Source organism: Rhododendron vialii, chromosome 1a, assembly GCF_030253575.1.
Source record: "Rhododendron vialii isolate Sample 1 chromosome 1a, ASM3025357v1".
NCBI lineage: Eukaryota > Viridiplantae > Streptophyta > Magnoliopsida > Ericales > Ericaceae > Rhododendron > Rhododendron vialii.
The window spans coordinates 20,859,265-20,931,353 of NC_080557.1; the positions used below are offsets into that span (position 1 = coordinate 20,859,265).

The 72,089-nt window shown below is 43.6% G+C and overlaps 1 protein-coding gene across 1 annotated transcript; it reads left to right on the plus strand.

The window, feature by feature from the left end:
• Positions 1 to 9,169: 9,169 nt before the first annotated feature.
• On the plus strand, positions 9,170 to 44,881 carry LOC131329398 (uncharacterized). The gene is made up of 6 exons (XM_058362500.1): positions 9,170 to 9,237; positions 13,537 to 13,684; positions 13,911 to 13,974; positions 16,649 to 16,844; positions 19,768 to 19,836; positions 44,407 to 44,881. Exons 1-6 carry the CDS (start codon positions 9,170 to 9,172, stop codon positions 44,492 to 44,494), a joined length of 633 nt encoding a protein of 210 aa, XP_058218483.1. The 3' UTR covers positions 44,495 to 44,881.
• The last annotated feature ends 27,208 nt before the right edge of the window (positions 44,882 to 72,089 follow it).

Consider the following 72,089-nt stretch of genomic DNA (forward strand, 5'->3'; position numbering starts at 1 on the left):
GTTTATTTCTGACAGGTTGTGCGGTATGGTTTGGTCTTCTGTATGGAATCACGTGGTCGTGCTGACTCGGCCCACTTTAGGTGCCGTTTTCGAGGCGGGAAGTGACAGTTCTGTCTCCATATATATATATATATATATATAGGAAAACGTGTATATACTTTAATAAATAAAGCCCCCCCTTACTAAGACAAAACACAATGGCATCTAGATGGTGGAAACAGGGAACGGATCGCACAGAAACAACAACTAGAATAATGAACCAAACAGTGGACAAGATAGGGGCCCTCAACCTAACGGACCAATCAGAACTGCTGACCTAGTTCAACTCATGCAAGCATTCATTGCCGACGCCACCGTAAATGGCCAGCAACAACAGGCAGTCCCACACGCACCCCGAGGACCCATGACTTGGAGCCATGTGCTGAACAAATTCTGCAAACGCCTCCCACTCTACTTTCAAGGAGAACCAGATCCCATAACTGTAGAAGCATGGTTAGAAGAAGTCAAGAAGATTCTCAAAACACTAGACATCCGCGAAGCCGGCAATTGAATTGTGCTAGCTACCTATCAAAAGCAAGGAGAAGCTCAACATTGGTGGAAACTGATGGAAAGCATGCACGATGTAAAAACCATGACTTGGGAGAAGTTCAAGGAAACCTTCCTTGATAAGTACTTCCTAACACTAGTCCAACAAGCTAAGGCCCAAGAGTTCATGAGTCTCTTGGAAGGCACCATGACTGTAGCCCAGTACGCCGCACGATTTGAAGAACTGTCTCGCTATGCCCAAACAGTCGTGCCTACTGACGATGCCAAGGCAATAAAGTTCGAATGGGGACTCACTGAGACACGCTGAGATGTAGTGGCATAAACTATCCTTACCTATTCACAGGTAGTGTAATGCGCACTTAAAATGGAGAGAGAAAACTTAAATTTCAAGGCGAAATGTGAGCAGAAGAAAGCCAAGAGAACAACTGGAGGACCTATCCGCTCAATCCATAGCAACAGGAATGCTCCTACTCCCCAACCCTACAACTTGAACTATACTCGCGCCCAACAACCACAATTTATCCAAGCTTTGAGGAACCCCGATCTAGGATTTAACCAAAACCCTAACCCTAATCCTAACCAGATCCAGGCACAAAATCAAGACTCAAACCCTAACCTTGGATCAAACCGCAACCTTTTTCTTCAGAACCCAAACTTAAACCGCCGCTGCTATTACTGTTTGGAAGAAGGACATATTAAGAGTTATTGTCCTAAGCTAATCGGAGTTGGAAACCAAGGAGGACAAACCCCAAAATTAGGGTAAAGCTGTAGGATTTGGGGATCAGAATCAAGCTAGACCAGTTGGATTTGGTAACCAACCTGAAGGATAGAATCAGCCTCGCGGTAGTTGGAATCAACCGCCAACTCGCCATTTTCAGAACAAAGGACCAAATGGGTAAATCCAGCCCACTGTAGGGAGGGTGTTTGCACTGCAAGGAACGGAAGCAGAGATGGACCCTGCAGTAATCCAAGGTACTCTCATTCTTTATACCACCTATGTACAAACTTTATTCGATTTCGGAGCTTCGCACTCATTCATATATGCTGCATGTGTTTCCGCACTTGGACTAGAAACTAAAACCCTAATGACGACTATGCATGTGACATCACCATTAGGGGGTAAGATATCAGTAGTACTAATCTGTGAAGGTTACAAATTGGAAGTGTCAAAATTTAGGATTAACATGCAACTTACAAGTAATGGAGATGACTGACTTTGACATTAGTTGGGATGGATTGGCTGACTGCGCACCGAGCTATCATAGACTACCATCGAAAGATGGTGACAACTTATCCATTAGATGGAATGTGCTTCTAATTTAAGGGGGATAGGCAAGACATTTCTGCACCCAAGGCTCACAAAACTAAGTGGCATAACAAACTCATGGGATGGTTAGCAAGCCTCAAGTTGAAAGAAATGGATCGTATGAAGTTAGGTTTACCCCACATTGTATGTGAATACGAGGACGTGCTTTCCGAGGAATTACCGGAAATAACACCAATACCCATGGCCCCATACAGAGTGGCACCGACTGAGCCCAAGAACTAAAGAAGCAATTTGAGGAACTCAAAAACCGAGGCTTCACCCGACCCAGTACATTGCTAGGGCGAGCCCCCGCTTTGTTCGTCAAAAAGAAGAAAGGAACTATCCAACTCGCAATTTGGAACCAGCTGCCGTAATGTTCGCCCTAAAGTCTTAACAAGCATTAATTAGGAACCTCACCTTCGAGGAACAACAAATGGAGATCAAGGATTTTAACGAGAAGTGTGTCCAAGGGCAAAACCATTCAACCTGTCTGAATTCTTTGGCGATATCGAGGAACCGAGAAATCAACTTAGGAACAGACCGATATTATGCGCACCAACTACCGTATCTGGTACTCGCTAATTTTGAAGATGAAATTATTTTAAGGGGGATAGGTGGTAACGACCCAGATATTTTACCCTATTTTTTTATTTAGTAATAATATTATCGGTCTTTCTATTGTCAGCCCAGTGGGTTGACAATAAGCACACAAGGAAATAAGAAAAACACATATTTCTATTTTTTTTTTACACTTTTTAATATACATTCACATTTCTTATTGTCAGCCCAGTGGGCTGATTTTAGATTTTTCCTAATATTATTATTAAGTCTATTTTTGCATTCCAAAAAAAAAAACTATATAGTTTTATACATTTATATATTTTCGTAAGCACATGCATGCTTGCATACATTTCCCTTACCTCTCTCCCTCCCTCCTGCAGCCTCCCACTCTCTCCCACAGCTTCCTCTCTCTCTAGCCATTACTCCCTTCCCTTCCTTTCCCTCCAAGCAAAACCAAATTCGTCCCCCCTCGCACAAATTTTAAAAAAAAAATTTCCTTCACCACCAAGAAAAATCCGAGTTTAATTCGGTCCTATCCTCCTTATACACCCACCCTGACCTTAAACTCAACCTCATCTCGTCCATTCTAATCCCAAAAACTTCAATGCCATTAAATTTGATCATATCATTTCTCTCCTAAATTAAACTATAAATACCTCACTTCCTTGACCCACGGGTACACCGATACACCCTCCACACTCCACTGAGTAAGAACCAAGAGAAAACCATGGCCAATTAAAGCTCCAATCCATGGAGTTCTAGAGAGAGAAAGTGAGAAGGAGAAAAGTGGGTTTCATATCTACGCCAAACCGAAACACAATTCAACCACACCAATCACCTCCTACACCCCCGAAGCATCACCAAACAACATTCAATTCGGTCACAAGGTTCCCCCATAGCCAAATCTAAAGTCATCTTCTCCAAATTCAAAGATTCAATTTTTGAATCAACTCGATCAAACCAAGGTATTATAATCCTATCCAACCTTTCCTCTATGTATATTAAGTGTTTTTAGGCCTAACCCATAGTCCCATAGGGTCCCATGCATCGAAACCGATGAGAAAAAAAAAATGAATCTAGCGTTAAACCTTGCGGTTGCAAGGTTCGGGCCGCAAGAACCAGGGTCGAGTTTGCAGCCTTAGGCTCCACCGCAAGGTTTTTCAAACCTTGTGGCTGGCTCTCCCACCGCGAAGTCCATTTGGTTTCGTTAAAAATCATTCGAAACCACTTTGCGACCTCCCAAACAACATTTTTGACCCCCGAACTAGTTTTCCTAGATTCGTTGCACCGCAAAGATGATACCTTGTTAATATAAATTTTTTTTATTTAACTATCTATTTATTATTTATTTTACAAAATTTTCAATCGAAATAACTTTGCGACCTTATAAATCATGTTATTAATGCCCGAATAATTTTTTTTAGACTCTTTGTACTCCTAAGATAAAACCTTCTTAACCTCAACATACCCACAGGTACACCGATACACCCTCCACACTCCACTGAGTAAGAACCAAGAGAAAACCATGGCCTATTAAAGCTCCAATCCATGGAGTTTTAGAGAGAGAAAGTGAGAGGGAGAAAAGTGGGTTTCGTATCTACGCCCAACCGAAACACAATTCAACCACACCAATCACCTCCTACACCCCCGAAGCATCACCAAACAACATTCAATTCGGTCACAAGGTTCCTCCATAGCCAAATCTGAAGTCATCTTCTCCAAATTCAAAGTTTCAATTTTTGAATCAACTCGATCAAACCAAGGTATTTATTATCCAACCTCTCCTCTATCTATATTAAGTGTTTTTAGGCCTAACCCATAGTCCCATAGGGTCCCATGCATCGAAACCGATGAGAAACAAAAAAAAAAAAAAACAAATCCAGCATTAAAGCTTGCGGCCGCAAGGTTCGAGCCGCAAGAACCAGGGTCGAGTTTGCAGCCTTAGGCTCCACCGCAAGGTTTTTCAAACCTTGTGGCTAGCTCTCCCACCGCGAACTCCATTCGATTTCGTTAAAAATCATTTGAAACCACTTTGCGACCTCCCAAACAACATTTTTGACCCCGAACTATTTTTCCTAGATTCATTGCACCGCAAAGATGATACCTTGTTAATATAAATTTTTTTAATTTAATTATCTATTTAATATTTATTTTACAAAATTTTCAATCGAAATAACTTTGCGACCTTATAAATCATGATATTAATGCCCGAATAATTTTTTTTAGACTCTTTATACTCCTAAGATAAAACCTTCTCAACCTTAACATACTTTATTTATTAGATTGTTTATTACCTAATTATTTTACTTCCGTTAATTTTCGGTAATATCTTTATTTAAAATAATCTCGCGACCCTCCAGACCCGATTTTTGACACTCGATCACGTTGCGTAGGACCATAGGACTCCTATTAAGGTCATGTTAATTATTTTAATATGTTTATCTATTTAATGTAATCAATTTGGTTATTAATCAATATAGATTTATAAAAACAAGCCTAGACTTTTTTTTTATATAAAACTTTTATTAGATAAAATTTCCTACATTAAATTTAACTTATTGGCCATACATGATTAAGGGCAACGGCCCATTCATAAAAAGTAACGTGATTGTCCCGCTCATTATTTATTTCAATTATCACTTTGATTACTTATTTATTTCTCCGACTCTTGATTTATTGTGGTAGATTGGATCCTAGAGACATGGGGTAGCTCACGAGTAGGATTTCTCCTAGACGTTACTAGGCAATGGTTATTTGGGAGAAAGAGATGTTGAAAGATGGCTGCATGCAGATTGTGTGACGTGATTTGAAACTGGCGGGTAGTCTAGTAATGTGATTTGAAACTGGCGGGTTGTCTAGTGATGATTAAAATCTGGTAGGTAGCCAAGTGATGATAATAAAACCTAGCGGAAAGGTCAGAGATGTTTTGCGATGATAAAACCTGGCGATTAATCTAGTGACGTTTTGTGATGATAAAACCTAGCGGTTGGACCAGTGATATTTTTGAGATGATAAAACCTGGCAGATAGTCCAGAGATGTTTCGCGATGATAAAACCTGGCAGATAGTCCAATGATATTTTGCGATGATAAAACCTAGCGGTTGGTTCAGTGACGTTTTGCGATGATAAAACCTAGCAGATAGTCCAGAGATGTTTTGTGATCATAAAACCTGGCAGGGGTCTAGTGATATTTTGCGATGATAAAATCTGGCGGGTGGTCTAGTGATGTTTTGTGATAATAGAACTGGTAGGAGTCCAGTGGTGATTAAGGTAGACGAACCCTAGTTATGGTCCGGGCATGACTAGTTTTCCCTTAGGCTATTGGTAAGTAATGAATAGGTTTATGTGAGCTACCCCAATTTTACTTTTTTGCATTGATAGGGGGTGATTGGGTTAGATTATACTACAGGTTGAACTCTTTCACAGGCACGGATTGTCTAGCATCCGTGTCAGATTTTGCAGAAAATCAGGAGGAGACCCAGGACCCTGAAAGAGGGCAGTACAATCCGGAGATGGAGACTCAGCCAGATTATGCTTGGGATCCTTATCAAGCTTAGGAGTCAGCTTTGAGTTTTGTCAAAGTAAATGCCACAGTCAAATTTAGTATTTCCACATTCGATTTGTAATAAACGATTTCTTATGACGAATTTTCTGTTTTAGTCATTGATAAAGCAAAATTTTCCTTATATTAATATTTAATGCCTCCGAAAATTATTTTGAAAAATTGGGGCGTTACATTTTTAGCATTTTTTTTTTAGATTTTGCCCTTATTAAAAAAATGAGCTCGTTAATTTTGCGTCAAAATTTTTTAAATTTCATTCGTCTCGACGAGAGAAATCAAAGAAGTAATTTTTACTTTTACCTAAACATTTTTGAAAATATTCAATTTTAAGCCAAAAAAGCTACTCCCTCCGTCCCTTTTTAAGTGTCCTGCTTCGTAACTCCAACTTATTAAAAAGACATCATCATTACACCTTTCACATCAACTTTTTCCTCCACTTTCCATACTTACCCATCATCATTACACTTTTACTCACTAACTTTTCAAAATAAAATCTACTTTTAGGGACAAAATAGACAATACACCAATTTTTACCCCCCTAACTTTACAAAATGGACACTTATTAAGGGACAGCCCAAAATGGAATATTGGACACAAAAAAAGGGACGGAGGGAGTAATTTTTTTTACTTTTTTGCTGAAAAGTAGATATTTCCAAAATAAGGGTTAAAATTGTCCACTTGAGAAAACATCTTTTTCTCTGAACTTCTCTGAGCTAGTCAGAAAACTTTTTCAAAAAAGTAAATTAGTTGGGCCCACTAATCCTCCGCAAGGCCGCAGAGATTAGCATTTGCTCTTTAAAAATTACTATTGTCCAGATTCTCCTATACCATTAAATTAATACTAACACCATTGGTTTTTTCTATTAAATAACTGAAATGCACTTGAAAATTAGGTGAACAAAATAACCAATGTCTTGTTCGGATGGCTACTTGGAAAAAAAATTCTAATTTAAAAAACACTTACTATCCCTACTTCTAATCATTTCTACACGTATTATCGATATCTCCAATCATTATTCTCATTTCTCTCTTTATCTTTTTTCACTCATTACTCATATCTTCAATTATCATCTTAATTTCTTTCTCAACCGACTACAAGAAAAATGGAAATTGGTGACGAAAAAGTGGCGACGAAAAAATAAATTCGTCATTGTTTTGACAACTTCCATGACAAAAAAATTTCGTCACCAATTATACTTGTTTAGCGATGAAAAAAATATTTTCGTCACCAAAGGTACCCATTTGGCGACAAAATACATTTTTCGTCGCCGAAAGCTTAAAAAAGGTGACGAAATTATTTTTCGTCGCCAAAGATTATCATTTGGTGACAAAATATATATTTCGTCGCCAAATGAGAGCAATTTAGTAACGAAATATTTATTTCGTCACCAAATGCTTAACTTTGGTGACAAAAAATAATTTCGTCACCATTTTAACTCTTTTAGCAACAAAAAATATATTTCGTCTTCAAATGGGTACCTTTCGTGACGAAATTTATGAATTGCGCTGTGTCACTAAATGTATTTCGGACATAACTCTTCACTAAAAACTCCAATTGAGATCATTCAAAATAGGTTTGAACAATAACTCAATTGCCTACAGCTTTCATGTTTATCAAAATTGCTAATTTTTAATGTTTAAAGGTTCAAAATTACATTCGAAATATATTTTCATGTTAAATATATGTGTTATATATTAGATATTTCAACTAGATACTAAAAATTGTGTGTGGTGCAGTTGGTAGGAACTTGTGCAAAAAATCCAAGTGACTCGGGTTCGAAACCCAGCAGGAGCAAGAAAGAAGGATTTTTTTCCCCATATGAAAAAATCTTTTGCAACGAAAAATGTCGTCACCGATGTGACCCATTAGTGACGAATTTTTTCATCACCAAAAGGAATAATTGATGACAAAAAATTTCGTCATCAAAAAGCACAATAAGCGAGGAAAAAAATTTCGTCACCAATTATTCACTTTTTGGTGACGAAATATTTCGTCAACAAAAGGCACTATAGGTGACGAAAAATAGATTTCGTCACCAAGCAGGAATCCTCGACAACTTTTAGTCGACAAATTTTTTTTCGTCGCCTATATTATTTGTGACGAAAAACATGCAATTTGTGACGATTTTCATTCGTCACCCAATTGAATTTTTCTTGTAGTACTCATTACACAAAAACCAAACTCAAAATTTTTTGAAAACCCATCCTGCACAAGTCTTTTTGTTCTTCTTCATTTTTAATTAGATCGAGTTTGAAATATTAAAATATACTCCTTCCGTCCCTAAATAAATGTCCGACATGCAAAACTAGTGTCACGCACTCAATTTTTAACATAAATATAAAGGATTTTCATACATAAAACCCCATAATAATCCAGATAATATCCCAAAGGAGTTTGACATTCTCATTTCCTTAATAACACTTCAACGTCCAAATATTTCCAAAAAGTACATCTTTGGCTCCATGGCCCAAATCAACATAAGTACTGAATATCAAACCAGAGTTAAGAACTTACAATATTTCCAAAATCAAAAGATTTATAAATAGAGTTACAAATACATCTTTCAAAAATAATTTACAAAGATGGTTTTGTAACTCTTCCGTGTTAGCTTTCAAAAGAATGTCTACTTCTATGCACTCCAAACGTGAAGCTACTGCCCAGGGTTAGTACCTGAAAAATAATGTAAGGTTTGAGCTACACTAGCCCAGTAGAAAGCTCTAATCTAACAATATATGCTGATGAAATGCAGGAACGGTCACAGGATGAAAGATGGCAACCAAAACCAATGGAAAGGGCAACAATAGTAATTCGATTCCAACCTTTCATTTTCAAAACCAATCATGTGTCTTACTGAACAAACTTTGAAAACACCATATGTTAAGACGTGTCTCGTACGTGTGTTATGAGCCAAAGCTCCATCTGTGCCAATTAAAGGACCCCAATGTCCTTTGCCAGGCACTTTACCCATTTGAGATATCCTAAAGTATCAAATACGACCATATAGCTCATGCCGGGCCAATTAAAGGACCCCGATGTCCTCTGCCAGATACCTTACCCATTGGGATGTCCTGAATGTTCTCATCGTGTTCGTAAAGTTCCAAAATCATGTATCCATCATGTTCGTATCGTTCAAACCCAACTTTGATACATAAAGTATTTTTGTGAAAATCGCATCCAAACGAGCATTAAAGTAATGAATACGTTCAACAAAGTCATTAAACTACAAGTAACCAAGTTAAGAGTCATTTGGGAGGTGTTTGGGTAAGTTGGAAGTGATTGGGAACCAAAACGGTAAAAAATGAAGCAAAACAGTGAAAGCTGGAGATAAGCAGCGGGTATCGATACCATGAAAAATGGTATCGATACCATTTGGTCCAGAGGTATTCCAGACGCAAGGGTATCAATAACAAGTGATTTTCTGGGTTTGGTAACATGAAGGTATCGATAACGATTACAAAAGGTATCGATAACGTTGTTGTTCAAGTAGATTCTCAGCACATTTTCATGGGCTTTTCAACAACAATATCAACAACCACAACAACGATCAATGGCTCAAACCAAGGCAATAGAAAAAGTCATAAACATATATTGTTAGTTAGAACTCCCTACCTCAAGATTGAAGAACAAAACCAAAGAATTCCTCTAAGCCCTAACCCCAAATCTTGAAATTGAATGGGATTTGCCTCCTCCGAGCTCAAACTAACGAAATACGGGCTGCAATATGCTAATAAATGAAAGGTTGAAGGCTATTTTGTGGAGGTTTTGAGTGATTTTGGGTGAGAGCAAGAGAGAGGTAGAGGGAGCCAAGAGAGGGAGGAGGGAACGGGAGAGTGAGAGGAAAAGAGAATTGGGGAATTTTTATTCCCTGCACACATACATATATTATACACATTATGCATAAATCACACACTCACCCCTCAAGTATTACCCTATAACACATTAACTCAAATTCTCAATTTCCCATATCAATCTCCTCCTTTTTATTCCTTATAAAGTATTTAAATAAATTTTATGAATTTACGAGTCTTTACAACTAGGCCTTCAAAAAGATGCATTTCTTTCGTTAAAAAAATTAATTTTTTTCACAAATTAATAGATAGCGATGAGTTCTATTAGATTGTGAAAAAAAATTAATTTTTTTAATAAAAAATATGCATGTTTTGTAAAGCCTAATTTTGCACGCCAGACACTTATTTAGAGAGGGATGAAGTATATAATTCAACTGACTATACATTATAAAATATGTATATAAGTACTACACATTCTGTGTCTTAAAATTAATTATTTTGTACGGAAATTTTTTATCACTAAATTCATCTCCCTTTTTTTTCTCTCTCTCTTTTGCATGTATTTATTAAGAGAATAAATTCTACACAGAGGGTCCGTATAGAAAGTTGTGTTTGCGACGCCATACCAACGAGAATAGGACAACTCATGTAAAAGTGGGCAACCAACAAAAATTCATACTCCCTCTATTCCAAAAAAACATGACAATTAATTTGTAAAATTCGTGTCATTTTTCATCATTTATATCTTTCAATCTATAATGTTTTTCATGAGTTTGAAAACTTTATATTATAGAACTAATCGAGAACTATCAAATAAGATCTATATTGCATATTTTTTGAGATCCATATTGAAAGATATAAAGAATTGAAATTAGCACGACTATCAAAAATTGATATCCAATTTGGGACAGAGGGAGTATTTATTTAGGACTCTGTGGAGCATGAACTTGATTATGAAAGTCGTAGAGATAAAAATTAATTATAACCTTTTAGAATAATATAATCAAAAAAATAAGATTTTCGCACCGATTCAAATGGATTAAAAATTGGAGCACTAAATTTTTTTTAGACTATTTATATATTAAAAAATATGGTCAAAACGGCATAACATAGCCACTCGAAGGCATAACACTTTTCAAAAATAGCACAACATTTTTATCAATATGATGTCTTCCTAAAAAAGTGTTATGCTATTATCATAGTGTGACGCCCCAATTTTCGGACACGTTAATTAAATCATTTCTATTTAATTTAATAATCCATAAAACTAATTTAAGAAATGGAATTTTATGAAACAGAGTTTATCAGCGGAAATCTCAAATACCAAATTCAAAACTACTTAACTGTCTTACAACCCAACAAAATAAAATAGAGTTTGACAAATGTGATAACACTTTTGAAAATTCAAATAACAATACTTGGGACTTAAACATTCATTCTCAAATCTCATTCCACTTAAGTATTCATCCAAGTCATTTTGAACAGTTATGTTTTCATCCCCAATATTTTTTAATCCCTGTAGACACCCCAGTCTGATTTCCCGATCGTTTTACTTCGTTTTTAGGTTTCTTGTTTCCCCGATGATGAATCAGGTCGAAAACAGTTTTGAGAAAATGAAGATGGCTTGAGTTTGGTATACGTAGAGCCCATCCTTAGCCCTGAAACCCTTGAACCAAAAACTGGGCTTTGGGGTTGACCATCGCGCGACGTACGGGGTCCCTCGCGCGACGATTCACTGGCCAGGTGGCGGTCAAAGTCAAAGTTTTGACTGTTGACCCTCGCGGGGTTTAGCTTGACACGCGCGCGATTCTTCCAAACCCTCGCGCGATGGTCAACACCTGTCATTTTCACCCGGATTACGTGGTGATCAGGGGGCTACAGGCCTATGTAACCCTGTTTCGTCGATTGAACAACGTTCTGGGGGGCTCCCCTTGCACCACCTCTACCCCATTCTCCCATCACCTTTGGCACCCCACTTCTCCACCAAGCAATTGTGACCAGCCTTGTTGGCTGGTTGCATGGCCTTGCCTAGCCACCAACCAACTCCTCCTTCTATAAGTACCACCCCCCCCCCCCCCCCCCCCCCCCCCCCCCCCCCCATGCTTCATCTTAAAGGGTTACCAATATTTTCTCAAGAAAGAAGAAGGAAGTTTAAACACAAGCACCCCATATTGCACTCACTCCCACATAATCACTATCCAAGCCTCACCACCTCATTCAAGCCATCTCCAAGACAATCAAGCAAAGGTATAATACTTTTCTGCTTACTATTCGAACCCCTGAGGGGGGCTGACAGGGCCAAGGCTGGTAATCAATACCAGTTCTGGTACTAAAGCCCCAGAGTTACAAGTTACCGTGGAAAAGCTCTCCCACGCGCGAGATACCCACTCCATCGCGCGACTGTTCTAGTCAGCACGATATGGTTCTCGTGGTTGATGGGATCCTTGTCCTCGTTCGTTTATGATCTTATGCCTTCCTATGGAAAATATTTGTGATATTTCACTATCTTGTATGCTAAAATTTGTAGTTAAATTTAGAACTTTTATTTATTCAGCTTGAGAATGCCCCTGGTTTGCTCCTGAATATGTTCTCAGAGCCCAGACATGCAAAGCAGTTCCTGGAAGTCCAGTCAGAACCCTCGCGCGAGTATATCACTCTGTTGCGCGATGGTTGTCTTAATTCCAGAAACTGCCCTTGCATGGGCAGCTTGGCCTTGGCCTCTGTTTAGTCACCCCCACTGTTTAGGGGTTGTATTTCAAAATCATTACTGTCTGTTGTAATATTGTTTACTTTCAAGTACTTATAAACTGTTTGGTTTGCACCTGGGTGAGCACTGGTCCTTCCAGAGCCCAGAAGGGGGTAAAGCTCAAACTGTTGGTGAGGCATCAACACTCGCGCGAGTGTATGGGATTGTCGCACGATGGTGTATTTGCATGCAGGTTGATCCACGCATGCAAGTTGGCCATTATTTGTGCTGATCTCACATAAAGCCCTGTTTTGGTGCTTGATCGAGAGTGTTGGGCTTTATCCCACTTTTTATTTTATTCCATTCATCCATGATATATCCATCACATCTTGCAAACATGTTACAGTATTAATCCCCGATTAACTGTTCCCCCGCCCTAATTGGCTAAAAATTGATTAATGAAACAGAATTACAAACAAACATTTTTCGCAAATGCCTAAAGTAGAGACCGATCTCCGGATTGGGCGAGAGGGGTGCCATAAAACCCTTCCCCTCTCGTAACCTGGCTCCCAAACCCAGATATGGTCATGACGGACTAGTTCCTTGAACTTTTCCAAATCAAAACAGCGCGGCAGGTGCTTCGAAATACGGTTTCTTGGGTGTCGGACCTTCAAAACCCGAGTGGCAACTCTGTATTTTGCGAGCGCTTGCTTCCCCGCTCGCGCTCCCTCGACCCGGGCCCTTTTTCGTTTTGGAATCCGGAAATTCCAAGGGCATGCTGCCCACAATCCCAATAGTACCCCTATATAAAAAGCTAGCTACCATATATATAGCACTGAATTTTCAGATCGAAACTTAACACTACAAGTCCCCTGTAAAATCAGCCCACGAATTCCGCCATTTGATCCCGAAATTGTGGACCAACATACTCAGTCCATTTCCATTTCTAGTTCACCCCAAAAATCTCAACGAAAATTCTTTGAAACTTCAATTTTGATTTTGCACCCCAAATCATGCAAAACCATTTTTCATCCCGACCCACTTTCCTCTCAAAATCCCTTTGAAACTTGCATTTCCATTTTGCAGGTTTTTGAAATGGTGGGCGAGTGGTGAAGAATCTCTTCTACTCGGCAGCACAGAACGGACTCTAACCACCGAGTACGGCGACGACACATATATCATTTTCAAAGATCTAATCGGAAACAGCGCGGCTGTGATCTTCACGTTCTTGTGTGTACATGATGAGAATCAATTGTACTCGTCGATATACTTGTTCTTATGCTACTACAAATGTTGCTAGTTGCTACTAACCTGGTAACCTAGTAATTCCTGTCGATCTACTCCATTGTACTCGTCGATATATGGCTGTTGTTGCACTTCTGGGATGCAAAGTGTGGTCTATTGTTGCTGTAATGATATTCTGTTGCTTAGGCTTTGTTTCTTGGATTGTGATTACATAGGTAGTGGAAAGGTTTTTTTTACACATTTATGGTGAAATTCCAGAATTAGCCATGAAAAAACATGGTCGGTTAGAATATTGTCTATGTTCCGAAATATTTTTCATGGTCATTTTGCCAAAATAATCTATGAAAAACATGGTTGATTCCACCATATTCTCAAGTATTTTATGATAATACATGGTAGATATGAAAAAATAAATCATGGAATGCATGTCATCAATTTTCATGGTAATTGTGTTTAAAATATCTCATTGTGATCAATCCTAGTTGAAAGGTTTTTTTTTTTTTATATGTTTATGGTGAATTTACCTAATTAACCATGAAAAACATGGTCGATTCCATTATATTCCGAAAGGTTTCTTATAATACATGGTAGATATAAAACAAATAAATATGGTTTTCAAATTTAGATTGGTGAAAAATAAATCGATGGGATTTGGTTATTATGAATTTTTAAAATTTTAAATTCTCTTTTGTAATTATCTCCCTTAGTTATTGTAATTGAATCCCAATAAATTAGGAAATGATTGAATCCTACTAATTTAGTTAGGCAATATACACACACATGTGGATATCTTATAAAAAGGGTAAGATAGATAATTCACTATCTGAAAGGATAAAAACATAACCCTGAAATGTGGGCAGGATGAATACTTATGTAGGATGAGATCTGATGATGGATATTTTAAAACTCCTACTTTAAATTAACAGAGCATCTAAGGGTAAGGCAACCAAGGCTCGACAAACTCTCATTCCTCAGCTGGGAGGTCTTCACCCTAATACTGATCATCTTGAAGAGGATTCTGTTCTTCGGTCTCCGAATTACTTGGCATGAACGCCAGCCCAACGGCACTATAATAAGTGTGGAGGCCTCGGTTACCGAGATGGTAACCTGGCCATGTGTTCCGAACCAATGTCCCCTTGGAGGCGCGGTCATCAAAACAGTGGTGGCTAGAAGTCTTGTCATACGGTTCGGTTTGAGGCTCGGTTAATGTTGACACGGTATGCTCTCGCTTCGGTGCTCCCTTAGCTTCCCTGGAAAAGCTACGCTAAGGAGGGTCCATAGAGATCGCAGGGCAGACGTAATCATGAGAATCAGACCTGGCCATGTGCTCCGTAACCGCCTTATCCGGTGCGTCATCTATGATGTCACCCGAGGCGGTTACCTGAGCGTGACCTCCACGCGCTAGCTTGGGGGCCAAGTAAACCTAGGTCTATAAATACAAAGGGATACTCATCTTTAAGAGGTATGCCATTTTTCCTAACCCTAGATCTATATCCTCCCCTGAGATCTAACTTGATCGTCGGAGGGTCACTGGGCTATTCCAGCCCTAGTGACTTGTTGCAGGTTCAGAGGCGGGTGAACGGAGCAACGGAAGAGGAATACTAACTCAGGTCAAGGTCCCTCCAAATCGAACCCCTACAATAAGTTTTGAAACTTAGTAGATAATCTCAACCATACTAACCCGTTACTTTACAATTAGCAGTTCAACAATATAATATTTGATAATACACAGAAGGTACAGAATAATAGCACATTGTCTTTTTTTTTACTATCCATCATCTTACATGAAATCTAAGGATCTTTTCCATGAGTTCATTTCCTCCCACATTCACTAACTACAACCGTCTCATAGGTTCACCCTTCCTCTTGCTTGTCCTACACCAGGGTCATAAGTGAGCGCACCTAAATTATGTATCTAGCACGTTCTCACTTAAAGACCATAACAGGAGGATCGAGTCATTCCATGACGTATCGTACATTAGGGTCGAACATCCACTACCCCACGCTAACTATAACCGTCTCATGGGACCCATTCCCTTCCTCAAAGAAAAAAACTTCTCATGACATATCATACATTAACATCTCACTAACTATAACTGTCTCATGGGATCCATTCCCTTCCTCAAGAGAAACTTCCCATGACATATCATACATTAGTGTCACAACATATCTCATCGCTGGGCCCCGCAGGTAACCCTTTTCAACACAGGGCCCCATTGGTTACCCTTGCCATAGCCATGGCTCAGATCACAATCCACGACCTCACACCTCAACACTTTATCAGTTTTCCATTTACTTAACATCGTCTACGTAAATTACTACTCGTAACCACCCAGTGAACCTAAGTTCGATCTAGCATGTACAATCACATATCTCCAATAACAACTAAATCCAATATGATACATTTCAATGCAAATTAAAAGCTGCAAGCATGGCAATTGATATTCACTACAAGAAAAATGAGAATAAGTGACGAAATGGTGGTGATGAAAGTAGATTTCATCTCAAAATATACCTATTTTGTGAGGAAAATATTTTTTCGTCACCAATTAAGAGGGCAAAAAAATTTAAGGTGAGGAAATTTTATTTTGTCACCAAAAATAGTTAATCAATGATGAAAAAATAAATTTTGTCAGCAAGAGGGTGGACAAAAAAATATAAGGTGACGAAAAAATAAATTTTGTCGCTAATCCATTTCTTCCACATATACTTGCAACCATTACGTGACGAAATAATTCCTCACAAAAGGAAATACTTTGGGTGGCGAACTCTTTTTTGTCTTTCATTTTAAACAGGGAATTTAGACAATTAAAAAAAATTAAGTGGGAATTTGTCGCTAATCCGTTCCCCTGATATTTCCCTTTCCCACCTAAGTCTAAAACCCTATCTCCTCATTTCTACAAGCCGCCGACTTCAGACTTCTCCTCCATGGCGATTTCGCGATTTGCTTGAGACCAAGGGCGAGTCTCTCTTTTTCTCCCTCCCTCCCTCCTTCTCTCTCAGTTTTTCTCTTCTTCAAGACTTCATCTGTTGATCTGTTCATCATCTTCTTCATTACGTTTTATTTGTAGTTTGTACACCGTGAACCGCGAACCACCACGAACCACCGCGAACCACCATGCACCACCGCAAACCCTTGACAACTGCAGGTGACTCTCTCTCTCTCTCTCTCTCTCTCTCTCTCTCTCTCTCTCTCTCTCAGATTACAGACCGTAATCACCGTATTGTATCCTAATCACCATAATCACCGTATTGAAGCTTCAAATTAGGGCTTTTGCCTTTTGGTCAAAATATTACAAGACGTCAAGACCTGTTAGGGCTTTTGATTTCAGGCAAGTTAGGGCTTCTATTGAACCATTGTGAGTTTGCTCTCTTTTTCTCCAAATTAGGGGTCTTGTTCAATTTGAAATGGAATTGTATGAATAGGTTTTGGTAGCTTCTGTTATTAGGTTCAGTGTATTTCCAAAGATTTATTATCTCTAATTTTCATTTTTTGTTGTGGTTTAGAATTTATCTTTTTATGTTCACCTCCCGCTTCTGTACCTTGTAGAACACTAATTTTCTAGTGTCTCCTAACATTCTATAATGAGGTGCATGAATGAATTGGTTAGAGACCAGAGCATCTTAAACAAACAGAATGTGAGTTTATATTCTGCCTTTTAGTATTATCTATACCTTATTATATATATATATATCTTTTAAAAGTATGAAGCCTTAAATAATGTTTTCTCCTTTTGTCTTTGCCACAAATGCCCTCCCTAAATCAATTAAATACCTGCCCCATTCAACACTGGTTCTTAACAACCCACCCATTCTACTCCATGTGGTGTGGATGTTTGTATGTAACCTGTCCCATTTGGCACTGATTCTTAACGACACCACGCCTCCTGGCTCCTACCATTCGGATTATATGTACAACACAACCGCCAGTCCTAATAGCATACAAACTCAACTTGCCATGATTTAATGGTCAGATGGAATTGTTTCATCACGTCCTCCTCTATTGAACTTGCCAAGAGCCCTATTGCCCACGTGAATCTAATGGCCATCATCCCTCTCTACTAAACCTGGCAGGTAATACATTGCTCAAATCTTTATTTTGACCATACCACCGTCTCTCCTTAAGTATCTTCACTGGTTCAAACATTGTGAGTGCAAACTGTTTGATAAAATGTGTCTTCTAAATGAGTGTTCCTAACTGTACACACTGTCGCAACCCTTTTTTAAAATGAAGTAATATATACTCAGCCCATCGTATTTCAATCTCAATAAACAAATCATGCACTCTAAGCATCCTTGTTCCCAGAGGCTCTATAATATGATTTTCAAAATGAATTTTTGTTCTAATGTGGCAAATGGGGTGTCTTTGTGATTTTTGTGATGATTTTAGTATTTGAGTTGATTTTCAATGGGGATGTTAGGAATGGAGGGAAACCACACACACAACTCAGACACTGAAATCATAAAAAACTCCATTTGTACATGTATATACACACAAACATGAACAAACTCTCCAAGGAGAGCCACAACCGACTCCCCCTCTCAGGCCTCACCCTCTCCAGACCCTCACTCTGGCTGCCACTCCTCACTCTGCTCTCAGTACATCAATTTATACAGAGAAAAGGAAATAAAAAAATAGCTGTGACTCAACATGGCCCATGGCCACATACACATGCACATGGAGAATCCGACCTTTTGGTGGTTCACATAGGAAGGCATCTCTTATGTCTCACATGGGAGACAAACCCAACAGATGTGTTGTTTGTTGAGATGGCATGAATGAGGATCAATGATTATATGCCTGGTTGGAATAGAATTTCTCCAAATATGTACCACTAGTAAAAATTGAGTCATGCGATTTGAAAAGTGTAAGGTATTTCATTTACAGAGACTTACAAATGGTGGTGAATTAGTTTGAGCAGGTTTAAATGGGAGTGGCCTTTCAAAAGGATGTCATGTTGTCATGGTTTGTTGGTATTCTTGTTGAAGTCTTTGTTTTAATTATTAAAATAGGAGATAGCTTCAAAATTTATTCCTTTAAAGATATCTTGTATTTTGGTCGAGTATTTCCTAAACTCCACGTGAAATGAGCATATTACCTTTACCTTATTTGGCGTAGTAATTTGCTACATGAGCTGATAATTTGCTCTTGAATGCACATCAAGCTTCACTGCATGCCCTCAAGATGCATTTGTCTCTTGCTAACGTGATAGGATATTAGGTTAGATAGGCTTTCAAAATTTATTTCTTTACCTTCTATTTTGGTCGAGAATTTTCTCTAACTCCATGTGAAATTAGCAAAATAACCATACTGTTTTTGGCGTTTTCATTTGCTAGATGTGCTGATAGTTTTGTGGTTATCTAATAGTAGAGTACTATAGGTATAATTTTCTTCCGAAGTAAATCATGAGTATGCAATACGAGTGTGAAAACAAATTGTGAGCATAAAACAAGAAGATTAAGAGGACAAAATGTTCCTAACTCATATGGGGTTTAAAGGCAGCAAAAAGAGAGTCAAAGCTTCGGTCAGCTGTGATGCCTTTGGCAAGGTGCATAAAGGCTAACAAAGATTTGGATGGCTATTAATTTAGCTTGAATTTTGTCTTATGGAGCTCATTAGTTTGGGTAATCAATGTCTTGTCCTTGTAGTTTTGAGAATATTATATAATCTAGAGCTGGAATAGGGGTAGAGTTGGCAAGGGAGAGGTGCAAAATAGGGGTGAGAGAAAGTTGATATTTAGAATTTGTTACATATGGAAATAGAAGTTCATCACTCAACTTTCAAATTCGTTTTTTGCTGTTATTTTGAATTTTAAGGCATTTATTATTTTAGTGATCCTATTTGTTGCGTAGACATGTTTGTTAGATTAGTGTGCATTAAAGCAAATCTGTCCAAAAACCATGTACAATGCATTTGCTAAAGCTATAAATTTTGTTCCCTAGACATAATGTTTTTTTTTTTTTTGTAAGAAAAGCGGAGTATATGCCACGTGCATCGCACTTGCCTTTTTTTTACTAGTATACATATATTGCTTTTCTAGTACAATTTTTTTGTTTCACTCTTGGTTGCAGTGAGAAAAACAAGCATGGACACCGAACTCGAAATCATGTGGGACAACTGGATCAACTTTCTTCTATAAGGTAACCATTGTAGCTAATTAAGTTGACTCTGTTATGTTCTCTTACCCAGTTAACTTGGACCAAGCATGAGGTTTCCATGGCAATCCTATGCACCTATGTATGCATCTTTCACATTTGAAGGACCTTAAACATCAATGAATATAGTAACCTAGATTTATTAACAGTTTATTGCAATTTTTATTTTCCCTTTTCTAGTTTTTGTACCATGCTTCCTATATGATTAATTGGTAGCTAATTTGATGTGTTCTTAGCTTGCTTATCTGAAAGTTTCTTTGTAATGATATGATTGTTTGTGTGGAATTTGAGACATAATTTGGGAACATTATCTCTCTCTTTTTTCGCCTACATTAATAGGCAATACAGATCGGTTTGCCTCATACGTTGTTCTTGTGTGCATGCAGGTCTGGTGATGCTTAAGAGATTGATGAAACATATCAAGTACTTGAATCATTGGAATGGAGTGCTGCTATATCTTGGATCTGTCGATTATATTATAGCTGGAGAACTACTCATGGTGACTTAGTCGAATTGGGATCAGCTCTGGAATTTGGTCTTGTAGGAGGGATCAGAAAAAAACACCGCTAATAGGTTTGATTTTCTTCCATTTTCTAATGTTACTTTTGCTGCTGCCTTTTAGCCTTCTTTTCTGCCATTGTGCCTATTGTTGCTGATTCTGGGAGCTATTTGTAGTGCCTCTTAAGTTTAGGCTCCTAACTTACCTCATCCTTCTTTTCTACCCTTGGCTCTTATTGTTGTTTATTACCTCCTCTCCAAGAAAGGATGAGGCTCAAACTCACAGCTCACCGAGAAACACACATTGTAGTAGATCTCTCTCAAACCAAGAAGCCCAAATGAACTATATATGTGTCTGCCTACTGATGGCTTTGGAAAGATACCATTAAAGGATTTAAGATAGTTACCATTGATAATAGAAGTAATAGCATATATGAACCGAGTGATTCAGACTTCTAATGTACCTGTACCACTTGAGCATGTATACGAGTAATGAGCAGCATGGTGGCTCACTCCTCTTAAGTCCCACGACCTGCTCCATAATTGATACTTGCACCACTTGAGCCATTTGCACCACTTGAATACTGTACCTGCTAGCTACACAATCTCGTCATTTGTTGCTTGCAAGGAATTGATATACCAGCCAAGGGATGAGCACACATCGAATCTGCTTGCTGAACCATTTGTGCTTAATATGTTCACACCATAATTGCCAAGAAATGGACCTCAAATGCAGATTGTAAAAGATGCAATAGACATAATATCAACAGCAATAAATTACATTGAAAGCATATAGCAGTGACATTTTATAGCTAACGAAACCAGTAGGACGCAAAAGGTGAGACAACCAAGTAACAATTTGTTAGGTAGTCAAGTTCCATTCATTTACAAACTAGCGAGCTTGATCACCTTTAGCTCGAGACATGAGCCTAAACCTGACCTCTGAACAGATTTTATGAGTCACAATAACAGCAGGGCAGTTAACATTTTGAAACTTCCTTAAATTCCTCTCCTTCCAAATCTGGTAGATAGTGATTGTGAAAGCCAATTTAATGGTAGTTACCCTCAATGTGAAGGGACTTGGCATTAGGCCTTCCTCCTCTATTAGGACTAGTGGTCAATGGTGTATCTGTGAAAGGGGAGTATGTAACACACCTCAAGGGAAAGGTGCAAGAGTAAGCTGAGAAAATTCAAGAGCAAGCTGAAAAAATTCAGGAGCAAGCGGAAGGAATTGAAGTAGCAAACAATAAGATAGACGAGCTAGTAGAGGCAAAACAGGAACAGGGGGACTTTGGCTAGTGTTATGGCGTTTCTTGAACACCAAGGATTCACTAGTTAACGATTTGCTGGTCAGTACATCATGCTTTCCCTATTTATACTCATAATGAGAAAACTGGGAGTGGGCTGTAAATTTTTGTTGGTTTGGTCTTCTGCCCTTCTTTTTTTTTTTTTTTTCCCTTTTTGAGCATATGTTTTCTATTTATAGAGATTATGAAAGTTTTTATATGCTCTCATTTGATGTTAACTATTTGTTCCTTCTTGATTAATTGATCTCTATATCTTATATGGCTGAAACAAGTTGTAGACACCCCAATCTAGTTTCCCAATTATTTTACTTTGTTTTTCGATTTCTTGTTTTCCCGATGATGAATCAGATCAAAAATAGTCTTGAAAGTGGAATGGTTTGAGCTTGAAGTGAGTGGAGCCCGTCCTAAACCCAAAAAACCCTAAATCAAAACCCTGACCTCAGGTTTGACCATTGCGCGATCTATTGGATCCCTCGCGCGATGCTTCATCTTGGTCAAAGTCAAAGCCTTGACTGTTGACCATCACGGGGCTGGGTTCACCATCGCGCGATGAAGTCACTCCCTCGCACGATGGTCAACACCTGTCACTTTCACCTTTTTCCAGCTGGATTGTGTGATGATCAGGGGGCTACAGTCCTGAGGACATTTTCGTCGACTAAACAGTGTTCTACATGTGCATGGGTTGCACCACCTCACAACCACTCCCATCACCCTGTTGGCCTCTTCCTCCACCATAGGAAGCTGACCAGCCTTGTTGGCTGGTTGCTAGGCCAAGTTCTCCACCCACCTTGCATCTCTCTTCTCCTATATATACCACATTGGTTTTCCAAGACTAAGGTTACCATTTTTCTCAAGCAAAAAATACCCTACAAGCCCAAATACACTTCATATCTCTTCATTCTAACCACCTCCATATACTTATTTTCCAAGCTACACCACCTTGTTCAAACCATTTTCAAAACACTCAAGCAAAGGTATAATTCCTTACTGTTTACTGTTTTGATCCCTGAGGGGGGCTGGCAGGGCCAAGGCTGGTAATCTATAATCCTGGTTCTAAAGTCAGCAAGGTTACAAGAAATCGTGCATTGGCACTCCCACGCGCGATGGACCCATGCACGCACGCGACAGTTCTCGTCATCGCGCGATGGTCCTCGTGGGGATGGGAAGCTAGTTTATTTCCTATTTTATCAATGTTATGAATAACTGTGAAGCATGACTTAAATTGATTCACTGTTTTGCATGATAAAATTTGTAGTTTAACTTAGAACTCTTATTCATTAGCCTGGGAATGCCCCTGGGTTGCTTCTAAACATGTCTCAGAGCCCAGGCGTGCAAAGCAATTCCTGGAAGTCTAGTCATGACACTCGCGCGATGCACTGACTTCGTCGCGCAATGGTCGGCTTGTTTCCAGCAATTGCCCTTGCATGGGCAACTTGCTCTAAAGGCCTCTGTTTTAATACCCCCACTGTTTTGGGGTTGTATTTTATTCCTGTTATCCCTGTTTGTAATAATTATTTATCTTCAGTATATATAAACTGCTTGGTTTGACCCTAGGTGTGCACTGGTCCTTCCAGAGCCCAGAAAGGGATGAGATTCAACCTGCTGGTAAGACATCAACACTTGCGTGATGGAATGGGAGTGTCGCGCGATGGTTGACTTGCATGTATGAAGTTCCATGCATGCAAGTTGGCTGTTGTTCGCGATAATTTCAAACCAAGGCACTGTTTTGATATCCAGTCGCGGTTTTGAATTTTATCTCATGTTTTTGTTTAATATTTCATCCATCCATGCCATTCTTATATCACATGCTGCAAATGTGTTACAGTTTTAAATCCCCGATTAACTGCTCCCCCACCCTAACTGGCTAAAAATTATTTAATAAAAGAAGAATCACAAATATTTTCGCAAAATGCTTAAGTAGAGACCAATCTCCGGATTGGACGAGAAGGGTGCCTTAAAACCCTTCCCCTCTCGTAACCTGGCTCTCAAACCCATATATGGTTATGACGAATTGGTTCCTTAACTTTTTCAAATCAAATAGCGCGGCAGGTGCTTCGAAATTCGGTTCCTTGGGTGTCGGACCTTCAAAACCCAAGTGGCGACTCTGTATTTTGCGAGCGCTTGCACTCGCACTTGCCGTCCGTGCACGCGCTCCCTCGATTTTCGGGTCCTCGCGTTTGAAAATCCGAAAATTTCCAAAGGTCATGCTGCCCACAGTGGCGACTCCGCTGGGGATTCAATCGAACCAATATTAATCCATGCTTGAAAGTTTAATACACTTATGAACAATCCTTTAAAAGTCTGTCAAAATAGTGAGCTTCGCGCTGCCGAAGGTTGGAATGGTGATTTAACAAGACCTCGTGTCCGGCCAATCCAATCTGGGACTTTTTTCGATTGATCACTTGTGTAATTTCCTTTTAAAATGGACTAAATAAAATGAGCCAAATTTGAAAAGGCATTTTTGCGATCTTGTGATTCTTCTTTTCTTAAAATCAATTTTCAGCGTTCTTCACTTGCATCGATGTGGGATAAACCTCGTTGGATCGTTTTGGCAATCCGGCACGGTTTACCGGAGCTCGGGGACCCCGAATGACCAACAACCTTCGACGATGATGAGTCATTCTACTGTTTGACTGTTGTTCTGCGATTACGCAGGCAACGGGAGGTATATCTTGGCTCTAGTCTGAGGAACCCGTTACAAGCCAAAACCAGCCTTTGCATATACGAAGCACTAGCACTCTTCAAACTAGGACAGGTACCTGCAGGGTAAGATTTACTTGCATCTAACCCCCATATACTTTCGTGTTACTACTTTCCCTATCGCATGCACTGTACATACATACCATTTGCGTAGGAGCATGTTTAGGGCAGCTTCTAGGTTCTCAATTCTTTGAGTCTGTCTTAAAATGTTAGGACACTGCTTTGGGCCCAATGAAGAGTCATGCATCTCGATGGTGCGTGTTGTCAATTTTCAAAGTCCTTAGATCAGCGAGGCTTTGGGATATCAAACCTTTCTAAACCTTTGTCTAATACCTAATCGAGGTTTTAAACAAAAAATAAGGAACAAACAGAGAGAATGTCGTGATGCTTATACCACCTTGGTTATCGTGTGCAGCAAGTACACCGTTCAGGCTATGGCGCTGTGTCGCCTAAGCCGCCCCGGTTCCGGTATCACGTCATCTACACCGAGTTGTTCCAAGTTCAAAAGTTGAAACTTCGGGAATGGAATAGTCAAAGGCTTAGGCTAGTTTGACATCTCTTAGTATTAGTCGATTCAAACAAGGATACACCCTCGAAAAGATTTTCGAGGATTCTCGCGGTGTCCGAACATTTCAAGACAGACTTCTCTTCTAGATCTAGAGTCTAGGACGACACTGACGACGGTGATTGCGCTTTCGCTTTAGTCTTTTATTTAGATTAAAGTTATTGCAGGACCCTTATTAAGCCTTTTCTTACTTTACTGCAAGCAAAGTTTTGAACCATTGCACCACCACGGAGAGTATCGAAGCAGAAAGGCAAACCCACTTGGGAACATTTGCATCAGAATCCGGTTCAAAGGCTAGTCAGGTTACAATCCCAGTCAGTCGCAACGGAAGACTCTCTGTGTTCTCTGTTGGCTACTCTTCAGTCAGGTTCGTCTTCAGTTATTCAGGAAGTTAAACCCCCGACATAGCCAACTCCTTCATCTAGTTCCTCTGAAATACCGGTCATGGCAGATCAACCCCAATCACTCACTGTGGAAGCAATGTTCACAAGCCTTCAGAATAGTATCGCCACCATGCAACAGAGAGATGCTCAAACAGAAGCCAATATTACTCGTTTGAATGACCTCTTTAACACTCATCTTTCGCTAGTGGCAGAAGTGGGAGGCGAGGTTGATGAGGATGTTCATGCAGAGCCCATCTTTGTCGAGGACCCAAATCATGCAGGACGGCTCATAGTTCAGCCTAATTTGAGAGAAGCTCGCCCAATAGCCGCAAACCTGAACCCTGCTGTCCTTAGGCCTACTCAAAAGCTTGATTTGGCTGCTCTTGTGGCCAAGATCACCAAGCTGGAGGAATCTATCTCTAAATTTGAAAGGATCAGTGCCGGGAGAATCGACTTGGACCGTCTATGTTTGTATCCCAATGCCAAGCTTCCCGATAAGTTCAAAATGCCAGACCTAACCAAGTTTGATGGCAGTGGTGACCCTAAGACTCATCTCTATAGTTATCACGCTGCTATGAAGCTCTTGTCAGTCGAGCCCGAGGCCATGTCGCAACTGTTCCCTCAGACTCTCTCCGGTCTGTCTTTCCATTGGTTTTTGTCGCTTGACATAGCCAAGAGGAGGACTTGGGAGGATATTGCTGCTGCGTTTATTTCGCAATACAGTTACAACTCCCTGCTGAAAATGATGACGCGAGAACTTGAATCCACCAAGATGGAAGCCAAAGAGTCCTTCGCGGACTTTGTCAACAGGTGGAGAGCCAAAGCCGCTCTAATGACTGATCGTCCAAGTGAGAGGGATCAACTCCGCATCATTTTCCGCAATCTTTAGCCAAATTATGCTAAGCATTTGGTTCTTGTTCAAGCGTCGGCAAACTTTGAAACCTTCTTCGACTCTGGCCTGGCCATCGAGGATGCGCTGCAAAGTGGTATTCTATCGAAAGAAGAATCCTCTAACCCTCCGAAATCAAAACCTTGGGCATACTCTAGCAATGCCAATGCACTATTTGGGGGTGGGACTTTCTCCAACGCAACAACCAGTGGCACCAATGCCTCCTCCAACACTACCAATCACATTGCCGACATCAATCAAGTGCAAACTCCAAGAACAACCGTCCTCGTAACCAACCCCGCAGTTTCTCCGCATTCGAGGCTCCATTGTCCTCTGTTATGGAGAAATTGATCAAATCGGGTCATCTGAAACCCCTTGATCCAACCCCTCTACCCAAAAATCCTTCACCCAGTTTCAAAGCCAATCTCTACTGCGCCTATCACCAAGGGGCTGGTCATCTTACAGATTCCTGCTTCCACCTCCGTCATGCGATTCAGGATCTTATAGATGAAGGGACCCTTTAGGCTCCACCTCCACCATCTCAAAAACCAAACATCCTTTCCAATTCCATGCCAAAGCACAATGCTGCTCCACATATCAACCACATATCCTCCAGCTCCACTCGAATCGACCTTTGCTCCACCATATTCAACCCCACTGACCATATAATCCCAGTGAACCAGCCCAAACCGGTTGTAACCATGCCTTTGGAGTCAGAAGCAGAACTCATGTTCATTGGTGAACCCTCTCGTCCTAATCCAACTTTTCAACTCCTGCAGACAGGCTTTGATCTCTTAAATGACATCATTGGTGATCTCCATGATGACCCTATTCAGCCTGGACGACTTGGTCCCACCTAGACTCGTCGTGATCCTATCCCGGTCATAACAAATCCTAGTTCTTCTCAGAACTTTGAAAGCCAATTCAAGGCTGCACTACCAACATTCTTCGAACAAGAGCCTGGACTCAGCATGCAGGCCGTGGGTTGGTCTATAGCCGACGGTGATGATTATACCGCTCCTTTAATCCAAGAGTGGAACCAACTTGGGCTAGAAGACTTCCCGTTACACCCCGAGTATCTCCCGCTCCCTCAGCATGACGAGGCTTGGGACAAAGAATGGCAAGTCGGACACAACCAGGCGATGCTCGATCCTTTGGATGGCATTTCCTTGTATATGTTGTTCCAACAGCCTGAGCCTTTGCTTCCCGAAGAGGAATACTATTGGGATCCTGAGCCCACTTGGCAATTTCTATTGGATTTCGACATTAATCCTCTTCAAGGCTATGCTTTACCAAATTACATGACTCACTTTGTTGAGGACAATTTTGTTCAAGAAGAACCTTGTGTCTTAGGGAATGCTTTCTCCCTTCTAGTCTCGACAGGCTCGGCAATTCGATATCTGATGTCGAGCAGGACCCCACTTTCTACATTGTTGATGAAGGACTTCCGCGCCCTACAGTTCCTTTTCCGACTAGGGAAGACTGCAGTATCATGGTCACGGACCTTGTCCCGCCAGCCGATCTTTGGGATGTCGATGATATAGTCAATATCCAAGTTGGGGCAGAAGTTTGAACTGTCAATTGTTCCTTAGCAGATGGCGAACTTTGGGATGTTCCTTTCATCGCCAACTCAGAACCTGTTGCAAAGGTCACGGCGGTCAAGGATTTGGACCTTTGGGACACACTTTTGGTAAAGGACTTGGCTGAGGATTTTGGTTTAGATTTGGAAGTGCCTATGATGGCATCAGGGACCGACAAAGGGAAGCGCAAACTGGGTGAAGTCCCTGCTGACCTCTGGGATATTGATCAAGACCCTTAGGTCGTGCCCTCTTTGGGAAACGTTCACAATGTTGCGAGGAGTGGACGGATTTTTCAGCCTGCTAATCTACAGGCTGGAAGCTCGTCCAACCCTTCTAACCGAGGGAACGAGCCCTCTACCTTCCCAAGGTCTGCACCGCTTGAGGTACCTGCTGGCACTTTGGATACGGACATGATTCAGAAACAACTCAAGCGGATTCCCGCTGCTATATCGATCTGGGCACTGATTTGTTCTTCCCGTGAGCATCGGCAGAAACTGTGCCATACTCTTTCCCGTCTTAAGATTCCAGCTGATATCACTCCCAAAGCGATGATATCTCTCATCCTCCAACCTACTTTCAAACACACTGTGATCTTCACTGACAAGGACCTGCCGGTTGAAAGGTTCAATCAAAATCGCCCCTTGCACATCACTGTCAAATGCCGAGGGCTCTGGGTTCCGACTGTTCTCATCGACAATGGTTCCGCAATCAATTTTTGCCCTTTAAAGGTGGCTTATCGTCTGGGGTTGACTAAAAAGGACTTTGCACCTTCTAATCTGGCCATTAAGGCATACGACAACACTCGTCGTGTGGTCGAGGGTACGCTGATGCTGAAGCTCGATGCTGAGGGTTTTGAAATGGATGTTGAATTCCATGTTGTTGACATCCCTGCCACTTTCAACCTTCTGCTTGGTAGATCGTGGCTCCATAGATCTGACATCATGGCTATGCCATTTACTCTCCATCAAAAGGTCATGCTAGGACTTCCTACTGGCACGTTAACGATTTACGGGGACTCAGGCATTTGCCCGCTCAAGGAGGATGGTACTCCGATTTTGGGAATTATGCACGGTGAAGAAGACGTGGACCTTGGAGGTTTCTCCTTTGACACATCTGGCTCTGTTTTGGCCATCAACGTGGATGGGGACTTCATCATAAGCTCTGTTGCTTTGCATATCATGAGGAGGATGTCCTATCTACTTGGCTTGGGCTTAGGGATTCACCAGCAAGGGATCCCGGAGTTCCCTACCTTTCCTTCCTGCGAGGGCCGCTTTGGTTTGGGGTACATCGCCTCAGCCAATGATGCCAAAAGAAGGAAATGTGCGGGAAAGCCTCAAACCCTCTATGGTGATCCCAACAGCTACTTCGTCTGCGAGAAGGGAAACACTGTTTACACAGGGCAGGCTGAGCCCTTTATTGACTCAAAGACTGGAGAACTGCTACCGGGTTTTGAGATTTTCGCTAACGACACCTGGTCGAATAGTGATGAGGAGCCAACAAGGGTGGAATTCAAGAAGAAGCTCAATCAGCCGAAGATCAAGACTGACTGGCTGGGATCTTTCAATCAGGGAAGCTTGGAGCAGCTGTTTCACGAGTTCTCCTAAGTGGATTTGGCTGAGGAAGCTAAAGAAGCCGAAGTGCTCATGCTCGGGCCCGATGCCCTCGAGGATCCTACCTCTCTTATTACAGAAGCCAAGGGTAGCCTTAAAAATTGCATTTTCAAACCGCGCTTAACTTGCATTGATGATGTTTCTGAGTCTGAGTCTGACACGGAGTCTTCTGAGTCTAGCTTTGAGTTGGAGTTTGTGCCTCTTGGCCCTCCACGTCATAGCTTTTATTTTGAGTTTGACTCTACTGTACTTGGTAGCCCTGAGGGGCCTTTTGGAATGAAAGAATCTACTTATGATTACTTTGATGATTTATACATAAACTGTGTCGACCCTGACGATGAAGGGATAGATTTCGATGGGGACATTCCCAAGGAAGTCCGTGCCTTCATCGAAAGGGAAGATCAAAGCATGCTCAGCCGTTAAAAGAAGAAGTAGTTTCTTTAAATTTGAAAGATGAAAATGATCCCCGAATGGTTCAAGTGGGCTCCACTTTGTCTCCAGAGGAATACCAGGACTTCAAAGAACTGCTCACGGAGTTCAGTGATATTTTCGCATGGTCTCATCAAGACATGCCCGGCATTGACCCAGAGATAGTGGAGCATCGAATTCCTCTACTGCCAAATGCTAAACCCATAAAATAAAAACTAAGACGGATGAGGCCGGATTGGGTGCAGAAGATCAAGGATGAGGTCACTAAGCAGATCGACGCTGGCTTTCTTATGGTTTCTCAATACCCTACTTGGGTCGCCAACATTGTGCCAATACCTAAGAAGAATGGACAAATCTGGGTATGCGTCGATTTCAGGGATTTGAACAGGGCGAGCCCTAAAGGCGATTTTCCCCTGCCGCATATTGATGTACTCGTTGACAATACGGTGGGACATGCCATGCTCTCATTTATGGATGGTTTCTCGGGTTATAATCAGATTCTCATGGCACCAGAAGAGCGTGAGAAGACGACGTTCATCACTGAATGGGGGACTTACTGTTATTTGGTCATGCCGTTTGGTTTGAAGAATGCCAGTCCTACTTATCCGCGCACTGCTACGACCATTCTGCATGACATGATGCACAAAGAAGTTGAGGTCTATGTAGATGACATGATTGCCAAGTCAAAAACTCATGAAGGGCATGTCCCTATCCTTCGAACGACTCTGTAAGTATAGAATGCATCTCAATTCGTAGAAGTGTACTTTTGGAGTCACAGCAGGTAAGATGCTTGGTTTTCTGATCACTACTCATGGGATTGAAGTTGACCCGTCGAAGATTGAGGCTGTACTCGAAATGAAGCCACCAGAGTCTGAAAAGGGAGTGCAGAGCTTTTTGGGGAAGGTTCAGTTCATCAACAGGTTCATCGCCAAGTTAACTTTGACTTGCGAGCCGATGTTTCGTCTTCTAAAGAAGAATACTCCATTTGTATAGACAGACAGGTGTCAAGCGGCTTTCATATCCATTCAGAAGTACTTGCAGAATCCCCCGGTCCTCATGCCGCCGATTCCCGGGAAGCCTTTGATACTTTATTTGTCTGTGAATCCTTCGTCTATGGGGTGTTTACTAGCTCAAGAAGGAGATAAGGGTGTCGAGAAGGCCATTTATTACTTAAGTAAGAAGATGATCGGATGTGAAGAACGCTACACAGCTCTGGAAAAGACATGTTGGGCTTCTAAGAAATTAAGACACTACATGCTGGCTTATCCAGTGAAATTGATTTCTCGAATGGATCCTCTCAAGTATCTGTTTGAGAAGCCAGCACTTACTGGTAAGTTAGCACGTTGGTTGCTCTTTTTGGCAGAGTTCGATCTTGAGTATATTACGAGGAAATCTGTCAAGGGATGAACAGTTGCGGAATTTTTGGCCGATCACCCTGTTAATGGACCAGAGGACTCAGATTTCGTGTTCCCAGATGAGGAAGTGCTAACAGTTGTCGAGGATGTGTAGACACTCTACTTTGATGAAGACGCCAACCAAAAGGGATATGGGATCGGAGTACTTTTGATTAAACCTGATGGCTCTCATATTCCGCTTGCATTCAAGCTCAATTTCGATGTCACAACTAACCAAACTGAGTATGAGGTCTGTATTGTTGGTATGGAGGCCGCTCTTACCCTCAGTGTAGAAAAACTCGAGGTCATTGGTGATTCTAATCTTGTCGTATCTCAAGCCAACGGGGACTGGAACGTTCGCGAAGAGAAGTTGAAACTGTATCATCAAGACTTGGAGGATCTTATTCCTCGTTTTAATAAGGTTACTTTTACTCATATTTCCCGCTTGAAGAATCAATTTGCTGATGCCTTGGCAACCTTGGCTTCCATGGTTGAACTTCCTTTAGGTGTCAAACTCCGCCCTATTCTCATTGAACATCAGGACTACCCTACCTATCAGTATGTCAATGTCGTCGATGATGTAGATGATGGCCTACCCTGGTACCACGACATATGGAATTTTGCTGAAAGTGGGGAGTATCCGACTGAAGCTTCTAAAAAGGATCAACTCGCGTTATGAAGGATGGCTGCCCAATACATCCTTTGTGGAGGGAAGTTATACAAAAGGTCCCATTGTGGGATGCACAAGCTCTATGTCAATGGCTCTGAAGCTGCAAGGATTATGGAGGAAGTTCATGAAGGAGTCTACGGTCCTCATATGAGTGGTGTCATGATTGCTAGGAAAATCCTACGACAGGGTTACTTCTGGTCCACAATGGAATCTCAGTGTGTGGATTATGTACGGCGTTGTCATAAGTGCCAAATCTATGCCAACCTAATGCATGTTCCCCCTTCTAACCTCTTTGGCATGACTTCTCATTGGCCTTTCTCTGTGTGGGGCATTGATGTCATAGGCATGATCAGACCGTCTGCTTCGAACGGTCACATGTTCATTTTGGTGGCGATAGATTACTTTACCAAGTGGGTGGAAGCCGAATCCTACAAAACCCTAACTGCAGTTCAGGTTGCCCATTTTATTAGGAAGAACATCATCTATCGATACGGTGTACCTCAAGCGTTCGTGTCAGATAATGGGACTCATTTCAAAGGCAGGGTTTTGGAGTTGTTCGAAGAGTTCGGAATCCAAGTCCATCATTTGACTGTTTATCGCTCTCAAACGAATGGAGCTGTTGAAGCGGCAAATAAGAATATTGAGATGATTATTAAAAAGTCTGTTGAGTCTGCCTGTGACTGGCATGAGCAACTACCTTTAGCACTTTAGGGGTATCGGACGTCAATTCGAACATCGACAGGGGCGACACCCTATTCTTTAGTTTACGGGATGGAGGCAGTGCTCCCTATCGAGCTCGAGGTGCCATCATTGAGAATCATGGCAGAGTGCGGACTCACGGAATCTGAATGGCTTAGTGGGAGGTTTGTTGAACTCATGCTTTTCGATGAGAGGAGACTCCGTGCCTTATACCATGTTCAGGGGTATCAGCGAAAGATCGCACGGGCTTTCAACAAGAAGGTGAAGTCTAGGGACTTGGTTGAGGGAGACATGGTTACAAAGGAGATTCAGGCGCCTGTATTCGATCCCGGTGGCAAGTTTCGTCCGAAGCGTTCAGGGCTTTACATTATCAAGACCATCCTTTCTGGGGGAGCAGCTCAACTCATAGACCTCGACTGCAACGAGTTCTCCACTTTGGTGAACCGGATCAACTCAAGCGTTACTACCCCTGAGAGAAGCTCGTTGGGCCGAAAACCACAAGGGTGGGCGGTTCCAAGCAAAAATTAGAGCAAGCCTACTGGATCGAAAACCTGAGAAGGCGGTTCAGGCAAAAATAAGTAGGCAATATTCAAAACCTCGCTAGGCCAAAAACCCGAAGTGGCGGCACTAGGCAAAAGTTAGAGCGTAAAAGGAGAGTCAAAAATACTCAAGTGAACCTAAGCTTGAACTACGTTTTGACTTGATTCCTTGAAAGAGGATACGTAGGCAGTCTCTTCGTGAGATTCGGTCACATTCCATCAACATGATTCATGGTTTGCCATTTTGGAATTGTCTTCGACATTCAAAGCGGCGTGGTGTTCAACATTTGGATCAACAGGAGAAAGTTTTAAATCTTTCAATTTTATTCAAACTACTACTTCTATTACACAGCTGAGCAAAGCCTTTAAAACAGTTGAGCATAAAAACATAATGAAATGCTAGAAGCCTTAATAGGCTCACAGTTCATTCTAAATCATTGAGTCTATTAGGAGTCAGTCGTCGCTTTGTCTTCTTGCGATTTCCCTTCTTAGCCACGCTTTGTATCGATGCATGAGCTCTGTGTTAAAATCTGGTTCTGCTCCGCCAAGTTGCCGCAGGCCCCAGTTGCGCTCATATCCGGCCAAGTTCTGTGCAGTGAATGCAGGAATACTGAAAGTTTCGGTTCCGGCTCGGTGCAGTCCTTGACTTATCCCTAGCTGACGGAGAATACGACCGGGAATGTAGAATGTGAAAGCACTCAGCCCGGCTATCACCATCCTCTTGAAACCTGTAGAATTAAGGGCCATGTTTGGAATGTCCAGGGCCTCATGCCTCCAGATGATCTCATTCGGGAGCATTTTCTTCATGAACGTGTACCACTGGTTCACAGACATCTCCGGATAGATCATCCCACACTGATGCATCCGACCGGGCAGATGAGGCCAATTTGCCTCTGGTGCCGTGAGCAATCCCAATTTGTCTGATAGCCATAGCTGTATGAGTGAGTGAGAAGACAAGTAAAGAGCCATATAAAACTTGAGCGAGAAAACAAGTGAGGAGCCTTGATATGACCTAAGCCGAGAGACTAGGTAAAAGGTAAATGTGCGAAAACTAAAAAAGGTGAGTTGAGTGAGAGTTTACCTGCAGTAGGAGTGGACTACCGTCGAATACGTTTGTTTGGCCGGTAGAAACCAAATCCAAGCCCATGAGTGTCTCTGCTAGAACCAGCGGCACCACATTTCTTTAAGTACCCATTTGAGCGGCAACACTCACTAGCGAGGGGTTGACTCGCCCATTCGGAGATACTAGCAAGTAAGCAGCCAGTACACTGATCGTCAGGGAAAATCGGCGTCGAGCCTGCAAGGTGATGTCCTCTGTGTTCCCTTCAGGCCCATACCACTCCATCAGGCGCATGATGTTGATTTGCCCCTCAGTTAACAAACTTTCAGCTGCTCCCCTCGAAATGTCGAGACATGATTGCAAAAGTTTTGGCATGCTCTTCCTATAAGGTGGCACAACAACCACGCTCAAACCAAACCCCTGGAGATATGCTTGGAATTCTTCCACAGTTGGGCATAGCTCGATGTCCTCGAACCTAAAAACACGAATTTCTGGGTCCCAGAACTGTAACGCCGCCATCAGAATTTCGGGGCGGACCCTCACGTTTTGGAAAAAACAAAAAGCAGCTAGCCCATGAAATCAAAATGATAGCCAATCTCCAGCTACAAAGGCCGTTAGCCACGGGCTGATCAAGACTAGAAGGTTATTTGCCATTATAGGGGTGTTGAAAGTGCTAGCTCTTGGGGGGGGGGGGGGGGGTGCCTCACATTTGTAGGGGCATACTCTTTTATAGCCAAGGCTTGGTAAAATATCTTCCTTTTCCAAGGCAAATATCCAAGCAAGGTGGCATTGCCCCCTTCAATGCAAGGGCACACCTGTGAACTGCCCCAGAGGTATCCTGGACGGCCAAGGACAGTGACAAGGCTTTCAACGTCTTAGAGTCAAGATGGGTCAAACAAAGACAGCTTAGCAGCAAATTATCATCGTGCGACAGACTCACTTCATCGCGCGATCCTGCTTCCATCGCGCGATTATTCGGGTCCGTCGCGCGATGGTTTAGCCTGCAATTTGACAGTTTATAGCAGCTACTGACCAATTTTGGTCATTTCCCGTTCTAAGGGGTATTTTGTACTTTTGATGACTCCAGCAAGTCATTATTGGTATATGTGACTGTGTCCAAGTGTCGGATTCGGAGTATCGCGTTTAACGAAGATTTTGGACCCTCAGTGGCCCATTTCAAGGTCAAATTGGGATTTCAGGTGGTCAAAATTTGTTTCAAAGGCTTTCGCCCCATTCTCTCATGCCATACAAGTCATATGAGCCTAATATGACTGTACAGAGGTGTCGGTTCCAGTCTAGGACATAATCAAGTCGTGTTTTGCATCTTGCGTTCATTTTTGTGTCTTTTTTCGCACTTTTTGGTCTAAACTTTGCTCCAGGATGTATTTTTTAGTTCTGTTGATTTGTATGAGACATGTTGTACATATTTGACCTCATAGAAGTGTCGATTTTATCAAATTGAAGTATTTTGAGTTTTGGTTTGTCGTTACCCAGAATTTCATTTTATTTTCCGTGTCCTCGTATCTCGGTCGTGTCCTAGGGTGTGTCCTTGATTTTTCTTCTGAGGTAGTCACATCTGTACATGTTTATGTGTCCGTAAGTAGTCTCAGCATGTCATCAATGCAAGTTTAGCATTAGTGGTGCATTTTATCTCCTCTAATCTATTGCAAGAGCAAATAAGCCATGAAAATGCAAATTTTATAGTTAAACTGTGATTCTATCCATGTCGAGATGAAGAAAACTACTGCATGTTCGGTGCTTCGGCCAATCAAAATCATCATGTCTAGTTGGGCACACCTGCCCGCGAATCAAAAAGGCACGCAGGCCTCAAAATGGCTATCAAATGTCAACTGGGGTCTATTCGCTCGCCATCTACCTATCTACTTGGGCACGCAAGCCCAATATCAAAAGTCAAAAGTGCAAGAAGTAAGTGAGGCTTCGTAGTAGCCCTCAATCCTCTCCGAGCCAATCTCCATCATCGTCGTGTATCTCTCTAGGATCTTGCTTGAATCCGGGATCGTCTGCGGTGTCATCAGAGCCGCTCCTGTCGGATGACCCCTCTTCCTCATATTCCCCTTCTTCCTCCTCCTCTTTTTCTTCTTCTTCTTCCTCTTCGTCCTCCTTCTCAGAGACCTCAAGTAGGATTAGTCATTTCTTGCGGACCGGCTCGTCTTGTGAAGGCCTCTGGCGCATCCTGATTTGGTACCACTCCTCTGCGCGCACCACGGCTTCTCAGGCTGCCTCTTCACTTGCAACGATCGGTTGTGGGCCTCTCGTCTGTCGTCTAGTAGTGACCGGAGGAGTCGAAGCCCTCTCTGTCAATTTCTTCTGTGGAGGGTCTCTAGCGCTTTTCCTCCTAGGAGCCGCCTGTCTTTGTGCCTGCATGGTAAATTTTATGCATTAGTATACATTGTGCATATTGTATGTTTGAAAGCAGGTATAATCAACTTCAAATCAATGGCTATCAAAGCATAATATGTGTCAAGCGAGGAAGCATACATCAAGTATCGAAAGCAGGAATGTATCATTTTTCGAAAGGTATACCTGAGATCTATGGGCCACCGAAGATGGAGTTGGCGCTGGATAGCGCAAGTCCAATGGCAAACCACTTGCCGCTCTTCTCACTGCATTCTCTAGTGCAAGCATGCGACGAACAGCTTCGTTCGCCCACTCAGTTGGTACCTGTAATAGTGAATTAAGAGTTATCAGGGCAATTCAGCGATAATTCAATTCTAGTGACATGCAATGAAAGGAAACAACAATGTCTTACTGGAACAATAATAGGCGTAGGCTCAACTCTGGCAGGGGCTAGATGTAGCTCGGCTGGATTGCCCTGAGAGTCTACCACTGCTATCTTCCACAGCTCTGGTGGCTCGCCTCTCACTGGTCCGCTCAAGCCTCGTCTCACACGGCCTTCGCCACCACTCTGTCTCTCTCCTGCAGCCCTTCTCTCCTCCGCAGCTCCATGAGCCTGACTTCGGACCTCTCTGAACTCCCGGATTCTCAGTGGCCCTGCCAAACGCTCCCTCTGGTATGTTGCATAGTCCATGTCAAGTCGCAAGTGGCATGTCAGGTCGGTGTCAGGGTGTTTAAACGTCTCCTGCTCAGCCAATGTGTACTCCCCTGTGTGTGAGGCCCGTGGTGGAAGTGGCCCCGACACTTGGAACTTAATGAAGCCGAGCGACTGGCGTGTCACCCTGATCTCCCAAGTACCACTGCCAACCAAAGGCTGACTCCAGCAACACTCTGCTAGCCATCACAACCCTGCTCCTCGCCAAGTACTCGAGCTCTGGCCCTGCCGCCCTCCAAGGATCCCACTCCATTTGCGCACAGGACAGGGAAACATGCAAGAATTGATCAGCAACAGCATTAAAGCAATACAAAAGGGACGTGTACTTTGTTTAGTCAAGTTTAGTGATTATACCTGTGAGGGGCGGAGCTCGTTTAAGTATATCCGAAAGCCATTCAGATCACCCCTTCCTTTCTTCTCCCCCATGTTCTTCTTGCTCCAAATGTGTGCACACGGGAGAATTCCCAAGTCCAAGCTTTTGGATGCTTGACGGCACATGTTCAAAACCTCGTAGGCCCAGAGCTGCATGGTTCACAAGCAAATCAAATCATCAGTGCATACAATAATACGATCAAGCAGGTTATGTAATCAAATGGATACAAGTGTAATCTGAAATTATGCTTTACTCTATGGAAATCATACCTCCCAGATTCTCCAATATCCAGCAGTGCTCATCTCCGTCCTCAACGAGTCGCCCAAAAAACCATAGGCCGCGCCCAATGCCGCTCCATCCCAATCAAAGCGTGAGACCGTCCTCAAATCTCTCAGTGCAGGCAAGTATGACAAGTGAACCTTATTGCGTTGATTCGGGTATAAGGTCGCGCCAAAGAGGTACAACAGGTACGCCCGGGCCATCTGCTCCTCTTCCTGCTCGGTTGTCACCTTCTTCTTGAGGTATTTGGTGAACTGCCCATACCTCGCCATCCCTTCTTCAATCTTGGGCGTTTCTCCAAAGAACCACTCCAGGGCCGCTGGGTCTTCGTGAATGCCCGAGTCAAATGGGATAGGCTTGCCCCCAACTCTCAAACCAGTGATCGCTGCAAAGTCAGCAGGTGTCACTGTCATCTCCCCGGGCAGTAGGTGAAAGGTGTTGGTAGTGTCCCTCCACCTCTCTGCAAGTGCTACTAGAACGGCATGGTCATTTCTGGCCGGAGTAAGCGTCTGGATGAACTCTTTGAAGCCTGTTTCATCCACTAACTGCCTCACCCTGGTGGGCAAACCCTGGTATAGCGCCAAAGAGCTACACGTGCCTCCAAAGCCACGGATATCCCTCTACCTCGCTCTCTCCTATGTCGGTCACAAAACAAAAACAAGCAGCGGAAGGATATGTCAGCATGCAAGGCTTTCATTCTCAAGTTTTAGGTAATCAATGCAGCCTGGCAACAGATGATTGGTTCAAGTTATTATGTTACATGCATGGTATTCAATGTCAAGATCATGGTATTGCAATTTGGTCTTTTCTTTCGAGGATCCGTATATGTTTTAACATTCAAGCACGAATGGGCAAATTCAAATTTAAAACTACAAAGAAAGTTTTCTAGGAATTTACCTCTGTCCAGCTGCTCGGGATGTGGGTCTCCGGGTCTCTCAAGACGAGCTCGGAGTCCTACTCCATCCACCGTGGCCCCGCAAAGCCCAATGGCACAAACAAGTGCGGCGTAGGTGGCATGTACCCCTCTGCTGTAAAAGGGACACGAGTCAGACTCTCTGCCTCTGACACTGCCGTCACTCTGGGCCCGTACACCCTAGCTCCGATCCTCTCCTCGGCCTCCATGCCTCTCAGGACCTCCTCCTTCTAGGCTCTCTCTCTCTCTTGGCTCTTGCCGCGGCCTCCGAGGCTGCTATCACCCTCTCTCGCTCCTCTGGGCTTCCAAAACAGCAGCCCCTATCGCGGGATTATCCTCCAAAAGTTTGGCAAGTTGTTCGTCACTCAGGAGCTCTGCGACATCCTGTTTTCGTGATCGGCCTGTGGCCCGACGATGTCGCCGCTGGCCGGAAGAGTACATCCTCCTCTCTGTACACAAACAGAACCCCCGTGCTCTCTTCCTCCTCAGCCGTTACACCCTTGCCTCTCGCCGGATCTCTCGGCGGAGACCCACTCGGCCCAACGCCATCACCACTAGCACCACTGCTGCCGGCACCTCCAGAATCACCACCAGTCACCACCGAGCCGCTCACGGCCATGCTTGGGTCTAATGGCTCAACTCCGGGCCCCGCTGCCCTTGGATCCTCCATTGCGTGACGATCTGGCTCTGTCGCGTGATGCTCACCTCCTGCTCACGGCCTTGTACGCCATCGCCGCCGCCTGTTACCACTGCACCAGTACCCAAGACAGCTTCCATTGGCCGTTGGTCTTCTATTTCGACCTCCATTGGTCCTCCTTGGTCTTCCAGGCGATCAACCACTTCTCCCTTGTTACCGCCATTGCCATGATCTGCCATGGATGGGTGAGTGAGTTTAGGGCTTTTGATTTTGGGAGAAAATCAAGGGTTTGGGAGAGTTTTGAGAGGAGTTTGAGGTTTGAGAGAAGTTTTGAACCAACTGGAACTGTTTCTGTAACGTCCCCGGGAAGTTTAAAGGCGTGGAACAGGTGTGGGCAGGGTCTGGGCTCTTTCCAGACCCAAGCCCTGACAGGAAACCCTCGCGAGACGAAGTGGATCTGTCGCGCGATGGTCCAAGTGGGCCTCCAGGCCCAATCCAGCTCCCGGACAGGCTCGATCATGTTCGTCTTTCATACGAAGGCCCATCGTCTCTTGGTATGGTACCGCAGTAATTTTGATGGTCGTCATGAATTAAATGACTTTCAAATTGAGCACTTTTTGAATCCCCAGCAGTGGTCCGCCCGCACACAGTCCAATTGACCAACTTTCAATCAAGGACGATCCATCCGTCCAATTTCAAATCAGGGACGATCCATCTGTCCATTTTCAATCAACGACGATCCATCCGTCCATTTTTAATCAACGACGATCCATCCGTCCATTTCAATCAAGGACGATCCATCCGTCCATTATCAATCAAGGATGATCCATCCGTCCATTTTCAATCAAGGACGATCCATCCGTCCAATTTCAAATCAAGGACGATCCATCCGTCCATTTTCAATCAAGAACGATCCATCCGTCCATTATCAATCAAGGACGATCCATCCATCCATTTTCAATCAAGGACGATCCATCCGTCCAATTTCAAATCAACGACGATCCATCCGTCCATTTTCAATCAACGACGATCCATCCGTCCATTTTCAATCAACGACGATCTGTTCGTCCATTTTCAATCAACGACGATCTCTCCATCCATTATCAATCAAGGACGATCCATCCGTCCAATTTTCAATCAACGACGATCCGTTCGTCCATTTTCAATCAACGACGATCTATCCGTCCATAATCAATCAGCGACGATCCATCCGTCCGCTATCAATCAGTGACGATCCATCTATCCATTTTCAATCAACGATGATCCATCCGTCTATTTTCAATCAACGACGATCCGTTCGTCCATTTTCAATCAGCGACGATCCATCCGTCCATTTTCAATCAAGGATGATCCATCCGTCCATTTTCAATCAAGGACGATCCATCCGTCCAATTTCAAATCAATAACGATCTATCCATCAATTTTCAATCAAGGACGATCCATCTGCCCAATTTTCAATCAACGACGATCCGTTCTTCCATTTTCAATCAACGACGATCCGTTCGTCCATTATCAATCAACGACGATCTATCCGTCCATTGTCAATCAGCGATGATCCATCCGTCCGCTATCAATAAGGACGATCCATCCATCCAATTTTCAATCAAGGATGATCTATCCGTCCGATATCAAATCAACGAAGATCTATCCGTCCAATTCTACTCAATGACGATCTATACGTCCATCTTATTTATTCCCCAATGGAGTTTATTCAAGGATTGATCCGTTCTCCGATCCATTGGTGCACGATTTTTGTATATACTCGTTTGCATTTTTCATTTTATCAGCTTTTGGGTAAATTGGATGGGTGTCTAGAAATCTTTGACGTTACCCATACCAGTCAATGGTGCTCCACGTGCTGTCAAAGAGGGACTACTGTAGACACCCCAATCTGGTTTCCCAATTATTTTACTTTGTTTTTAGGTTTCTTGTTTCCCCAATGATGAATCAGATAAAATACAGTCTTGAGAGTGGAATGGTTTGAGCTTGAAGTGAGTGGAGCCCGTCCTAAACCCAAAAAACCCTAAATCAAAACCCTGACCTTAGGTTTGACCATCGCGCGATCTATTGGATCCCTCGCGTAATGCTTCATCTTGGTCAAACTCAAAGCCTTGACTGTTGACCATCGCGGGGCTAGCTTCACCATCGCGCGATGAAGTCACTCCCTCGCGCGATGGTCAACACCTGTCACTTTCACCTTTTTCCAGCTGGATTGTGTGATGATCAGGGGGCTACGGTCCTGAGGAACCCCGTTTTTGTCAACTAAACAGTGTTCTGCAGGTGCATGGGTTGCACCACCCTCACAACCACTCCCATCACCTTGTTGGACTCTTTTTCCATCAAAGGAAGCTGACCAGCCTTGTTGGCTGGTTGCTAGGCCAAGTTCTCAACCCACCTTGCACCTCTCTTCTCCTATATATACCCCATTGGTCTTCCAAGACTAAGGTTACCATTTTTCTCAAGCAAAAAAGACCCTACAAGCCCAAATACACTTCATATCTCTTCATTCTAACCACCTTCATATACTTATTTTCCAAGCTACACCACCTTGTTCAAACCATTTTCAAAACACTCAAGCAAAGGTATAATTCCATATTGTTTACTGTTTTGATCCCTGAGCGGGGCTGGCAGGGCCAAGGTTGGTAATCTATACCATTCTTGGTCCTAAAGTCAGCAAGGTTACAAGAAATTGTGCACTGGCACTCCCACGCGCAATGGACCCATACACGCGCGCGACAGTTCTCGTCATCGCGCGATGGTCCTCGTGGGGATGGGAAGCTAGTTTATTTCCTATTTTATCAGTGTTATGAATAACTGTGAAGCATGACTTAAATTGATTCACTGTTTTGCATGATAAAATTTGTAGTTTAACTTAGAACTCTTATTCAATAGCCTGGGAATGCCCCTGGGTTGCTTCTAAACATGTCTCAGAGCCCAGGCGTGCAAAGCAATTCCTGGAAGTCCAGTCATGACAATCGCGCGATGCACTGACTCCGTCGCGCGATGGTCGGCTTGTTTCCAGCAATTGCCCTTGCATGGGCAACTTGGTCTAAAGTCCTCTATTTTAATACCCCCACTGTTTTGGGGTTGTATTTTATTCCTGTTATCCCTGTTTGTAATAATTATTTATCTTCAGTATATATAAACTGCTTGGTTTAACCCTGGGTGTGCACTGGTCCTTCCAGAGCCCAAAAGGGGATGAGATTCAACCTGTTGGTAAGACATCAACACTCGCGCGATGGAATGGGAGTGTCGCGCGATGGTTGACTTGCATGTACGAAGTTCCATGCATGCAAGTTGGCCGTTGTTCGCGACAATTTCAAACCAAGGCACTATTTTGATATCCAGTCGCAGTTTTGAATTTTATCTCATGTTTTTGTTTAATATTTCATCCATCCATGCAGTTCTCATACCACATGCTGCAAAGGTGTTACAGTTTTAAATCCCCGATTAACTGTTCCCCCGTCCTAACTGGCTAAAAATTGTTTAATAAAAAAAGAATCGCAAATATTTTCGCAAAATGCTTAAGTAGAGACCAATCTCCGAATTGGGCGAGAGGGGTGCCTTAAGACCCTTCCCCTCTCGTAACTTGGCTCCCAAACCCAAATATGGTTATGACGGACTGGTTCCTTAACTTTTTCAAATCAAATAGCACGGCAGGTGCTTCGAAATACGGTTCCTTGGGTGTCGGACCTTCAAAACCCAAGTGGCGACTCTATATTTTGCGAGCGCTCGCCGTCCGCGCACGCGCTCCCTCGATTTTTGAGTCCTCGCGTTTGGAAATCCGAAAATTTCCAGAGGGCATGCTGCCCACACAAGTTACACTAAAATAGTCTAGTTAGGCAACGCCGTCTTGAGTCTAATAGTAATGGACACCCAAACAGAGGTCTGACCTCTGCACTTGCAGGTTTAACTTCCATGTTGTCTCTCTCTCCAATTGCTTTTGATTTGTCTTATCTGTATACTGGTACCAAAACAGCTTTCGTGTCCCGAAATAGAGGGGTTTCCACCTCTTTACGGCGGGGACACAAAATGGACACGTAGGGGACACAACACATATAGGGACACAGCTCCTTAGGTGTATAAAACCTTGTAGCTTAACATAACAGCCCTTTTATTATTCTACATTATGCTATTATGTACAGTAGGGCTATAAGTATGGGCCTTAATTTTTCAAATGGGCATGGGTAAAGCTCCCACAAATATTTCCAATAATAGCACAACTATGCTTAGAATCTGACTATTCCATTGGATCAATCAAACATGGCTATTAGACATACACTTAACAAATAAATAGATGACCAAGTTATATATAGTATGAGGCTTTTTCTCTCTTTAAAAGTTTAGAACTGTGCATTAATCATCCCATGCGGTGAATTTTTTCATTTTCATTGATTGTGTTGTGGGTGGTTTCGGAGGGATGTGGGGTGTGGAATTGGATGTGAATGAGTTAGCTTGAGGATTTTGATTTTGGCTGGATAGACTTCTGTGGCAGGGTGAGATAAGTGTGTTTTCCGGCTTTTCTGGTATGGGTTCTGTGGTTGCTTTATGTGATGTTTGGTTTGCGTTTCTTTGTTTCTATTGCTGATTTTATGTTGTTGGGGGGCTGCTGCTCTGTTTGCTGTCTTTCGGCCGTTGCATCTAGTGGTGTGATTGTGGTTTTTGGCTACTCATGTCTGCTATTGCTGCTCTTAATTTTCTGGATCGCTTGGCCGATCTATGCTGATGTTTTTTGGGTGAGGTATGCTCTTAATTATTGGTAGTGAAGTCCTATGGCATCTCTTGTGGTTAAGGTGGAGTTGGTTCCTGCTTTTGGTTGCTTCTATTAGGCCTGGTGTTACTGGTATTGTATTTTGAGTTAGGTCATCACTTGTGTCATTTATAGATTAAGTTTCCATAGTGTTTTGTGTTCTATTAATATCATAACCAAAATACTTTATCATACTTTTTATGAGTGCAGATTGAATATGCATAAGGTTGGTAGCGAGGAAGATGGTATATATACGCTCTTTTATGAAGATTTTTTGTTTGGATATATGTTTCTATGAAGACTCCTCTTTTGGATGAAGGTTCAAGTCTTTTTTTTTTTTTGGATATATGCTTCTATGAAGACTCCTTTTTTGGATGAAGTTTCGAGTCTTCTTTTCTGGATACATGCTTCTAAGAAAACTCTTTTTTTTGTTGAAGTTCCGAGTCTTCTTTTTTCATTTTAATGATGCTACCGAACTATGATGAACATATATGGTATATATTGTCTACCTTTCATGTTTTTGTTATGGGAACATTGATGCTTTATATCTTATGGTTGAATGGACACATTTGGTGTAGAATACATAGTTTTTGTGGTTAATGGATGTCTAGTTTGGTTCATGATTATATTGGTTTATGAAGATGTGTTGGCTATTATGGTGTAATGTATAATTCATTTGTTTGGATGAGTATTGAATTCTAAAATGAATAGGATAATATTGTCTTGTAAGAAGAGTGTTAGTGACAACTGATTGGCTTTAATTTGAAAATTTAGGTGACAAAATATTATTATTTTTAATTAATTCCTTCGGTGAGGAAACTTTTTTTGTCACCTATGCACTTACCTTGATCAATTACCTGCCACAATTAGTGACGAAATTGAAAATGGGTGACAAATAATTATTAGAATGGTGACGAAATGTTTCGTCGTCAAAAAGCATAATAGGTGATGAAGAAAATTTTGTCACCAGATGATTTTTTCATGACGAAATTTTTTGTCGTCAAAAGACATTATAGGTGACGAAAAGCAAATTTCGTCACCAGGTAGGAATCCTCGACAATCTTTAGTCGACAAATTTTTTTTCGTCACGCATACTATTTGTGACGAAATACATGCAATTTGTGACAATTTTCATTCGTCACCTAATGCAACTTTTCTTATAGTGATTGTACGAGTAAGTAAACACATAAGAGTTTGAGATTGAGTGAATGCCTTTTTTTGATTGATTTAAATCTTATTGTCAAGTATTAGCAATTTTATTCCAGTAAGGGTTTACTTAATAATTTTGTAATCTTTGGGTAAGTATGTAGTCTAGGAAATGTTACGTGTCCATTGGTTAACGTAATTATGTTGAAGGGTCAAACCTAATTCCTAAGGTTATTAGTAGAGAGGTAAAGTGTTCACTTTATTTTGTTTCCAAGAAGTTCATTTCTTTTCTCTCTTTTTTTTATTTTTTATTAGGTTTTAAATAATAACCTACCAATTTCACAGATTCAATAACTTTTGTTAAACTAATGTATTTTTATGGTTTCATTAAATTATCATGCCAGTCTAGTTTTCCAACTAGATCTTGTTATAAAATTTTATTGTGTCTTGCACTATCTTAATGGGTTTTCTACTTTGATAATATTTAGTGTACTCTTATATTCTTAACTTATACTAAAATCTTAACTTTCTTATATAGAAAAGTATACTGGTTTTTACTTAGGTTGGTAGTATTAAGTTTATTAAATATGTACTGTTTATACATATTTCTCTTAAGTAAAATATTATGTTTTCTTTTTAGGACTTCACTATCTTTCTTTTTTAAAAAAAGAAAAAAGAATAACATCTTATCCAATCTGGATTGAAATAGTTACACCATGTATTTGACATTCGTAAACATTAAAGGTTAATACCACGTACATAACAAGGCAAGTGTATACAGTAGAGTAAAAACCATATTTATGGTCCACTTATAAAAGCAATAAACAATTTGGGATTAAATCCGTAAGCATACAAAGTTCAGGGTTAATAGTGTAATAACAGCTTAGTTTCAACTTTCAATATAAATCCAGTAACGAAAAAACAAAGGAAACAGAGTATAGCTTCTGTCTTTGTCATTTCGACATGGAATCCAATCCTCGTCCCTTCTAAGCATTGAAACTAACATATAGGAGTAATAGTATAGTTAGGGGAGAGTAGGGAATCGATTATCCTACCTCGGTTCAGGCCGAAAAAGTGGGTAACAGGTTTGGATGGCTTTGGAAAAATCGGAGAAGACACCGGAGCAACGGGATGCCGAGGGTGATTTTCGGGTAATAGGGGATTGGTTCGGAGGTTCGCAAGGTTGTGCTAGAGTAGGTGTAGCACGGATTATTGTTCGAATGAGTGTAGAACTGGAACCCACTTCGTATTCTCTCTCCAAACCACCGTTGTTGGACCTTAGAAGCTTTTCTTTCTCTTCTATTCTTCTCTGAATTTTCAGTGGTGTGTGGTGTGTTTGTAATCTGATTTTCGGAGAGCAAAAGAAGGTATTATGGGAGAGTGGAGAGAGAGGAGGGAACATTGGTGAAGATGAGGGGAGCCGTTTATGGAGGGTATAAGGGCTATAAGACTTGAGTTGATTAGTATTCTTTCTTTTCTTTTCTTTTCTTTTTTCCCCATCTAGAGTTCATCTGTATAATGGAATAAAATAAATAGAATACAGGAGTTTACGGATTATAAATAACTACTAAAGGCCGAATAGAGTTGGGCCGGACCGAGGGGTCCTACCAATGGTTTGTAGCCCAGTGCAATGACCCGTCGCCTGATCCTTCGGGTCGGTCGTAACAGGTTGGGTCGATCACTCGGGTCGGTTTGCCCCGCGAGGACATGGAGCTGCTTCCTACCATTTCTGGCAAGGCCTGGAATGTCTAAGAAGGAAGAAGGTTATTCATGACGTCAGAAGAACGTGTCATAGGTCATGGTTACCCTAGCTTGGAGAGCAAGTACGTTCACCTATATAAGGAGAAGGATAAACCCAATGAAAGACACGCAACCCTACATCTAAGAAATACACCCTCTCTCTCTTGTTTACTGACTTGCTCATCAGAGGGGCAAGAGATGGCCAACTGCCTCACGCCTTGGTGCAGGATCGCAGCGGAGCAAAAGAGGGACGCCACTGAGAAGCCGTGGAGAGAAACCACCACACCACAATTGGCACCATTGCTAGGGATAATTTTCCTATACATTGGTTTCTTGACACGTTCGGTTTTCTTTCCTTAGACGTTCGGTATTCATTTCGATAAAAATGGTGGAAATCCATGACGGTGAACGGCCATTCCAGGCCGTAAGCGATGAAGACATCAACGGGCCTAACGGTCCCACTCCCTCAAAACCAGATCCAAGCATCCACTGGAACGAGATTACAGTTCTGGAGCCACGCTCTCGGATGAGGCCCCGGCGGTTTTGAGGAATGACCCTCAAGTTCACGAGTATCTTCACCTGCTTAACGACCGAATGGCCAAGAAGGATAGGGTGATCAACGCTCTCCGGAAGGATGTTCAAATGGTGGCCGCGGCGATTCGACTCCGTACTCCGTTGCCAAGCCGAGATCGATATAGGTCTCCTTTTCCACGATGGGCCGAGGGGAAGAGTGCCCATGTCAAGGAACGCCTGGGCAAGCGTATGGCCCCGTATGACGAAAGGATTCTGAGTCTTTCCCCATACCAGTCTCAGGCGCAAGGCGATGTCAGGGATTGTGGTCTGTCGTTTTCGCACCAAAAATATAATTTATAAAACAGGGAATTAACAATTATCCCGAAGAATAGCAGTTAAGTCCGAGATCGTCCACGGAGAGTAAAAAGCTAAGTTGCAGTAGTTTCAATTAATTTCTAATTTAATTCTGAAACTAAAAGAAAATTGGATTTTGATTTGGATTTGATTAACCTAAAATTAAACTAGAATGCAAATTAAAGGAGTTGTAAGCTGATGAGAGAAGGGACTAGGGTTTCCGATTCAGTCTCCCCTTGTAACACAATTATTTCGAAACCTAGGGTTCACATTCAACATTCAACCAGATCACCGTAGGGTAGCGATTCCTATCGATAATCCCCAAAAATATAATCAAGATTCGTACTCCGTATAGGTTATCTCAACACGGCACGGATCGTCTCATTGGATTTAACCACGGCACGATCCGTCTCACGTCGTATAAACTATCTCAAAACCTATCTCGAAACATTCAAAATCATTGCATGACAGTGCTTGAAACCATTGATACAAACACATTCGAAGATTGGAAAAATATAGAACTTCATAAAAAATTATGAATCGATCAAGTCACACAATCAAGTTGAATATAAAACCCTAAAAATCAAACAACTACGCTACTTGGAGAGACCTCCTCATCACCCTAGTCAAGGGATTTAGCCACTCATGGAGTAAAAATAAATACGCATGCAAGAATAAAGCTCCATTGGTAACTTAAAGCTTTTGAATGAAAAGCAAAAGAATAAAACCCAAGCTCCTGTGACTGGTTCGATCGTGATCTGCGTCGAAGTGCCGTGGCTCTTTGCTTGTGCGTGAACCCAGTCCTCTGATCGCAGCCCCCGTCCTTCTGTTTCTTCGTGGGAGAAAAGATATATAATGGCAGCCCCCGTTCTCAGTTTGCCGTGGGAGAATATATGATTTCTCTCGAACCCTTTTTTTCTCTCTTTTATAAGTGCCGAGAAACCCTGAGAAAAGTGAGGCCTAACTTGTCAACTACTGGGCCCATCATCTCTCACGTGCAAAAAAAACAAAGGTTATTGGCTGGCCCATGTCTCTTTATACACTTCTTGATTTTAAAGTATTCAATTGCCTTTCTCTTGCACCACATACAAATCCACAACAGTATATTGCTCCGAATTTCCATTATGTTGGAATTTTATTGAGTGCTTCTCGTCTCTAGATCAATTGGATATTTGGATTGACATCGGCTTGGCGTAATATGATTTCTTTGCTTTTGGCTCCAAGAATCCTGTAATGCAATTAACAAGTGTGAAACCCAAGTAGTGTGCTAATCGGACATAGCAAGCCTAAATTAGGGAGTGTAAATAGGCGTATTTACGCACCTATCAGATTGCCTCGCCCAGCCTAGGGAAAATCCAAGGTATGAGGTCCCGGAGGAGAGCTCCAGCTCGTTTTACAACATTGCGTACATAGCAAGCCATGAGACTGCCATAGACTGGAAGAGGGAGCGTCGATACCACGAACAAGACGAGCGTGCTCGACGCCGAGATAGAGACCGAGTTCGGGACTGTTACCACCATCATGAGCGCTCACCCTCCCAAGATTATAAGGAGCGTCACCATAGAGGGGAGGTTTGCAAAAGGCGGGCCACAGTTCCACCTGTGGGGGTGACCACTCTGAAAGTCCCTCAGTTGAAGGTAGAGATGGTGCTAGAATAGTTGGTCTCGTCACCAATCACAGATGCTATCAAGAACGCTCGGTCCCCGAAGAATTTTACCGCACCTAAATTTAATCAATACGATCCGAAAACGGGGGACGTCGTCGCTCATTTGATCCATTATCAACAGATGATGTCACTCCACCATGTTGACGATCCGCTAATGTGTCAGATGTTCCTGTCAAGCCTTGGGACACTCGGCTTACTCTGGTTTAATAAGTTACCAACTAAGTCGGTCCCCGATTATAAGGCACTTTCAGCTCTGTTCCTACAGCATTTTGTCACATCTCAGAAAATCGAGAAGGATATCGATTCGCTATTAAGTTTGAAGAAAACCGGAGAAAAGACTATTCGGCAGTATACAAATCGCTATTGGGATATGTTTAATGAGATCGAAAGATGTGTGCAGTATCAAAAAGTGGCAGTAAGCTCGTTCAAAAACGGCCTCGACGAGTTGGCCAAGGAGGCTTACCAAGATTTTTATCTTCACCCGCCGAAGGATATGGACAACTTAATGGTCCACATCGACCAGCACTGCTAGATGACCAAAGACATGGCCGCACGTTGGAGGACCACCGGAGGGTCAGGTAAAACCGAACCCAGTAGGGGTGGCAAAGCGGTTCACAACATCCAAAAGGGCAAAGGAAATGATCAGTGGGGAGAGCAAGGGGGCGGTGGTTTCCAAAGAGAGTATCAAGGGACCGAAACCTCATGAGTTCAAGGCTGGACCTACCGTATTCAAGGACCCTCTGCATGAGCTGTTGAAGAAGATCGAGAATGAGCCGTACTTTAGTTACCCCTCCGACGACATCCCGTGCCCAAAACCGAAGGACAATAAGTATCGATACTCTTATCACGCGAAGCAAGGGCACCTAATCACTTAGTGCCCACAGTTTAAGGAGTACTTGCAAGACCTGGATCGTAAGGGGCACTTGATGTAATTTATCGACCAGGAAAAGATGAAGGAGAAGGCAGGCGAGCCGAAGACCCTAGAGGCTAGAGGGTCGGGCGAATTAGGGCAGAGTAGCAAGTCGGTTACTTGAATTATTAATGTCATCCATGGAATGGTGGATGCAGAAGCCTAAGCACGCCTAAAAATCGAGCTCCGTGTTGCAACTGAAGCCTTACAGGTTATGTTCATTGTCCCCGTCCTGAAGAAACTCCGCCGAAGCCCATCTCGGCAGATTACCTTAATTGATGGTGACCTCGACCGTCTGACACTTCCCCATAACGATGCCCTGGTGGTGAGTCTCCAGATCAACGACTGTACGGTTCGACGAATTTTAGTCAATCAGGGAAGCTCAATCGAAATCATCCACTATTCTCTGTTCAAAGACATGGGTCTCCCCGAGACTGACCTTCAACCCTGTACGGTCCCACTCATCGATTTTAGTGAAGCACCGGTTTGGCCCCTCGGTCGTATCACCCTCAAGGCCGAAACCCGAACGATTGACGTAGAGTTTGTCATGGTTAAGGTTCCGAGCCCCTACAAGGCTATAGTTAGTCGTAACTGGTTACACAAGATGGAGGCCGTAGCATCAACCTACCATCAGGTTGTACATTTCATCGACCGGTATGGATAAAAAGATGTGTTGGGAGATCAGGTTGTCGCCAAGTCATGTTACGTCTCGGCCATTCATGGGAAGATCAAACCCTCGGAAGTATAGATTATTGAACAACCAAAAGTGGAAGAAGGCAAGCCTGTGACCGAGAAAGCTATGGAGGACCTCGTCACCGTTCCTATTACCGAAGGCTCGGATCGATATTTCTTGGTAGGTTCCGGTTTAACAAAGGAGGAATGGGAGGAAATACTTAGCCTCTTAAGAAAGAACATCGAAGCATTCGCCTGGGTCCCCCGAGAAATGCCAGGGGTGGATCCAAAGTTTATTAGCCATCACCTTAACGTGGACAAGAACGCTCGGCCGGTTGTGCAAAGGGCCCGTCGTTCGTCCTTTTCTTACACTGACACCGTCATCGATGAAGTAGATCAACTGCTAGAGGCTAGTGTAATTAAGAAGTACAATATCCCACCTGGTTAGCAAACACGGTGGTCGTGAAGAACAAGAATGGGAAGTGGCGAGTTTGTGTAGATTACACAAACCTCAATGACACTTGCCCAAAGGATTGTTTCCCTCTGCCGAAGATTGATCAGCTAGTCGACTCTGTTTCTGGTCATGCCTGGCTAAGCTTCATCGATGCATACAAGGGGTATCATCAAATCGCAATGTATGGACCGGATCAGGAGAAAACTGCATTCATTACACCGAAGGGTATATTATGTTTTAAGGTTATGCCTTTCGGTCTGAAAAATGCCGGACCAACCTTCCAGCGAGCGATTTTCAAGATATTCGACGCACAGCTCAAAATAGCCATGGAAGCGTACATTGACAATCTAGTGGTCAAAAGCTGAGAGTCGATTGATCACCTCGATGACCTTCGGGAAGTTTTTCGCATCCTCATTAAGAACAAGCTTCATTTGAACACCGAGAAGTGTGCATTTGGGGTTGAGTCTGGTAAATTCCTTGGTCACTTGACAACTCGAAGGGGAATAAAAGTCAACCCCAACCAAATCTCGAGGATTCACAGCCTCGTCCCACCCACCTAAATCAAGGAGGTTCAAAAGCTCACTGGAATGGTTGCAGCCCTCAATCACTTTGTCAGCCGGTCCTCCGATAAATGTTGGCCATTTTTCAATGCCCTGAAAGGATGCCGACAGAACTTCATATGGATCGACGAGTGTAGCATTGCCTCCAAAGATCTCAAGTTTTATCTCCAGTTCCACACCACCCCCCCCCCCCCCCCCCCCCCCCCCCCTCCTTGCTTACGACTTCGGTGGATGGCGAAAACCTCTACTTTTACTTATCTATCTTGGCTATCTCTATTAGCTCGGTCTTGGTCCGCTAGGATGGTTGGGAACAACAACCTATCTATTATACTAGCCGGACTCTCACAGATGCCGAAACACAGTACCTCCCGCTCGAGAAGTGGGCACTTGCTTTGGTCGTTGCGTCCCAAAAACTCGTTCAATATTTTCAAAGCCATGTGATAATTGTCTTAACCGAACACCCGATCAAAACCTTGCTCCGGAGAGCCAACTTATCTAATCGAATCTCTAAATGGGCCGTGGAGTTGGCCAATTTCCACATCAAATACCAACCAAGAACCGCCATCACATGACAAGCCTTGGCTGATTTCGTCGTCGAATTCTCTCCTGTCATCGACAAGAATGGGGCTGGACCGAGCCATTCCAAGGACGAACCCCGTCTTCAAGTAGCTGAGCCCTGGCGCCTTCTGGTGGGCAACAGTTGGCAACTTTTCATGGATGGCACCTCGAACAGTCGAGGCTCCTGCGCCGGTATTGTCCTCATCTCTCCCAGTGGTACAATTCATGAGCACGACCTCACTCTGAACTTTCGGGCATCGAATAATGAGGCTGAGCATGAGGCATTGCTTGCCGATTTGAAGATGGCTAGAGGACTCGGTATTCAAGACTTGGTTGTATACAGCAATTCACAATCGGTGATACTCTAGGTAACAGGTGAATACGAAACACGAGATGACCAAATGATAAAATACGTAACCTCGGCCATGGACTCCTACGCGGATTTCAGAACACCAGGGTCATTCAGATCCACCGCGAGAAGAACGCACATGCAGATTCCCTAGCGACTTTAGCTTCGGCCTGTGCCGAAGGTGGCCCATGGACAGTTTCCATCGAAGAGCTACACCTTCCCTCCATTGAGCCGAGTCCCGTTATTTCTGTGAACGTCACCTTTAATGGGCCGAGTTGGATGGATGAAACCATTCAATACCTTCGTGATAATGTCCTTCCCGCAGACCAAAGAGAAGCACATCGCGTGATGCACAAGTCTGCCCGTTTTTTGTCGTCCCCTACAGCAGAACTCTACCGTTGGTCATCTAGAGGACCGTATCTCAAGGTTGTCCACCCCGACTAGGTTCCCAAACTTTTACGAGAACTTCACGAGGGCAATTGTGGCATGCACACCGGAGGGCACTATCTTGCCCACCAAGCTCTTACTCAAGGATATTGGTGGTCGACCATGGAAGCTGACGCCGTTAAATATGCCAAGCACTGCATGACTTGCCAACAATTTGCACCGAACATTCACCAGCCTGCAGCCCTGCTCCAACCATTGAAGAGCCTGTGGCTCTTTGCCCAGTGGGGCCTTGATATTGTAGGACCATTGACAGTAGCCCCGGATAGCTTCAAATTCTTAATTACCGCGATCGATTACTTTACAAAATGGGTGGAGGCCGACTCGTTGGTTACGATTGAAGACACGGACATCAAACGCTTCGGTTGGCACAACATTGTATCTCGTTTTGGAGCTCCTCACACAATCATCGTAGACAACGCCTCCCAATTCATCAGCAGCGTCTTCTCAGCTTTTGTAGACACCTCCCGAAAGCGGGGCATCGCCATACAGATTGATTGTTGGTGTTTGTTTGGTTGCTTGCTTCATAAACCAAGATCGTGGACATTTCCATGGCTAGGAACATCGCCACACGATAGCGGTTATCATCAAAACAGGGTTGCCACCTAGTTTATAAAAATTAGAATAAAATAGATAGAGATTCCATGTACGGGAGCCAAAAGTACAATAAGGGGAAGATTTTAGGCACCCCTCTTTGCCCAGTTGTAAGACTGTCCCATAGTTATTCAACATAAGATTATCGCATGCTTTGTTTAATTCTAACACATAATCTATTTTAGCCTTTTTAACAGCAAATAAGGTGAGCCAGAGCGATAATTGAAACATGCATCAGAAAGTAGAATAAAACAAATATGTCTCAGGGAAATGGATCCCACGGCCGGTGAATAGATGTCATGGCCATGGGATCCTTCTGGTTCGATGTACCGACCGATGGTTCGATGACCTAGCTGATGTTCTTCCTCACACCAGATTATACGATTAGCAAATAATCAAAATCCTACGATTAGCATGTATAAATTGAAATTAAAACGAAGCAAAGGCCCCTAGGCCTTACCACCTTGATCCCTTAGTTGCTTGATTGCTTCAAATTGGATGTGATTGACTGATTGCTTCTCGAAAAACTCTAGAGTTAGGGTTTGAACTTCGGGGTTTGATCGTCGGATTAACGGCTGCCTTCGGGAGGTTGGGGCTTTTGTAGTGGGAGTATGAGAGAATATATGTGCAAAGTTTCGTGACTAGAAAGAGTGATTGAACATATTAATTTCGAAACCTTAAGGGCCCTTTATATAGGCAATTGGTGACTCGCTCCGGCCAATCAAATGGCTTGAATCAAAAAGGAATTCTAGGGTAATAAGATCTCTAGTAACGATCTGCTGCGTAGCTCGAACACATCGAAGTTTGGCTGCTAAGGTTTGAGGATCGGATCAAACAATTGACAGAACGTTCCAGAATCTGGAAAATAGATGATCTGGTGGCCGGTTGATCGATCTGGCGGCCGAGTGAACGATTGAGTGGCCGAAGGATAGACCTGGCAGCTGAAAGATCAATCTCTTTGGGAGATTTTCAAGCAATAGGCTTCACGGGTGAAGAAATGATGTTGAGGCCGTGAGATCAATGTTACGGCCGAAAGAAATATTCTCCTGGGATTCTGTATTTCTATCTGAAAGGCTATTTGGCTCTAGATTGGATCCTCTAAGTGGCTAGAAGTACTCATCATACATCCACAGGTTCAAAAGAAGTCAATCAGCAATCACTGTATCCATATCATCATCGGGATGGTCCTTAAGGTGGGACTTGAAATAATCGTTAGGCCAAATTGAGGTGTCTACAGATGCCCTTCTTTGACTGAACTTAGACGGATTGCGAGACATGTTTAAGTAAGAGTCAAACCTGTAAAACGCAACTCAATTTGGTCCAACCACTATTCCAAGGGTTTTTTGAAAAAGGTTTTAGTTATGGTCGGGCTAGGAGGCTGCCTACGTATTCCATAAGGGAAATTCAAACCAACCGTAGTTCGAAGGCAATAAAGAAAAATAAAAAGTTCGGAGGGTTAAAAACAAAAGACGTACCTTCAGGCTTAAAAAGTCGTAGTGCAACGTACCTGGGCAATGCCAGGATTTTGGCAGAGAATAGCTGAAGGAGTGCGGGGCTGCTCGAGGAAATTTTACGGAGAGCGTCCTTAGTATTTTAGGGTAGATCAATACACAACGGGTGAGTCGTTTGCTTTTCTTGATCATCCTTACTTTGACTGAAAGGAGCTCGGTAGAGTAGCCTATCCTTGTGAATAAGCTTGATGGAATAGACGTAATTGGGTGAAATCCAAACCATCTGCTGGGGATGAATCGGACGCCTGTTTTGAGATATAGGGTGGAACCCAAGCCATCTTCTAAAGACGAGTTAGATGCCGATTTTTGAGATATGGGGGGCACAAGGCCAGTAACTGAAGCACGGAGTGTTGAGATGAAGGAACCGAGGCGCGGAGTCAATTGCAGTCATGAGGCGAGAGCCTAAGGAAATAGAGCTTAGAGTTTAAGGTGATAGAACCGAGGCGCGGAGTCGGTTGCATTTTGAAGGTCTGTGCACGGAGCTTTCCCATCATAAATTTTTGGCGTAGAGCCAAAAGATCGAGGCACTGGACCGATCAATAAAATCGAGGCATGGAGCCGGTTGACTACAGGATTGACCTATTTCATGAGTGAGAAAGAGATGCAAAATAGGTATGTGTGATGATGATTGGTTAGGTATGAGCAGATATGTAAGTGATGATGGTTATGCAGACTCGATGTGATTGATGGTGATGCAATATGTGCACAGGCCCGTGCGTGTGTGTTTGCTTTAAGCGTAGAGCTTCTTTCAAGTTCAAGACTTGAGTATTCAGAGCGTAGAGCTCGAGCATTCGGAAGGTATAATTCGAGCATTTAAAGTACAAGTTTTGAGCATCCAGTACGCAGTGGTTGGGCATTCAAGTGTAGAACTTGAGCATCCAATACACAATGGTTGGGCATTCAAAGAGCATCGAGCATTCAAAATGTTGAATTTTGAGCATTCAAGCGTAGAGCTTGAGAACAGATGATATCTTGTTGGTTGGGGCGACGTAGAGCCTATTGAGAATTGTTACGGCGTAGAGCTAGTTGAGATAGTGGGCTTGGAGCTGCTGAGATAATGGGCTTGGAGCCGCTGAGTAGTGGGCGTAGAGTTGCTGAGATGATGGGCTTGGAGCCGCTGAGTAGTGAGCATAGAGCTGCTGAGATGATGGGCTTTGAGCAGCTGAATAGTGGGCATAGAGCTGCTGAGATGATGGGCTTAAGGCCACTGAGTATAAAACTATTGAGATAGCGAGCGTAGAGCTACTGAGTAGTTATAGGCGTAGAGCCATAGAGTTGTTGAGATGGCTAGCTTAGAGCTATGGGGATTGCCGAGCAAGCTTAGAGCTGCTTAAGTGAGCTTAGAGCTGCTAAGGTGGAACTGTTGAAATGGTGAGCGTAGAGCTGCTGAGTGATAGAGAGCACGGGGCATTAGAGCCGCTGAGACAGTTGAGTTAATGAGTATAGGCATAGAGCCATTGAGTAACCAGGCGTAGAGCCGTTGAAGTAGCAAGCTTAGAGCTGCTGAAATAGTTGATAGATGTGAAGTTGTTGGGTAGCGAATATGGGCATAGAGCCATTGATTGATAGTGAATGTGGGCGTAGAGCCGCTGAGATGTGAGATATTGACCGTAAAGCTGCTGAGATAATGGGCTTTGAGCCGCTAAGATAATGGGCTTAAAGCCACTGAATGTAATGGGTATGAGCATGAAGCTACTGAGCGTAGAGCTGTAGGGCTGTTGGGTGAATGAAGTTGTTGTGATGTTGAGCTCAGGGCTGCTGAGTGATGGTGAGTTTGGAGCTGCTGCTGAAAGAGTGAATACAGAGCTGTTGAAATAATGGGCTTGGAGCCGCTGAGATAGTGGGCTTGAAGCAATTGTGAGGGTGAGCATTAAGCTGCTGAGTGGCTTTGTATGGACTTTGAAGGGCGAGAGCTTGGATTTGATAATCTTCAGTGGTCGAGTGACCAGCTTGTTGTTATAGAGAGGGAGCTTCCTTATGCTTAAGTGTGCCCCCAAGACTTGTTCGGACCACATTGTATTTGCTCGGGAGTGCTCCCGAGGCTATTCTGTTGGTCGAGGACCCAGAATTCCATAATGGCTTGAAATAGTGCATTGGGTAAAATCCCCTGGGTTATGGAAGATTGATTGGGGGAGGGCCAGGATATCGATTCCGCGGCCAAATAATTGAGGTGTCGGCCGTGTTATTGATTAACCGGCCGAGTAATTGCTTCATTTCCAGAGCGTTATAAAAGCCGAGCCTTCGACGTTTTATTTTCATTTCTCTCTTCTCTTCGTTCTCTCTTCCCCCGAGAACTTCTTTGAGGATCTTTCCGTTTTCTTAGCCTTCTCCTCCTTTGTCAAGCCCGATCAATGGGCGATGCATGGGTACGACTGGTGGTCGCGGAGGGAGACTGCGACGATCTTGGTCCTATCTTGATACTTGATTAGGGACCCTTGCATGGGGGGCTTGCTTCTGTGATGTGGAACTCCCGGGGCGACGGTGATACGTGGTATGATGACTTTTCTGGGCCATGTGGTGTCTCTTCTGTGCCGCAGTGCTTCTTTGGTACACGTCGCCCCGGGGGTGCCTTTTCCTTTTTTGCAGCTGGTCTCTAGTGTTCGGACCACCATAGGATTCGGCATCCTCTTCTCCTTCTTTTCTATTTTTTCTATTTTTCTTCCTGCATAGGTTAGTCCGACAGGAAACCGATGTATAGTTTGTTTAGGAAATATGGGATGACTCACCTTGTGATGTAAAAAAGCTTTTGTTATATAAAACAAAATATTTTGCTCTATTATGTGATTATGTATGCTATATTTGCATCGTTTGTGTATGATAAAATTGTTAATCTGATGAAAATCCAGTGAAATGAACAGAACCATGGAAGTGTTTTTGTAAAACAATTGTTCCCCCGGCCGAGCCTTGGATCTGGCGGCCGAAGGATTGTTTCGTCTGCCTGGATTTGACTTTTAGGTCAACCTTGATTTTCACGGGCCAATGGATGGATCCTACGGCAGTCATATCGAAGTACAGGCTGAGAGACCGACTAGGTTACTGAGGATTTAGAATCCAATTTCGATTCAAACTAGGACTCGACTTAGCCTATAAGTATGCGTTCTATGAATTCGATAGCATTGTTAGCAACAGTCCTTAACACATGGCGCAACCAATTCTTGATTAGTGGTTAGATTCCTTCAATGGCCTCGACCGTCTACACTTTAAGTCCTTTGGTATGGACTTCCTCTTCTCTCTTTGCCAAATTCCAATGAATTTTGCTTTTCTTTGTGCAGCCACTAGCTTGTGGGATCCTATTCTTCATGTCTTTCGATTTCAAAGAGAAGAATTGTGTCCTACCATTGAGGAGTTTGCAGCTATTATGGGGCATTCAGATAGAGAATGTCTCATTGTTCCTAACCCTTAATTCAATCGTGTTAACCTTTTGAAGGTTTTGTTCTAAGTTCAGAAACACGAAGTCAGGTTTTTCATGGTGAATGGAAGGTTGAAAACCCTTCAGTTTGTTTAGCGTTTTGGTACAGTTGAAGCTCATCATCAAGTCTCTTGACAAAAACGTGCCTTTATGCACTGTGTGTCTGCCTTTTTCACTATTACTTGCTCGGCCCTTCTCTGGTCATGCTGATTCTATATTGCTTGATTTTGCTCAACAAATTGGGAATTGTGCAGGTTTTACTAGCTTAGTGTTGGCAGAGACCTTGATGGGTCTTGATGCAGTGAGGGGTAATCCAACAGCCCAATTCTCAAGCAGTCCTTTGTTATTACAGGTTCGCTCTTTATTTGTTTATTGCCAAGTTGTTTTTTCGTTCATCACTCTTTTGTTTTGACTCACGTGTTCTCACAACTCACAATTTTCCCTTGTTTTCTAGGTATGGTTATTTGAGAAGCAAAGGGTATGGGATGCGCTGGAACGACTTCCTTATAGTTTATATCACTACACGGAGCGTCGCATAACTAGACAGTTTCCAACTAAAGCTACTTGGAAGGCATGGATGGAGACTCGCAAGGGCGATCGGATTCAATGGGCTTGCCCCTGGTATGGCGTTGCGAGTATGACCGCAAGTACCATGAACCATTTTGGTGTAGCTGTGATTGGTATCATTCAAGTTACCTTCTACTTTCCTACTCGCTTTCAAAGACAGTTTGGGACTGAACAAACTAAAGTCTTGGGTGATCCTGAATTCGTCGTTTCTAAGGCCCATGATGCTAACTTTCGTCGCAATGGTTTTCGTCTTTGGCTGAATCGGGTTATTCAAGATGTTGTTGAGAACTTTGCTGACAAGCTATCAGGTTTGTATAAGCGTTGGTTGAAGAAAGACCTTTTAGAAGACAAAAGTGCGAAGAGAAGGAAGACCTAGAGATTGACAAATTGCTTATGCTTTTTGAAAGATTTTCTTCGCTTGATTCTAGCTTTCATAGGTTGAGAATTGCTTGAGCTTGCTTTTTCTTTTTCCTTGGAAATAATAAAACATTGGTGCTTTATTAAGACATTTGCCATGGTTTGATAATGAATATGCTTTAGGATAGACCTAGAAATTTGGAAGTGATAGTGATTACAGTGGCCGAATCTTAATCTGGAGACTGCCTACGTATCCCATGGAGGGAATCAGGCCATAAACGTAGTTCCACAAAGATTTGCTTTGTTTTTGTTTTTGTTTTTGTTTTTGTTTTTGGCTAGGGCTCACTCGAGTATTTTCCTCTCCTTTTATGCTCTTGATTTTGCCTAAACCGCCCTTGCGGGTTTTCAGTCTAGTGAGCGCTTTATTTATACCTTAGTTTTTGCCTAAGCCGCCCTTCGGGTTTTCGACCTAGCAGGCTGCTTTAATTTTTGCTTGGGTTCGCCCACCCTTGTGGTTTTCGACCCAACAAGCATCTCTCAGGGGTAATACTTCCTTAGCTTGTCGATATTGACCGATGTTGCAAATTCCATCCCATCCAAGTCTGCGATGTATGCTGCTCCTCCAAACAGTATGAGTTTAACAAAGTAGGGTCTTCCCCAATTTGGTCTAAACTTGCCCCTTGGGTCTGAAATGTGGCGACGGATTGCTTTGAGTACCATATCCCCCACCTTAATATCTCATGGCTTCACCTTCTTGTTGAATGCTCGTTCGATGCGACGTTGATACCCTTACACATGGTATAATGCTCTTAGTCTCCTTTCATCTAGTAGTGCCAACTCCTCGTAGCGATTTTGAACCCAATCCTCTTCGATCATTCCAGTCTCGACCAGAACCCTTAGCAAAGGTAGCTCTAGTTCGATAGGCAAGACAGCTTCCATTCTATAGACCAAGGAGTAAGGGGAGCCCCAGTTGAAGTCCTTTCGGTCATGCGATAACCCCATAGTGCCAGAGGTAGCATTTCTAGCCAGTCTGTGTAGATGTTGGTAGTCTTCCGCAGAATCCACTTGATGTTCTTATTTGCAACCTCAACTGCTCCATTGGTTTGAGGTCGATAGGTGGATGCAGATTCAGCAAAAAGCTTCTTTGTTGCTCCCTTGAAGTGCGATCCATTATCACAGATGAACTCGTGAGGTACACCATACAGATAGATGATATTGGTGCGAATGAACTTGGCCACATAAGCGATTTTTAGGGTAGCAAAAGAGGCTGCTTCTACCCATTTGGTGAAGTAGTCGATGGCTTCTAGGATGAACTGATGTTTGTATTTTCCCTTTGGATTTATACTCCCAATAACGTCTATTCCCCAGGTGGAGAATGGTCAAGGGGACGTCATGCTATATAATTCCGTAGGGGGAATACATATGCGATCAGTGTGAGTTTGATATTTGAAAAATCGGCGGATGTAGTCAGCTCAATCAGCCTCCATCGTAGTTTAGTAGTATCCTTGACACAGGATTATTTAGTCATTGTTGCCCCATTCATATGTGGCCCACAGATTCCCTCGTGTATTTCCTTCATTATCTTGTGATTGTCCTTTGTTGTGACACAAAGTTGATTCGGACCCAAATGTGCCCTTCGATATAGTGCTCCTCCGCAGACTACAAATTGAGTGGCAAATTTTCGCAAAGCCATCTTGTCCTTTGAGGTGGCTTCGGAGGGATACTCTCCATCTTCTAGGAATCTCTTCACGTCTTCATACCACGGTTTTCCATCATCCTCACCTTCTTCAGTGAAGGTGCATTCGCATGCTGGTTTAACCTTCTGCTCAATCACGAGAGGCCGCATTGTGAACCCTAGGGGTATCTCGACCATAGAGGCTAATGTTGCCAGTGTGTCTGCAAATCTATTGCTCACTTGTGGAGTGTGCGTGAAGATGACTGAGTCAAATTGTGGAATTAGATCTTCCAGCACATAGTGGTATAGCTTCAGCGTGTCTTCCTTGACCTTCCAGTCTCCTCTTGCTTGGGACACCACCGGGTTTGAATCTCCAATGACTTCCAGCAATGCAGGCTTCGTTCTCAGCTTGATTGTTGGTGACTTCAAACCTCAGTTTATATGATAGAGGGATATAAGAATCGTTTGGGGAAACTAGCAATACCCCTATGCCATATCCATGTTGGTTTGATGCTCCATCAAAGTAAAGTTGCTAGGTGTCGTCTAGGAGACACAAGATGTCTTTGTCAGGGAACATGAAGTCGTCTGCCTTGGCCTCTGTCATGGGGTGGTCTAACTCTGCCATAGCCTTTCCTTTCACTGATTTCCTTGTCATGTATTTGAGATCAAATTCTGCTAGCAGCAATAACCACCTAGCCAGCTTTCCAATAAGTGTTGGCTTCTCAAAAAAATATTTGATTGGGTCTAAACGAGAAACCAGCACTACCGGATGTGCTAATAGGTAGTGCCTTAGCTTCTTTATGGCCCATACTAGCCCCCAACAGGTTCTCTCTAGGGGAGTATACCTTGTTTCGTAGTCCATCATCTTCTTACTGAGGTAGTATATGGCGCACTCTACTTTGGCATCATTTTTTTGCGCTAGCATGCATCCCATAGATGTGTCTGTTACTGACAGATACAGAATCAATGGCTTCCCAGGGATGGGTGGTGACAGCATAGGCGGATTCTGAAGATACTCTTTGATTGCCTCGAATGATTGCTGGCAGTCTTGACTCCACTCAAAATCAGCACCTTTATTCAGAAGCTTGAAGAGAGGTTCGCAAGTGGCTGTGAGTTTGGAAATGAATCTGCTAATGAATTGCACTTCCCTAGAAAGCTCCTTACTTCCTTCTCTGTCCTTGGTGGTGATATCTTCATGATAGCCTGTATTTTGGAAGGGTCCACCTCGATTTCTCTTTGAGTGATGAAAAATCCTAGCGTTTTACTAGCCATTACCCCAAAAATGCATTTTTGAGGATTAAGACGTAGCTTGTATTGCCTAATCCTCTCAAAGAACTTTTGAAGTGCTTCATAGTGTCCTTCCCTTTCCTTTGATTTGACTATCATATCGTCGACATATACTTCAACTTCTTTGTGCATCATGTCTGCAGCAGTGTTGTCGTCATCCTTTGGTAAGTGGCCCCAGCGTTCTTCAAATCGAATGGCATTACTCGGTAGCAGTAGGTTCCCCACGGTGTAGTGAATGTGGTCTTCTCTCTGTCTTCAGGAGACATTAGAATCTGATTATACCCAAAAAAAAACCCGTCCATGAAAGATAGCAGTGCATGCCCTGCGGTATTGTCCACAAGCTCGTCTATGTGTGGCAATGGAAAATCATCCTTTGGACTGGCCTTATTGAGATCTCAAAAATCTACACAGACCCTGATTCCCCCAGTTTTCTTTGGTACTGAAACGATGTTAGCTACGCACTGAGGATATTCTGTGACTATGAGAAAACAGGCATTGATTTGCTTAGTGACTTCTTTTATCGTTAAAACCCAATCGGGGCGCATACGTCTTGGCTTTTGTTTAACTGGGTTTGCATCAGGATGGAGGGGAATTTTGTGCTGAACAATTTCAGGGTCTATTCCAAGCATGTCCTCGTAAGACCAGGCAAAAACATCTTTGTATTCTTTTAGAAAAATGATTAGTTTTTCACTTCCTTGAGAAGATAGCGTTGCACCAATTTTAACCGATTTGGGCTCGTATTCAAAGCCTAAGTTTGTTGTGATTATTTCCTCAGAAAAAGGATTAGCATGCCTCTCTTCTTCTCTCTCGATGAATTCTAGAATTTCTTCCTCAAAAATTAGATTATCAAAATCCACACAGTTAATCATAGGCAAACTGAAATACTCTAAATCTTCCTTCTCATTGCTAAAATTGTCAAGAGACATTTCAAAGTCAAATTCAAAATAAATATCATGCCTCGGTGTTTTGACCAGGTTTTTCTCGCTAGACTTGGTTGTTTGAAAAGATGAACCACTAGACTCAGACTGGGACGACTTGGAGTCAGAATCGGAACTAGGATCGGAGTCAGCATTTTTTATTTTGTATTTTAGAGTGTATTCCACAGTCCAGTTTGGGTAGGCCCCTTTTTCAGCATCCACAATCAGCTCAGAGTAGTCTTTTTCATCACCAAGGTTGATCATCAGCACCTCACTGTCATCTTGATTCACACTTTCATCATTGTCACCCTGCAAGTCTTGGAGGGCCATTTGGTTTGATATTGCCGTTATCTCCTCCAGTTGAGCTTTGATATCTGCTTCGTCGCTGTTGTCGACTCTGTGCCAGGCCAACAAATCCCCACCAATCACCGAAGCTATCCGTGATGGGGTGGATCACCCTTATTTCATTGTTGGTGACCTCCTCATCAAAGAGTAGGTTTAGTGATTTCATCTAATAGATCATTGTTAGCAGACTCTTCTTCCTTTGCTTCTTCAGTTTCAAAGTTGTTGACCGCATCGATTGGCCAATAATCATCGGTAGGTGCATAAGGGTCATAGAAATAGATTGCGACTCTGCGAAGCCCTTCTTCTTCAATTAGGCCTTCTACTTCTTCATCATAGACTATTCTTGCGAACATGACATGACTGTCTTCGATGATAGTTACCGTAGGCTTTGGTTGATCCACCGGAGTGATGAATTCGGATGGGTCGAAGTTCTTGGCAGCAGAGTGGAGTGGGCCAGTCAGCTTGGTGACAACTTGAAAGTGCGAATCAAACATGAACAATGATGCAGCCATTCTTGCCTAAAAAATTTTCCTTTAGTTAGGTTGGTTTTGAATTACCTCCTCTCTTTTTTTTTGGTTTTTAAAGGCCCCCATAAGGTTTAACCTGCAAAAGAAAACTTTACAACATACATATATACAATGGGTGTAAGGAAGAACTTTTACAAGCAAATGCAAGTAAGTTCCTAGCCTGTAGGTTCCTGTCTTATTTTGATAAGTTTTATGGTTTTCTAACACATGTAAGGTTTAGGTAGTATCAAGGGTGCTCCGTAGTCAAAGGGCACCAGTCCTAGCCCATCATAGGCGGTGATTGGGTGATTTTCTTTTTGATATACCACTAGGTACAAGTGACTGTGGAGTTTGCTGGAACCCCTAACATAGCTCGTGTCATGCTGGGGTATTAGGTGAACTCGACGAGGTTGCCCGCTCGATGCATATGATAAATGAATTAAATAAAGCATGTGTTAGTCTTATGTCGAACTTTCTGGTTATGGCTCTCAAGTCCCTAGTAGAGTCGCCAAAACTTGTAGACACCTCCTGAAAGCGAGGCATCGCCATACAGATTGATCGTTGGTGTTTGTTTGGTTGCTTGCTTCATAAACCAAGATCGTGGATATTGCCATAGCTAGAAACATCGCCACATGATAGCGGTTATCATCAAAATAGAGTCGCCACCTAATTTATAAAAACTAGGAAAAATAGATAGAGATTCCGGGTATGGAAGCCAAAAGTACAGTAAGGGAAGGTGTTAGGCACCCCTCTTTGCCCAATCGTAAGATTGGCCCAAATTCAGCATAAGATTATCGCATGCTTTGTTCAATTCTAACACATAATCTGTTTTTAGCCTTTTTAACAGTAAATAAGGTGAGCCAGAGCGATAATTGAAACATGCATCAAAAAGTAGAATCAAACAAATATGTCCCAGGGAAATGGATCCCGCGGCCTGTGAATAGATGTCACAGCTGAGGGATCCTCCTGGTTTGATGTACCGGTCGATGGATCGATGACCCAGCCAATGATCATCCTCACACCAGACTATACGATTAGTAAATAATCAAAATCCTACGATTAGCATGTATAAATTGAAATTAAAATGAACCAAAGGCCCTTGGGCCTTACCACCTTGATCCCTCAGTTGCTTGATTGCTTCAGATCGGATGTGATTGACTGATTGCTTCTCAGAAAACCCTAGAGTTAGGGTTTGAACTTCGGGGTTTGATCGTCGAATTAGCGCTGCCTTCGGGAGGTTGGGGCTGTTGTAGTGGGAGTATGAGAGAATATATGTGCAGAGTTTCATGGCTAGAAAGAGTGATTGAACATATTAATTTCGAAACCCTAAGGGCCTTTTATATAGGCAATTGGTGACTCACTCCGGCCAATCAAATGGCGTGAATCAAAAAGGAATTCTAGGGTAGTAAGATCTCTAGTCACGATCTGCTGCGTAGCTCGAACGCATCGGAGTTTGGCTGCTAGGGTTTGAGGATCGGATTAAACGGTTGACAGAACGTTCTAGAATCTGGAAAATAGACGATCTGGTGGCCGGTTGATGGATCTGGCAGCCAAGTGAACGATTGAGCGGCCGAAGGATAGACCTGGCGGCTGAAAGATCAATCTCTCAGGGAGATTTTCAAGCAATAGGCTTCACAGGTGAAAAATGATGTTGAGGCCGTGAGATCGATGTTACAGCTGAAAGAAAAATTCTCCTAGGATTCTGTATTTATGTCTGAAAGGCTATTTGGTTCTGGATTGGGTCCTCTAAGTGGCTGTAAGTACTCACCATAAGTCCATAGGTTCACAAGAAGTCAATCAGCAATCACCGTATCCATATCATCATCGGGATGGTACCCAAGGTAGGACTTGAAATAATCGTTAGGCCAAATTGGGGTGTCTACAGCTTTTTGCGAGGAACACGACATTTTACTCTTGAAGGCAACCCCCCACTACCCAAAGAGTAATGGGCAAGCAGAATCTTTGAACAAGACCATCGCTAATGGGATTAAACGTCGTCTAAGAGCAAAGAAAGGAAAATGGGCCGAAGAGCTCTACCATGTCCTCTGGGCATACAGAACAACGCCTCGCCAAGCAACAGGGCGAACACCTTATGCAATGGCCTTCGGCATGGAGGCCGTGATCCCCACAGAAATTGGATTGCCCACTAGACATACCAAGGATTTCAACATGGCTGTTAACACTGAAGCTACCACGAAGGAGCTCAATCTTACCGAGGGCCGCAAGGACTTGTCCCGGATAAAGATTGCCAAGTACCAACAAGAGTTGGAAAGGGGCTACAACAGGTCGGTTCGACCTCGCTCTTTCAAGATCGGCGATTCGGTCACGTGCAAAGTTTGCGGTGGCAAGAAGAAGAAGCTACGCCCAAATTGGGAAGGTCCTTATCAAGTTGCGAAGATTGGCAGCATAAACTCCTACCTACTGGTGGACAAGGTGGAGACTTTTATTCCCCGCGCTTGGAATGCAAATAATCTTCGAAAAGCTTATGTGGAGGCTTCGGTTATGGCCTCGGTAAACAGACTACCGATAACCGAGGTCCCATAGTTGGTACAATCCGTAGTCCTGTACAGGCGAGTCCATGGAATTATACTTATACTCACCAGCTCGGTATCAATCCTCCTGTTAGCGCTTTGATTCGTTACTGAGGCATACATTCCGTTAAAGATCTCTGGAAGGAATGAAGCCTCCCAGGAGGGGACCAGGAGCAGTACGTGGCAGGTAGGATCACCTAGGCCAGGTCTAGCCATGTGCTTCGTAACCGCCTTATCCGGTGAGTCATCTGTGATGTCACCCGAGGCGGTTACCCGAGCGTATCCTTCACGCGCTACCTTGGAGGACAAGTAAACCTAGGTCTATAAATACAAAGGGACTCGAACCTAAAGAGGTATGCCATTCATCCCTAACCCTAGACCTAAACTTCTCTCCTTACATCTAACAGGATCGTCGGAGGGTCACTGGGTGATTCCAGCCCTAGTGACTTGTTGCAGGTTCAGGAGCAGCTGAACGGAGCAACGGAAGAGGAATACCAACTCAGGTCAAGGTCCCTCCTAAATCGAACCCTTACAATTGGCGACTCCGCTGGGGACTTAGCCATCAATTCAACATCCACTTCCCTCCTTCCTTTCTGCTACTCCATTCACCGTTCCTGAATCAAGCATGGTCGAGATCGACGACGCCCATCACGGTGGCACCGCCCACGGGCTCGGTTCCCTCGTGGATCACAGCCTGGCTTCTGGCGGAGCAGCCGCCCTGGGAAAGACCCACGTATCCGTCGGAATCGGCGCCGGAGCGTCAGTTCCAGAAGCAGGCCCATCCTTCGAGCTCCACTCCTACATCCGCCACCTCGAGCGGAAAATCGACGACCTCACGACGGTCATGGACCGCGACAGACACGTCCGAGATGAGTTGGCGGAGATCAAGCACCTCCTCCAAATCTCCCCATCTCATTCCTCCGGGAGTCGAGGCGGAAGGAAAAACCGTCACCCCCCCCCACGCAGTCAAGAAGCCGGTCACCTGCTAGAGCACAGACCCCACCCCTCAGTCGAGGATCGTCTCGAGTCACCGAGGGCGGTGGACACTCGAGCCCCAAAAGACGCATCGCACAGGGACCATTCCCGCTCCCCTGTGCAAATTCGAAGGAGGCCATCGGCCTTTGACAGGCTCAGTGGTGGGAGCGTCTTTGCCTCCTCCACCCACTCGGTCCTACTGGGCAGGACAGGCCGGGAATCTACCCCTAGCCTCACAAGGGCAGCCAGAGGGGATGACGGCCTTGTCGAGATCCAGACTCGAGGATACCGCGAGCGCCTGAAGGGCCCCCGACCTAGAAGTCCCATCGTCTCTCACCCCGGCGGCGCACACAACAGGAGCCCAATCACCGAGCGCCTCGAGCCCTCCGCTCGGGACAGCTACCGCCATCACCGCCAAGAGCTTTTTTCCAGAAGATCGGTTAGTATTCTTCCAAAGAGAAAGGAACATGAACGATTGGACACTTGTCCCCAAGAAGCGTACAGCGACTGAGTGTCCAGACGGCCACGACCGTTCGATCCGACCTCATCGCGACGCACGACTTACACGACTCACGACCTCTCCCTTTAAGAGAGAGATCGACTCGGTTACCCCCCCCAAAGGATTCACCCAACCCAAGTTTGCCAAATATGACGGTAAGACCGAGGCGTACACTCATCTAGTTCAGTATAAAACTGTCATGTCTCTATTCCTTCGGAATGATCCCTCGGACGACGCATTTTTGTGCAAAGTGTCTCCTGCAAGCGTCGGCAACCTGGGCCTCACTTGGTTCAATCAACTCCCGGCTCGGTCAATCTCCTCATTCGATTCCCTCTGTGATGCCTTCATGGCCCGGTTCGTAACAAGCACGAGAAGGAGATCGATTCCCTCTTAGCCCTCCGCAAGAGGAATGGCGAAATGCTTCGGCAGTACGCCGGCCGTTATTGGGAATTATTCAATGAGATAGAGGGTTGCGACGGCGTCATCTCTGCCCGAGGATTCAAGCTCGGTCTCACCTCCCAGGACGAGCAAGTCTACGACGACCTCGCTCGCCATAAGCCAAACTCTATGAAGGACCTTATGACTCGAATCGAGGGCTGGTGTCAGCTCATCGAATCCAAGGCAGAGAGAGGCATCGGGAAGCCCATGAGTTCAAAGACGTTAAACACCTCAGTATCTATACCGGCTCCCACACCTGTCCCAACACCGAAGAAACAGGTCAACACAATCAAGCAGTCGCCAAGGAGAGGACCGAAGCCAAGCGACTTCAACGCTGAAAAAACCGTCTTCACCATTCCCATCTACCGGATCATCGACCAAGTGAAGGACCAGCCCTTTTTCTCCTTCCCAAATCAAAAGCTAGGAACCGAGAATGGGAAAATCAAGAATCCCATCGTCCGATGAAGTTACCACAGCGAACAAGGTCACTTCACCACAGCATGCAAGCCCTTCAAAGCCTACTTGGAACAGCTTGTTGCGGGTGGCCACCACGGCAACTTCATCGATCACGAGAAGACGACGGCTCGGGCACAGCGGACCGAAACAAATACCGAGGAAGAAGTACAGACGATCCACGTCATACACGGTCCCCTAAACCCTGAGGCCGCTCACATCATCCGGGCCGAGTTGAACGAAGCCTCCTCTTCCAAGCAGGTCATGTTAGTCAGTCCCAAACCGAAGCGCCCCAGGACCGATGATGGTTCCAAATGGATGATAACATTCACCGAAAAGGATCTCGACCGCATCCAGCTTCCTCACAACGATGCCCTCGTGGTCACGCTACGCATCGGAACTTTCAACGTCCGCCGCGTCCTCGTAGACCAGGGTAGCTCGGCCGAAGTGATGTACTACTCTCTGTTCAAGGATCTGAAGATTCCCGACACCGACCTCCGTCCGTCCGAAGTTCCCCTTATCGGCTTCAACGGAGCTCCTGTCTGGCCCATCGGTATGATCACTCTTCCTGTCCGTGCCGGCTCGGTAACTCTTGAAATGGAATTTGTGGTAGTTGACGTCCCTGGCCCTTACAACGCAATCGTTGGGCGAACCTGGCTGCATAAGCTTAAAGCGATTGCATCCACCTACCACCAAGTGGTTCGTTTCATTGGCACTCACGGGCTCCAGGAAGACTTGTACGGAGACCAGACCGCGGCCAAGCAGTGCTACGTCAACGCCGTCCGAAGCACCAAACAGACCTCCCGGGTGAATCTCATTGAAGCCCCTGAGGCCCCAGTTTTGGAGGACGTCGGTAGATCCCCCGATGACAAAACCGTTGAAAACGTGGCCACCATCCCAATAACCGAAGACGGCTCCCGTTTCTTCCTTGTCAGTTCTTCACTTAGTGACACTGATCGGAATGAGACGGTAGCTTTTCTCAACCGAAACATTGAGGTGTTCGCCAGGACCCCATATGAGATGCCCGGGCTCGACCCCTCTTTCATCTGCCACGAGCTCAACATCGACAAAGCCAAACGACCGGTCGTACAGAAGGCACGACGGTCCTCCCCTATTCACTCCGAGGCTGTCATCGAAGAAGTCAACCGACTCCTGAACGCAGGGGCAATCAGAGGAGTCCAGTATCCCAAGTGGCTGGCCAACACCGTCGTAGTCAAGAAAAAGAACGGCAAATGGCGTGTCTGCGTCGACTACTCAAACCTCAACGACGCTTGCCCAAAGGACTTCTTTCCTCTTCCCCGTATCGACCAGCTCGTCGACGCCACCTCCGGACACGAGCGACAAAGCTTCTTGGATGCGTACCGAGGCTATCACCAGATTGCCATGAGCGAAGGCGACATCGAGAACACCGCCTTCATTACCCCCCACGGGATCTTCGGTTACCTTGTCATGCCCTTCGGTTTAAAAAACGCCGGGGCAACTTTCCAGCGAATGATAACCAAAATGTTCAAGCGATTACTAGGCGACACTATGCTGGCGTACATTGACGACATGGTGGTCAAAAGTTTGCGCGTCGGTGATCATCTCACTCACCTCGCCGAAGTCTTTGAGATACTCAAGAACCACAAGCTTCGCCTCAATACCGAGAAATGTGTCTTCGGTGTTAGCTCCGGTAAATTTCTTGGCCACCTCGTCTCCCGACGAGGTATTGAGGCCGATCCTTCCCAGATTCACGCTATTGATCGGCTCTCGGCTCCCCACAACAAGCGCGATGTTCAGCGTCTAACAGGCATGGCAGCAGCCCTGAATCGATTTATAAGTCGTTCTTCGGACAAATGTCAGCCATTCTTCGCACTCCTAAAGGGCAGCCGACGAAGCTTCACTTGGACAGAAGACTGTGACTGAGCCCTCCAGCGACTAAAGGAGTATCTTTCCACGGCTCCACTCCTCGTCACTCCTCAGAACAAGGAGGACTTGTTCCTCTACCTAGCTGTCTCTCCGCACGCTGTAAGCTTGGTGCTCATCCGACAGGAGGGCCAGGAGCACCAGCCAATCTATTACTCCAGCAAAACCATGACTCCCGCCGAGACGCGTTACCTCCCCCTGGAGAAGCTCGTGCTCGCTCTCATCTCAGCCTCCCGAAAGCTTGCCCCGTATTTCCAATCGCATCGCATCATCATCCTGACCGAGTTCCCCCTAAATCTCTTCTCCAGAAGGCCGATCTCTCCAACCGAATCTCACAATGGGCCTTGCAAATTTTGAAATCCACTTTCAGCCTCGGACAGCAATAAAGGCTCAAGTGCTGGCCGACTTCCTCACCGAGCTTACACCGCCCAACATATCCGCTTCGGCACCCACCCCGAGCACCGAGGCAGTACTCCAGGCCAACCCTAGCACAGCATGGCAGCTTTTTCACGGAGATGTTTGGAAAATGTACGTTGATGGCGCCTCCAACAGCCGAGG

What these genes read in the sequence shown, in the direction of transcription:
- LOC131329398 (XM_058362500.1), top strand. Translation starts at nt 9,170, where the DNA reads ATGAATACGTTCAACAAAGTCATTAAACTACAAGTAACCAAGTTAAGA. An exon ending in ATTAGCCATGAAAAAACATG is followed by an intron (nt 13,975 to 16,648) that starts GTCGGTTAGAAT and finishes GATTTGCTTGAG; the next exon opens with ACCAAGGGCGAGTCTCTCTT. An exon ending in GATCAACTTTCTTCTATAAG is followed by an intron (nt 19,837 to 44,406) that starts GTAACCATTGTA and finishes TTATGAGTGCAG; the next exon opens with ATTGAATATGCATAAGGTTG.